Below are 72,089 nucleotides of genomic sequence, written 5' to 3' on the forward strand. Positions count from 1 at the left end.
GTCCAGGGCTCTTTTCATTCTTGCATGAGGAAGGATAATAATGATGATCTAGCATTGATTTCAGGAAGATTCGATAATCAGGCGAAAAATGACAACGTGTTTAGTGTATTCCACTAAAGGGCTATTATCGCGTCTTTTCCTGGAATTACTCAGAAGCACCCAAACTATATTCATATTCAAAACGGTATAAAACGGAAATGTACCAATGAAAAAACAATCTGTTTTGTGGATGTTGACTGGAAGCAACTCACTGACAGTCGACGGGTGTATTAGATATAATATGAGATATATTTTAAGCACTCGCAAGTGAACAAAGTGCCCCATTGACTTACAGCGCTGGCGTAATAGCGCCCTCTGGCGCCCCGACCCGTGGCGCAGAATGAGTTAAGAGGTGAAGCTTAGTCCCATGACAAGCTTTAGACACCTTTCTTTTTAGGGTCTGATTAGCTCGCCCCACCAGGCCTTGTGAGGCAGGGTGGTATACAGTGCCGTATTTGTGTTCTATGCCCAAGTATTTTTCCACCTCACCGAGCTTTTGGCTGGTGAAATGGGACCCATTGTCTGATGTGATGAGTCTAGGCACCCAGTATCGGGGGATCAGTTCATTATTTAGCCATTTAATGACTGATCTAGCATCCTCTTTTTTACAGGGGGTCGCTTTAAACCACTTGGTGAACCTATCCACCATCACCAGTAGGTATCTATAGCCCCTCACAACATTTTCCACTCCCATGTCTGTGAAGACTATGCAAATTTCCTTAAAAGGCGCCTCGGGGACAGGGAACCTTCCCATTGGGCATTTGGAGGTTCTTTTGTCATTGTATGTATTGCAAGTGTCACAGTCTGTAATGTAGTTCTCCATCATGTCTTTCATGTAGGGGTGCCACCACTGCAGTTCTATTCCCTTGGTGATTCTTAGTTTACCAACATAGGACCGTGGGCTTGTTTTATGAGTAATTGGCATAGTTTTGATGGTGCCACTAGGTGGCCATTGTGTGCTCTCCAGGTTCCAATTTCACTTTTGGCCCCTTTTCTGGTCCATTGATTTTATTCATAAGGTCCAGCTTCTCTTTGCATTTCTCTGATGCTATCTTCAGTTAATTATTAGGGATGTCCGATATTATCTGCCTACCGATATTGGCATTAAAATGTGATATCGGAAATGATCGGTATCGGTTTTCAAAAAATATATATATATATTTTTTTAAATTTAAATTTATTTAATCTTTATTTACCCAGGCAAGCAAGTAAGAACAAATTCTGATTTAATTTATTGTCAAAAGTATGCATAATGTTGTGTTAATTCCACGACAAGAGATATGTAATGTTAATTACCTGAAATTATTCAGTTTTTTGGGGGGAGGAACCCTGCATATATCGGTATCGGTTGATATCAGTATCAGAAATTAAGAGTTGGACAATATCGGTATCGGTAAAAAACCCAATATCGAACATCCCTATTAATTATGGTCTGGTTTCTCATTGGATGCACACCATTAGTCCTGTATAGCCTCCTGCTAGTTTGGCCACTTTGTCTGCTGCGTCACTTCCCAGAGCTATGGGTGTGTTTGAGTTCTGGTGCTCTTTGGATTTTATGGCTGCTATCTCTTGAGGGTCTCTGAGTGCTTTTGCATGTTTGACAGGTGTTTACTGGGAGGTGTACTGGGGTCCATTGACATGGACTGCTCCATGGGCTTAAGCTGAGTCAGTGTAGATGTTCACTCTGGTGCCTTCACTTAATTCCAGTGCTCTGGTTAGGGCTTTGATCTCAGCCAGTTGCGCTGAGGCTGGTTGTGGGATGATGGCTGACTCCAGAGTTATGGTTTGGGAACCTTCTTGTTGTACTACTGCATCGGAGGCAATGCTTCCTGCTTCACTTCTGTAGCAGCATCCATCACTGTACAGGATCTTTGTCTGGATTTGGTAGTGGTTCTTCTTGTAGGTCCGTTCAGATTTGTAGGTCTTACTGAGCAATGTAGCTGCAGTCAAGTGGTTTGTGGTTATTTGACATCAGTCCGGTGGCCATGTGGACTTTTCCTGATTCATAGCTGATGTGAGGTTGCATGAGGGTTTCAGAAATGTTTATTCTTCTGATTGGTGAAAAGGTAAAGGCATTAGAGTTTAGGAATGCAACTACTTCATGGGTTGTATTTATTTTGAGGGGGTGGCACATGACCACATGTCACATGCTGTTTTTTCAATGGCTTTGGTTAGTGTTGCCAGGTGTCTTGCACATCCTGCTTGGCTTCTTTCAATGTTGTCGAGTTTTTAACTATGATATGTTAGTATCTTTCTTTATCCCTCCTTTTTCTGAAACAGGACTCCATTCACTATCCCCCCTGTTTCAGAAACATCCAAGTGAAATGGTTGTGTGTAGTCTGGAGTGCATATGTGAGCAGCCTGTGCAAGGGCTTTTTTGGTCTAAGTGAACGCTTCTTCACCTTCCAGGGTCCAGTCCAGCTCTGCTGTGAGGTTTCTGTTGCCTGCTTCTGTTAACATGTCTCTCAATGCTTGGGTTAGTGTCACATAGTCAGGTACATGGCTCTGGCTGGAGCCGGTCAGGCCCAGGAAAGCCTTCTTGGTTTCTCATCGGTGAGGATGGAGGTTATTTGGGACGAAGTCAGAGTCAGGCTATTCGCTGAGATGAGCCTTCCTAGGAAAGTAACAGTCCTTCTTGCATCTTGGGTCTTTTCCCTTTTGACTTTGTAGCCTACTTTGGCTAGATGTGATAACAGATCGGAGGTAGATTTTAGGCAGGTTTCAGCTGATGGGGCTGCTAGGAGCAGGTTGTCAATGTATTGTACCAAAACAGTGCCTTCAGGGAGTGATAGGGTGTCCAGATATTTTCCCAGAGCCTGATTAAAGAGTCCAGGGCTATCTTTGTAGGCTTGTGGCATCCAGTTGTAGGTGAGTTGGTGTCCTTTGTAGGTAAAGGCAAACACATCTTGCACCTTAGGGTCAAGGGGTAGGCAAAAGAATGCATTTGCCAAGTCGATGACAGACAAGTTGGTATGTGATGGGTTAATATTCTGTAGAGCCACATAGGGGTTAGTCACAGGAATGTTTTCAGTTGTTGTTACATTATTGACTTCTCTTAAGTCCTGGACCATCCTCCATCCCTTGTTCTCTGCTTTAGTTACTGGTAAAATGGGAGTCTTCCAGGAAGATGTGGTCTTAAAACTTCCAAGAGCCCTTGTATGGTGTCATCGATTCCATTGATTTGTTCTGGTTTGAGTCTGTACTGGGGTTTCCAACAGGGGGCTTGGTCAGGTTTGAGAGTAACCAAAACTTCTCTGTTGGCCAGTGTCGTAGAGACCAGTGGTCCATAGCATATGCAGGACATTCCGCAGCCATTCCTCCGTGTCTGGATGGTTGGTGTGTTCTCTTCCATGGTCTCGCTCTAACTCTTGTTCCTCCAGATGACTTTGGGGTTACCTATTTGACTGCCTCTATTTTGGTTGTTCTGGTGACAGTCTCTGGCCCAGTGCTGCCTCTTCCACAGATGAAGCATCCGGTTTGTTGTGGCTGAGGATAGAACCTTCAACTTCTTATTCCTCTTGGTGGCCCTCTGTTCAATAGTGGGCCAAAGGATTGGTATTGGTAGGTATTACAGCAGGCTGCCTCTGACCGTGGAAGAAGTATTCTCTGTTCCTGGAGAAACCTAGAAGACGTCACGTTTTGAACAGCTTGTTTAGACTTGTTGATCAAACGGCAAGGAATGGCTCCTCACCTGAGTAAAATCTCAGACTGACAGATATCCATCCAGGGGAATCCATGTCGCTTTAACACATTGGTTGAAAGCTAAAATGCCCGCCGTTTGATTGACACACCGCTTGACCTATTACGTGCTTCCAATCTCGCGTTATAAGACCAAACAGCCAACGAGCGTCAGTTTCGGAAAAGTGACCACCTCCGGTTTCGCCTCTCAATGACCGGACAAATCACCACTGATGCTGAAAATGATTGACTGTTTGTGTAGCCAATGAAATTCTGAAAAGAATGACATCTTACTTGAGTTGGTGGTAAAAGCAGTAAAGTGTACCGTACGCAAGAGAATCAACGCGCACCTCTCTCTGGAGCGCAAATTGTGCTGATCTATTGTTGTCGCTCCTCTGGGGGTGGTGTATGTGACAAGAGATTAGTGGGGGAGTAGGAGGGGGGACTGAGGTAGTGTTGACAGCTGACAGCTGAGTAGGATGGCTGCGCCACTGTTTTCGGCTGCCTGCCGCTGCATCCTAATATCACTGTTTGTCCTCATTTGGTTTGTGTCTCGTATCCATCCAACAAAAATAATCTACGACCGACAACTACTCCTGGATATCCGTGACTGCTTTATGGACCTCCGTGGTGGGGATTTCATGGAGAGATCACCGGGAGAAAGGATTCTTCCCCACCCCTGGCTGGCCAAACTACCAGCCGAACTAATACGTCCGTGCCTCGCTGTCCCCCTTCGCAAAATACGTTCGAGCAAGCGGAGAAAACGAGGAGGCGCAGCGGCCAAATGGAAAAACACCTGTCGCTCCTACCTGGTGCCCGTGGAGTTCCAGAGAACCCCGCCCCGCCGATCATCCAACCCGGTGTGTGTAATTATTCCCCGCCGGCTTTCATTCACCGGCCCAGCCCAGAGTCTGTCTCTCCCTGGTAACTTTCATCGCCCATGGAGGCCAAATGGATGTCGCGGCGCAAACCCCCATAGCCTCCGCTCCCTGCTACAGGTGCAGCCTCCCGGGAGCTCCCCTCCCGCCCCCCCGCGGCTGGCCCTATTCAACGCTCGCTCGCTGACAAACAAGGCCTTCAACTTGAACGCTCTCTTTACGGACCGCAAACTGGATTTTCTCCTGGTGGTTGAAACGTGGATACGGACTGGTGAGCAGCCTACTCCTCTCATTCAACTTTGTCCCCCGGACTGCGATTTTATTAACACCCCTCGTCTCACAGGAGGCGGCGGAGGCGGCATAGCTGCTGTTTTTAAAAAACATTTTAATTGTCTCGCTCTAAAATCGGATCCTGTCAAGAGTTTTGAAGTGCAGCTAATCAAAGTCGGACTCCTGAATCCACTACTGATTATCCTGATCTACCGTCCCCCCGGCAACTCACTAAGTGACTTTATCTCTGAACTGTCCGTTCTCCTATCACAGACAATGCCCAGCTATGATAAAGTTTTACTGCTCGGCGATTTTAATGTTCACGTATGCTGCCCAAATAAACCCCATGTGAAGGAATTCCTGCACTTAATTGAGTCTCTTAATTTTAGCCTACATGTTAATTCCCCAACACACAAACTCGGCCACATTTTAGATTTAGTTTTAACAGCAGGTTTCTCCATCGACAACATGGAAATAGATGACCCAGTCCTCTCAGACCATTCACTGATCTCTTTTGATGCTCTGTGTTTTGTCCCCATTTCCAAAGCTATTGTCCCAGCGCGTTCCTCTCGCCACATTAACCCCTCCACTGCCATTAAGTTCCGTGATGCCTATATAGCTGCCCCTAACACCTGCAGTATTGAGGCCTCTCCTGCCCAGCACAGCACTGAGATCCTTATCTCAATGTTCAATTCCTCATGCTCCTCCATACTCGACTCTGTCGCCCCCCTTAAACTCAAAAGGCCCAGACCTAGATCTCAGCCCTGGCTTGATGAGAACACCAGAGCTTTAAGGAGACAGTGCAGACAGGCCAAGTGCAGGTGGAAACACAATAAACTGCAGATCCACTATGAGATCCTTAAACATCACCTCAAACAGTATCAAGAGGCAGTTAAGGTGGCGAGAGAAAGGCACTTCTCAGAAATAATTGCCAAAAATTGTCACAATCCCAGAGTCCTTTTTTCGACCATTAACTCTTTCACCTCCCCTCCTCCCGCCCCCTGCCCTGATGCCTCGCCCTCCAAATGTGAAGAATTCCTAAACTTCTTCATTAGGAAGGTGGAAACCATTAGATTAGCCATCTCATCGTCCTCCTCCACCCCCCCTCCTACCCAGCCCCCCTGCCCGGCCCCCCCTCCTGCCCAGCCCCCCTGTCGGACCCCCCCTCCTGCCCAGCCCCCCTGCCCACTTCCCCCTCCCTCCCACCCCTCCTGCCCAGCTCTTTTGAACAACTTCCAACCCATCTCTCTAACCACTCTCAGAGAGCTGGTGGCAGGCATGCGGACTGTCACATCCCCCCTTGATGCCCTCCCTACCCATCTTCTAAAAGAGTCCATGGACATAGTAGGCCCCAGTATTTTGTCTATCATAAACAGCTCACTGGAATCTGGCTCTGTTCCCTCCTCCCTTAAGCACGCCATGGTTGAGCCCCTCCTAAAAAAAACTAACCTAGACCCTGCTCTTTTCAATAATTACAGGCCCATATCCAAACTACCCTTCCTATCTAAGATTTTAGAAAAGGCTGTCCTGGCACAGCTCCTCCCCTTCCTACATCACAACAACCTCCTAGACAAATTCCAGTCAGGTTTCAGGGCAGGGCACAGCACTGAGACAGCGCTAGTCAAAATCTACAATGACCTGCTTCTCACCATCGACTCAGGTAGCTGTGCCATGCTCCTCCTCCTGGACCTCTCTGCCGCGTTCGACACGGTCGACCACTCCACCCTGGTCGATCGTCTCGAACACAGGCTAGGTATTGGGGGGTCCTACTTGAGCGGCCGCTCCTTTTCGGTCAGTTTGGGTGGACACTCCTCCCCCACAGCTAGTCTACCGTATGGGGTCCCCCAAGGTTCCATCCTGGCCCCCATACTCTTCTCCATCTACATGCTCCCTCTGGCCGAAATCATCCAGAAACACAACATTTCATATCACTTTTATGCAGATGACTCCCAAATCTACCTTCCCCTCAACCCCTCTGACACAGCTAACCTAGACTTTCTTAAAAACTGTCTTAGGGACATAAAAAGCTGGATGGCCCTCAACTTCTTACAGCTAAATGAAAATAAAACGGAGATCATTTTGTTTGGCCCCCCCTCTTCCACCAAAACACTCTCCAACAGCCGCCCTAGGACAACTCTCCACCCACCTCAAACCCCACGTCAAGAGCCTGGGTGTAATCTTTGACCCAGAGCTCAAATTCGACCGGCAGGTAAATGCCGTAGTCAAATCATGCTTCTTCCAACTCCGCAACATCAGTAAAATAAAACCAATCCTTTCACCCGTCGACCTGGAAACGGTAGTCAATGCATTCATCACTTCACGCCTTGACTACTGCAATGCCCTCTACACCGGCATCAGTCAGGCAGCCATGTACCGCCTCAAAATGGTCCAGCACTCTGCAGCTAGGTTCCTTACCGGCACCAGAAAGAGAGAGCACATCACACCAGTCCTAGCCTCCCTACACTGGCTCCCAGTCCCACTTAGAATAGACTTCAAAATCCTCCTCCTCACCTTTAAGGCACTATCGGGTGCAGCACCCCTATACATCACCGAGCTCATCACCCCCTACGCAGCACCCAGGTCACTAAGATCCTCCAACCAGGCTCGGCTGGTCCCCCCCCGCACCAGACTCAAAAAGAGAGGCGATCGCTCCTTCAAGGTCGTGGCCCCCAAGCTATGGAACCAGCTTCCCCTGGAGATCTGATCTGCCCCCTTGCTGGAGACATTTAAAGCCCGTCTAAAAACCCACTTCTATTCCCTGGCCTTCAATAAACCCTGATTCTCCCACACCCTAACTCACACACTCCCATGTAATTTTATCCTGCCCCCTCCCTCTTGTATCTCTTCTTATGCTCCTCTGTCCCCTGTGTGCTACTGTCCTTTGTGTTCCCCTATCCGTGTGTTGTCCTACTGTCCTATTCTCTGAATGTACTGTCTTGTCCTGCTGTGCCTTTTTGTATTTTTGTATTTGTGTATTTTATATTAGGACATTGATTTTAAGCTTTGATTGTACAGCACTTTGGTTGGCTCTTGTGCTTTTAAATGTGCTATATAAATAAATTACTTGACTTGACTTGACTTGACTCCTCTCACTCCTTTTTGAAAAAAACGCCTAAACACAAATTTTTTGTGATATTGTTATCAACTTTGGACATGTTCTAGCTAAGACTTCAGGCTATGGCCCCAGCAGTGTTTTCAGCGAATAACTATAGAGTAGATAAATCTACAGGCATCTGTTTGTACTGTATTTTACTAGTATGCACTAAGGAATCTACCTTGCCTATATTATTACCTAACTATGCTAATATGCGCTCAAGTCTGTAGCACTCCAGTTCAACACTGTTTGATGAACAATGTTACTGACCCTTAGCTGCCAGAGTTGTACCCTTCCTGCTGACTCGTATCTCCACGTTTGAGAGACAATTTCAGCTGTTAGTGATAGTCGCCTAAATGTAACCAACTTAACATAATACTGTGAAATAATATAATATAACAGCATGACATAATATAATACAATTAAATAAATAATATAATAGCCTAAATACAACAGAAACAGTTTCAGGAGGACATATGTGTTTTGTGTCCACAGTGTTTCAACTTAACAAGTTTCAACTTTTGTTTCCTCTTCTTCCTCTGTCCAGATATTGTTTTTCTTTTGATCTCTGGTCGATGGATTTATCTGACGATACAACAAGATTCTAGTAAGTCCAGCTGCTTTTTCCGTCCTGCTGTCAGTTCTCTCTGCTGATGTTTTAATTTGTCTTTGTTGTAAAATATATGAACTGTTTCTATATCCATGATAAGACCAACTTACTGACAGTAACTTACTAACTACAACTAACTTACTAACATTAACTTACTAACACCAATTTACTAAAACTATAACTTACTAACACCAACTTACTAACACTAATGTACTACCACTAACTTACTAACTATGACTAACTTACTAACACCAACTTACTAACACTAACTTATTAACTAACTATGACTAACTTACTAACTTACTAACTTTAACTTACTAACACTAACTTACTAACACCAACTTACTAACTATGACTAACTTACTAACACTAACTTACTAACACCAACTTACTAACTATGACTAACCTACTAACACTAACTTACTAACTATGACTAACCTACTAACACCAACTTACTAACTATGACTAACCTACTAACACTAACTTACTAACTATGACTAACTTACTAACACTAACTATGACTAACTTACTAACACTAACTTACTAACTATGACTAAGTTTTGTTTTATATGTCACATATAAGGTATACACATAAGGTTCTATATTAGCCCCCTAAGATTGTGCTTCATTCAGTAAAATTAAAAAGAATAAAGACCAAACACTATATAAAATATACAATATACAAAACTAAAGTACAAAATGTAAACAAATGCAAAAATGCTAAAATTAGGTAGAGATTTAGTGCAAATCCTTTAGTAATAAATAGATAAAATATAGTGTAGTGTTAAAAAGTGTTTAAAGTGTCTAAAGTGAATGTTAAAGGTGAATGTTTAAATGTGGATGTGTGTGCAATGAATGTAGAATGGATGGCTTAGTGTTGCATAGAGTCATTGAGCATCCTGATGGCCTGGGGATAGAAGCTCCTTTTGAGTCTCTCTGTACTGGCCATGAGACTCCGGTAGCGCTTGCCTAACCGCAACAGTGCAAAGAGGCAGTTGTTTGGGTGGCTAGAGTCTTTGACTATTCTCTTAGCCTTGGCCCTGCAACGCCTGGTGTAAATGTCCTGGGCCCTCATTTATCAATGCTGCGTACGCAAAGATATGTGCGTAAACCGTGTGTACGATCATTTCTAAGCAAAGTGTGGGATTTATCAACATGAACATGTGCTTGAGATTGTGCGTACATCTACGCACAGCTCCGACCATGCGTACATGGCACCAAGCGTAAAATAGAGAGTGTAATTATTGTCAAACCCTATAAATAGCATTTGGAATAGGTCTTTCCGAATTAATGCAGCATGGTTTATCTAGCTTATCGGAATACTTATCACAGGGTGCGCTCCGCAGGGAGCTGTTTTCAGAGATAGGGCAGTCTATTTGCCGAGAGAACATAATATTAAGTAGAGTCCGCTACCCGAGACACATTCTCCTTGATTTGTACCGCAATTTGGGACCCAAATTGGAGCGTGGAACAAAACGCACAAATTCCATCCCGTGCAGCGTGCACATTCAAGGTCTCTCCACCCTCTGGTCTTTGGCCACCGGCACAGCCCATTGTGATATTGGAGATGGATCTAGCAATAGACTGTACCACCCATGTAGCTGTCAAAGCTCCATCAATACACAAATGCATTGAATAGTTATGTGGATAGAAAGGGATTCCACTCAGTCAATGTACATGCGATGCGCATTTGGCTAATAAATGACGTTGCTGGTGGCCGGGAGGAACGCACGCATTGTATTTAATTAAATTGTAATGTTATTACTGGGGTATCTGTAATTAAAATATCACTTAAATGCAGGTGATCTGGGTTATCCACTGAAGCCATAGTTAATGACTCTGAACGACCCAACAGAGCCATTTAGAGAGCAGTTGGCCTGCTTGTTTGGCACGGGGGGGAGCCAGAACACCCACCTCCAAACGCGATTAAATATTGTTTAAAATAAAAAGCTAAATACCATTATTTTGTGTGTCATGTTTCCATATAAGACAAAACTAAATGCTTTCTACTGTACCTTCAATTTGTTGGTTAGATGACCTCCGTGATCAATCTTGCTCTCAGTGAAGTTTCTCATAAGTTCACTTAGTCCATTATCCCACATTCCATGGGGGTGTTCATTACCATATATGGTTAATTAGGGGCGGTTCTGTATGCAAATGCTTTTAATCGTGCACAAGCATAGACGCTAAGAACAATTGGTATTTATCAACACGGAGTGTGCGTACGACCTGTGCATGCACGGTTGATAAATCCCGAAACGAAAATAGAACACTTTCTACGCATTATTGATAAATGAGGACCTGGAGAGTGGGAAGCCCACCTCCCTCCAATTGTCCAACCCTTACCTTAACCTCCCACCCTAACCTAAAACAGAGATGATCACGTCATGACACCCAACCCTTACCTTAACCTCCCACCCTAACCTAAAACAGAGATGATCACATCATGACACCTAACCCTTACCTTAACCTAGGCTCCCACCCTAACCTAAAACAGAGATGATCACGTCATGACACCCAACCCTTACCTTAACCTCCCACCCTAACCTAAAACAGAGATGATCACGTCATGACACGTAACCCTTACCTTAACCTCCCACCCTAACCTAAAACAGAGATGGAAGGAACAGGACCAGGGGGCAGGGGCTTGTCCTGTCCTGTTGACCCCAGGCTCTGCTCTCTCTCCCCAGGCTAGACATCGTGTGAAGCATGGGTGACTGGAGCTTTCTGGGCCGGCTGCTGGAGAACGCACAGGAACACTCCACTGTAATCGGAAAGGTGACTGATTGATTAGTTGGTTGATTTATTGATTGGTTGATTGATTGAATGATTGGTTGATTGACTGATATAAGTACCAATACACCGGTTCACTCCAGCATTTAAAAGTTCTAATACCTGGGAGCTCCCGTAGCTCACCGCATATCTCGGCGCTATTTCTGCGTCGGGGAAAACCGTGCTCGTCACGGATCTGGGGGACACGAGTTCGATTCCCGGACCCGCCGTCATTTCTCAGAATGTCTTCCCCTGCTCTACATCCCATTTCAACCTGTTTCTGTCGGTCATGCTTGACCAGAAAAGCGATAAACGCTAAAAAAAAAAGTAAAAAAAAAAAAAAAAAAAAAAAACGTTCTAATACCAAGAACAACTGAGGTAGTGTTGACTCCTCTCAGTCCTTTTTGTAAAAACGCCTAAACATACCATTACATGTGTAAAACACAAAAAATATTTCAGCATTTTTAGATCTGCAGGCATCTGTTTGAAAAATAATTCAGGCGAAAATGAAAACACTTTTATTTCAGTGTGTTCAAATCTCTGTAACTCTATGACAATAGCACCCAGAGTGATTCTTCTGTTGTGGAATTGTGGTAATTTGGAGTTTAGGAGAGGTGAGGATTAAATCGCAGGACAGTGTGTGTAGGGTAAGAAAGATGAGGCAACGAGTCGACGTTCCAATAATAAGCTTTTAGTGAACAAGACACGAGGATACAAGTCACGGGGGGAAATAACAAAGCACGGAAAGGTGGTGGTTACTGGAGAGTACGGAAGGGTACCCCGGAGAACGGTAAATAGCAAACACGTAAACAGGGATCTCAAAACAATGACACAACACTGGAGAACAGGGGCGGGGAGAATATATACTAAACAGTGATTGCTAAACAGGAACAGCTGGGGAACAGAGGATAAGAATACAAGGGAGACTAGACACTAGACTAACAGGCAGGAACAAACATAGTAACATAACAACAATGGGAAGACAGGGCTAGACCATTGAACATGATGTAACATAACAACACGGGGAAGACTAGGACTAGACAGGAACATGAAGTAACATAACAACACAGGGAACAAGAACATAGGCAATGCATAGTGATAACTAATAATAGGCAGCCAGGTCTTGAGCCAGGTAGGGATTAACATTGTGACAGAATGAGAATACATGAGGACAACAACAGATTTGACAATATATGTACGTAAAGGTCCATATGAAGGGCGGCAAGGGCGGCGGCCCATAGCACCGCGAACAGACCGCCCGGGGGTGCGAGAGGACTGTCCAGAAAGTTCAGATCATGACAGTACACCCCCCCCCGAAGGGGAGGCTCCCAGATGACCCACAAGATCGACCCGGAACAGGCAGGGCGAAGGGCAGAGACCCCGGAAAAAACTGGGGGCAAGGACACGGAAAACAGGAGCCGGGGGGGCGGAAAAAAGAACCCAGGAGGGGCCCAGCAGTAGGGGAACCGGGGAACAGGACCAGAGGGGAGCCCGGAGAAGGGCGCACAGGGCACAGGACCAGGGGCTCCGGAGAGGGGGACAGAGACAGAGGCCCGGAGAGGCGGGCTAGAGACAGGGACAGAGGCCTGGAGAGGGGGGCCGGAGACAGGGACAGAGGCCCGGAGAGGGGGGCTGGAGACGGGGACAGGGATCCGGTGAGGGGGGCTGGAGACGGGGACAGGAGCCCGGTGAGGGGGGCTGGAGACAGGGACAGAGGCCCGGAGAGGGGGGCTGGAGACGGGGACAGAGGACCGGTGAGGGGGGCTGGAGACGGGGACAGGGACCCGGTGAGGGGAGCTGGAGACGGGGACAGGGGCCCGGTGAGGGGGGCTGGAGACAGGGACAGAGGCCCGGAGAGGGGGGCAGGAGACGGGGACAGAGGACCGGTTAGGGGGGCTGGAGACGGGGGCAGAGGCCCGGAGAGGGGGGCTGGAGACGGGGACAGGAGCCCAACGGCGGAGGCCGGGCACTGGGACAGGGTGAGGAGACCCGGAACAAAGGGGCGAGGGCAACAACTCCAGAGCAGGACCCCGGACGGGGACCACTCCAGGTGGAGATCTTGGGACCGGGCGCGGGACCCCGGATGGGGGCCCCTCCTGGCATAGACCTCGGCGCATACCTTGGCGTTGACCACGGTGTCGACCATGGCGTAGGGCTGGACCAGACGACTCTATAGGTGCAGATTGACCTCGGTGCAGACCTCGGCGTTGACCACGGCGTCGACCACGGCGTAGACCACGGCACAGGGCTAGACCAGACGACTCTCCAGGTGCAGATCGACCTCGGTGCAGACCTCGGCGTTGACCACGGCGTAGACCACGGCGCAGGGCTGCACCAGATGACTCTCCAGGTGCAGATCGACCACGGTGCAGACCACGGTGTATACCACGGCGCAGGGCTGGACCAGACGAGGAGCCGGGACCAGGAGACTCCCCGGGGACAGGAGCAGGAGCACGACCCGGACTAGACATCAGGGTTTCCCCGGGAGCCGGAGGAACAGGGGCAGCTAGAGCTGCTCTAGCAGGGGCTAAACTGGCAGTAGAGACTGGGTTAGCTACCTGGGTAATGCTAGCAGCAGGGGCTCTAGCGGATGAGACTGTGGGGTTAGCCGACGGGGCGGCTCCAGGGAAACTGACCTTGCTAGCTGAAGAGGCAGTCCTAGCAGCGGGGAGACTGACCTTGCTAGCTGAAGGGGCAGTCCTAGCAGTGGGGAGACTGACCTTGCTAGCTGAAGGGGCAGTCCTAGCAGTGGGGAAACTGACCTTGCTAGCTGAAGGGGCAGTCCTAGCAGTGGGGAAACTGACCTTGCTAGCTGAAGGGGCAGTCCTAGCAGTGGGGAAACTGACCTTGCCAGCTGAAGGGGCAGTCCTAGCAGTGGGAGACATGCTGGTGGTAGAGGCTACATAGGCAATCTGGAGTAAGCTAGCAGGGGCTAAGCTAAGTGCAGGAGCAGTACTAGCTGCAGAGAGTCTGCTAGCAGTGGGGGATGTGCTAGCTGTAGAGGGTATACTAGCAGGAAGAGCTAAGGCGCCGGCTACAGAGGCTACATAGGTGATCTGGAGTAAGCTAGCAGGGGCTAAGCTAGGTGCAGATGCCTTGCTAACTGCTAAGGGCCTGACAGGGTTAGCAGCTTGGCAGTCGGCTGGGGAGTTGGGATCCTGGAAGAGCACCCTAAACATGTTCCCGGCCGGTAACCGGAGTTTGCATGCTCTTCCAGGACTCCACTTCATCATGGAGATCACCAGGCGATAAGTGTTCCTTCGCTCCTCCCGATTGCAGGCCGGAGAATAATTACCCAAGAACCCTTGTAGAAGGGAATGTGCCTCATGAAACCTGTCCCAGAGGGGGCCTACGGGACCAGTAGGGGATGCTATTCTAGCAGAGAGGGCTATGGTGCTAGCTGTAGATGCTACACTAGCAGGAAGGGCTAAGGTGCTAGCTGTAGATGCTACACTAGCAGGAGGGGCTAAGGTGCTAGCAGTAGGAGTTACCCTAGCAAGAAGGACTATGCTAGTCTTCTTAGCTTTGCTAGCCTTCTGAGACCTGCTAGAAGTGCGTGCTACGCTAGCAGGCGGGGCTCTAGCGGACTGGACTGAGGTGGTAGCTACCAAGGCTACACTAGCGGCAGGGGTTGTGCTAACCACGGAGGCCATGCCAGCCAAAGGGGCGGTCCCAGCATCTGGGACTACGTTAGCTATAGGACCTGTGCACGCGAGGGCAGCTAGGTAGTTAGCTACTGCAGAGGCTGCTCTATCACCAAATGTTCTGCCAGTTGCATAAGCCTCGCTAGCAGTAGCAGGAGGGAGTAAGCTAGTGGTAGAGAACAAGCCTACCCTGAGCCTCCTAACAGAATAAAACCTTGACTTAGCTGTGGGGGCAGAGGTTCTGCTAGCTGTGCAAGCTACGGGAGCTAGGCTAACCACAGGGGCCTTGCCGGCCGACGAGGCGGTCCCAGCATCGGAGGCTTTGTTAGCTATGGGGCCGTGTTTGTTGAGAGAGCTAAGGGGGTAGCTGCCAAAGCTACATTGGCTACAGGGGCTAAGCTAACCACAGGGGCCTTGCCGGCCGACGGGGCGGTCCCAGCATCAGAGGCTTTGTTAGCTATGGGGCCCATGTTAGTTGAGAGAGCTAAGGGGGTAGCTGCCAAATCTACATTGGCTACAGGGGCTAAGCTAACCACAGGGGCCTTGCCGGCCGACGGGGCGGTCCCAGCATCAGAGGCCTTGTTAGCTATAGGGCCTGAGCTGGCTGTCTGGGCAGTGTTAACAGAGCGAGAACTAGCAGTGCTAGTTGGGGAAGCTAGGCTAACGGCTATGCTAGTAGCCTGGACAGTGTTGACAGAGCGGGGACTAGCGTTACTAGCTACGGGGCTAGTGAGGCCCGCGGGGCCTATGCTGGTAGGGCTAGCTGAGGTGCTAACCACCGGTGGTCTGGCAGGTGAGGCTAAGCTAGCCTTTCTAGCACTACCAGCTCTCCGAGACCTACGTGCAGCGCGAGCTACGCTAGCAGCACTAGCTGTGGAAGCTAGGATAACGGCTATGCTAGCAGCCTGGACAGTGAAGGCTGCGGGACCAACGCTAACGGCTGCGGTGGCAGTAGATGCCTTACTTGTGGAGGAGGGCGTGCTGGTAGCCGTGGCTTCGCTGGGAGCAGGGGACCAGAGCGTCCGAATCAACAGTCTCAGCTGGCGGTCGTATTCCGCGAGCAGTGGAGCCTGCTCTGCGCCACACATCGCGCTTGCACAGGAGAGCAGCGCGTGTAGCTGCATCCTCTCCCACGAGGATAAAGAGCAGAAGTCTCCCTCGAAGAAGCGCTCCAGGGTGAGCAATACGTCGTTCGCTTGGTCTCTCCCGTTGTCCGCTGAATCCAGGTTTGGTTGCGTCATACTGTGGTAATTTGGAGTTTAGGAGAGGTGAGGATTCAATCGCAGGACAGTGTGTGTAGGGTAAGAAAGATGAGGCAACGAGTCGACGTTCCAATAATAAGCTTTTAGTGAACAAGACACGAGGATACAAGTCACAGGGGGGAAATAACAAAGCACAGAAAGGTGCTGGTTACTGGAGAGTACGGAAGGGTACCCCGGAGAACGGTAAATAGCAAACACGTAAACAGGGATGTCAAAACAATGACGCAACACTGGAGAACAGGGGCGGGGAGAATATATACTAAACAGTGATTGCTAAACAGGAACAGCTGGGGAACAGACAATGGGAAGACAGGGCTAGGAACATGATGTAACATAACAACACGGGGAAGACTAGGACTAGACAGGAACATGAAGTAACATAACAACACATGGAACAAGAACATAGGCAATGCATAGTGATAACTAATAATAGGCAGCCAGGTCTTGAGCCAGGTAGGGATTAACATTGTGACAGAATGAGAATACATGAGGACAACAACAGATTTGACAATATATGTATGTAAAGGTCCATATGAAGTGCGGCAAGGGCGGCAGCCCATAGCACCGCGAACAGACCGCCCGGGGGTGCCAGAGGACTGTCCAGAAAGATCATGACATTGTGGAGTGTTTCATTAAAAAGGCCAGACAAAGGGTTCCAGAATAGCGTCCAATTTACTTTTACTTTTATGCATGGACTGTTAAGAGGTTAAGGAAATCGGTTGATAAGAGATAAGATAATTCTTTCTTGTCTGTTGATACAGAAATGTATTTGTGTCAGAACATACAATACTCCGTTACAAAAAAGAAAAACATAGGACAACCATGTTACAGCATAGACAGACATACAGACAAGACATCAGAGAAACAATGTAATTAACCCCTTCCTTCCCTCCCAACCAACGTTCATTTTGATGGGGCACAGTCCCAGAAGTCCAAGGTTATGTTGTATTGCACAGCTCTTTTATATTGCACTGTTCTGTGTAGGTTGGACTACATTTCTACCCTGCTTGTTTTAAGTAGGCTTATTGAATGTGGTACAAATAAAAAAAAATAAAAAATTCAGTTTCCACTTGGGGGATCTGAAACACCTACAGTATGTGAGATCTGGTGTGATCTGAAGAGTCTATGTGAGGGTAGCAGCTCGTATTCTGTGTGTAATACGTGTGATCTGAAGAGTCTATGTGAGGGTAGCAGCTCGTATTCTGTGTGTAATACATGTGATCTGAAGAGCCTATGTGAAGGTAGCAGCTGGTATTCTGTGTGTAATACATGTGATCTGAAGAGTCTATGTGAGGGTAGCAGCTGGTATTCTGTGTGTAATACATGTGATCTGAAGAGTCTATGTGAGGGTAGCAGCTCGTATTCTGTGTGTAATACGTGTGATCTGAAGAGTCTATGTTAGGGTAGCAGCTCGTATTCTGTGTGTAATACATGTGATCTGAAGAGTCTATGTGAGGGTAGCAGCTGGTATTCTGTGTGAATGAATGAATGAATGAAAACTTTATTTAACAGATTGCAGAATGGGTACAATACAGTACGGCTCAATACATACAATTGTTAAGGGGATGCAGACCTGAGAAAGACGTTTGTCTTGTTTCCATCAGGGTCCCCCATTTTCAATTCATATAGACATTTATGACATACACAACATACATGACATTTATGGCATAGGGACATATAGGTATTTAGTACTGATACATTTGTGACATAGGCGGTATTCAAATATACAGTACTGTTACCCCTAGATCCTGACAGAGTATATACATATGATGGGGAGGGGACTGTACATTAGGAGGGGGTGGGTGGGTGGGAGGGAAATATACATACGGCGGGGAGGGAATATATACATGCGGTGGGGAGGAGACTGTCTATTAGGAGGTGGTGGGGGTTTTGGGCATTTACGGTGGCCAGTTTCGAATTGCAGCCTCCCGTAGGTGCTCTTTAAGAGCGGTTTTGAATGTGGGCAGGGATTCACATTCCTTTACAGCTTTGGGTAGGGCGTTCCACATTGTTGTGGCATAATTGCGAAACGTGTTTAGTCCCTTGTTTGAGCCGAATCTGGGTTTCACATGATTTGTTGAGCTTCCTCTGGTGTAGTGGTTGTGGTATTCACTGACCTTTGGGAAGTATTTTGACATGTACATGGGCACCCCGGTCGTATAGTGTATCTTGTAGACCAGGCCCATTGCAAGTTGCTGTACTCTGTCGTCTACTCTAAGCCATCCTAGGTTGGCAAAGTGGGCAGGGGTGAGGTGGGTTCTGGGGTTCAGGTCAAGCAGTAGTCTGACCAGTTTGTTTTGTGATGTTTGTAATTTTGTTTTAAGCGCCTTTGAGGTGCTTTGGTACCATGAGGTGCACGCATAGTCATAGTACCCTTGAATGAGTGCTCCTGCCAGAGTCTTCAGGGTATTCTTGTTTACCAGAGAGGAGATCCGGTACAAGAATCTAGTTCGTTGGTTGACTTTTTTTATTACATTGGATGCCATTTTGTCACAGGAAAGATTTGCCTCTAGGATGGAACCCAGGTAGGTAATTTCGTCTTTCCTTGTGACAATATTGTCACCCACTGTAACTGAGAATCCGTCGGTCTTGCTGAGTTTGTTATTTGAACCGAAGAGAATGGACTCTGTTTTGCCCATGTGTAATGATAGTTTGTTATCAGCGAGCCATATGCAGATTTTGCCTAGTTCCGTGCTGAGGGTTTTTTCAACCTGCAATTTGTTCTTGTCAGAGACCAGCAGGGCTGAGTCGTCCGCAAACAGGAACAAATTGCAGTCACAGGCTGACGACATGTCATTTGCATAAATTAGGTGTGTAATACATGTGATCTGAAGAGTCTATGTGAGGGTAGCAGCTCGTATTCTGTGTGTAATACTTGTTACGAGCTGGCTCAAGCTTGTAACAAGAAGGGAGACACAGGCACAATTTAAGAAATAACTAAAACGAATTTATATATAATAAATATACTATAGAAAAGTACCAAAAGAACAAAACATGTCAGCTAATATGGATGAGTATCAGTGTGTAAGCAGGATGGATGAGAGTGTATGTGCAGCATGACTGTTGGAAGTGTAAAAACAAAAGCAGGCTTCTAAACAAACAACAGCAACCAAACATGTGATCTGAAGCGCCTATGTGAGGGTAGCAGCTGGTATTCTGTGTGTAATACATGTGATCTGAAGAGTCTATGTGAAGGTAGCAGCTAGTATTCTGTGTGTAATACATGTGATCTGAAGCGCCTATGTGAGGGTAGCAGCTGGTATTCTGTGTGTAATACATGTGATCTGAAGAGCCTATGTGAAGGTAGCAGCTGGTATTCTGTGTGTAATACATGTGATCTGAAGAGTCTATGTGAGGGTAGCAGCTGGTATTCTGTGTGTAATACATGTGATCTGAAGAGTCTATGTGAGGGTAGCAGCTGGTGTTCTGTGTGTAATACATGTGATCTGAAGAGTCTATGTGAGGGTAGCAGCTGGTATTCTGTGTGTAATACATGTTATCTGAAGAGTCTATGTGAGGGTAGCAGCTGGTGTTCTGTGTGTAATACATGTGATCTGAAGAGTCTATGTGAGGGTAGCAGCTGGTATTCTGTGTGTAATACATGTGATCTGAAGAGTCTATGTGAAGGTAGAAGCTGGTATTCTGTGTGTAATACATGTGATCTGAAGAGTCTATGTGAGGGTAGAAGCTGGTATTCTGTGTGTAATACATGTGATCTGAAGCTCCTATGTGAGGGTAGCAGCTGGTATTCTGTGTGTAATACATGTGATCTGATGCACCTATGTGAGGGTAGCAGCTGGTATTCTGTGTGTAATACATGTGATCGAAAGGTTATTTCATAACCTAGTTATATGAATACTGGCTGAGCGTCTCGCTCTGCCAATGAGATAACCTCTTATCTCCTTGCACATATTGTGCACACGAAACAAACAAATGCACCCACTTGCACGTGACCAAGCCACTCCCATACGTCTCCCTATATGACGCCGGAAATGGTCACGCTCCACCTTCCTCAGAACGATTTCCATAAGCGGAAAAACCATCCAAAGGGACATCAGGGCGCTAAGAGCGAGACGCTCAGCCAGTATTCATATAACTAGGTTATGAAATAACCTTTCGTTATATAGCATACTTGGCTATCACGTCTCGCTCTGCCAATGAGATATGGGGCAGAGCGGACGCGTGGCCCGACAAGTGTACCCCCTGAGGGCCCGTAAGCCCCAGCCAGGGAGGAGGGGAGTCCCGTCCACCCGCCCGTCCTAACGAAGGGGGGGAGGCAGTCAACTCCACCAAAGTGCGCCCCTGAACGCACAGCACAGGCGGGACCACGTGCGACACAGCACTCCGTGGTCCACACCCACAAACCCCTGCTAGCCCACCAAATGGCGGGACGCAGGAGAGTTCCCAGACCTCAGAACCGCCTGGGAGACAGAACCCCCAGTCATGTCCACGAGGTAAAACTTAACGAAAGGACCCGGGGAGGACCAGGAGGCCGCAGCACAGATGTCCTCCACGAGGCCCCCCCTAACAGGGCAGCAGCCCGGGGGGGACCTGTCCAGCCAATGTGTAGCAAAGGGCAACGCCCTTGCACAACCAATGTGACAGGTGCTGCTTGGACAGTGCCTCACCCGCGCAAGGGCCACCGTAACAAACAAAGAGTTGATCGGAAGCCCTGAGATCCCGAGTCCGACTGAGGTAAACCCCCAGTGCACGGACAGAACACGACAGGTGAAGGCTCGCCTCCAACTCAGTAGCGTGAGGAGGCGGACAAACGCCTGAACCACAATATCCCTGGAGCGAAAAGAGCTCCAGGTATTCTTTGGCACGAAGACTGGATTAGGCCTCAGAGTCGCACCGCTATCGGCCGAATAGACAGGCACTCAGGCCGCACCGAGAGAGCACATAGCTCACCCACTCGTTTAGCGGAGGTGATGGCCAAAAGAAACGCGGTCTTTAAAGACAGCCGATCCAATGGCGCCTGCTCAAGAGGCTCAAACGGGGCCTCCGACAACCGGCCCAGGACCAGTTGGAGGTCCCACTCGGAAACAGAGAACGTTCCACAGGCTTGAGACGCAGAGCGTCAAGCAGGAAACGTTTCACGAGAGGGTGGCTGAACAATGTTCTGCCCCCACACTCGACCATACGCCACTTCCCAGTGTAAGCCGTGGTAGTGGAGGGAGCGTGCGCGTTCCAGATGGCGTTAACCACAGAAAAGTCAAGACGCATCCCCACCAGATTCACACTTTCAGCAGCCAAGCCTAGAGGCTGCCCCAGAACAGGAGGCAGAACAGAGTTCCGCGTGCCTGAGAGAGGGCCCGCGGTGACCATGGAACAGGCCATGGCGGGGCCACCAAGAGCTGAATCAGGGCCGGGAACCACACAGCTGAGCCCCGGCCCGGCGCGACCAGAATCAAGTCCCGCGCTCCCGACGTACCCGCCCCAACAGCTGATCAGGTGTATGGGGGGGAATGCGTACAGAATCCCGGGCGGCCACGGAATCGGTCCCAGACCTGTCTGACTATGTCTGGACGTAGTCCCCACTCGTCAGGGTGAGGACCGCCCCGTGACATCACATCTGCACCCACATTCTCCCTGCCGGGGATGTGGAGAGCCCTCAGGCTGCGCAGATGGAGAAACGCCCATAGCCAGAGCTCGACCGCCGCCCGGTGGAGACGGGGGGAGCACAGACGTCGTGTTGTCCGTCCTGATCAAAACATGCTTGCCCACCACAAGGTGGCCGAGCCGTTTGAGGACCAGAAGGACTGACTTCAATTCCAACACGTTGAATGTAGCGCAGACAGGGCAGCATGGTCTTGCCAGCTGCCCCCTACTGCGTTGGCCCGACACGTCCCCCCCCATCCCGTGAGGGAGGCATCGGTGAAGACCGTGACGTGTGACAGCCTGCTGCCCACGGGGACCCCGCTGGTGAGGGCCCCAGGCCCTCCCCAGAGGACGAGGTCCCCCAGTACTGACATGGGAACCTTCAGCCGCCTCCACTTGTCTCTCACCGGGTCCATTTCCATACTGGAAAAAACCACCTCTGTATCCTCCTCATGAAGAGGAGGCCAAGAGGGACCACAGAGTGAGCAGATGCCATCATACCGAGCAGGCGCATCATGGACAGCACCGTAACCGTCCTAGGATGGAACCTCCCGAGCGCGCCGAGAACATTCACTCGCTGCCGCTCTGAGAGGGATGCCCATATAGACCTTGAGCTTAGAAATAAGCCCAAGTACTCCACCCGTTGACTGGGAAGAGGAGTACTCTACTTCCAATCTACAGCAAAACCCAGGCTGGTGAGGAATTCCACCACCTCCCTGGTACGAGACCTGGTGATCTTCCCTGACCGGCCGAAGACCAGAACGTCGTCCAGGGTAGAATAAAATTCGTAACCCTCGACGACGCAGAGGCCCCAGCGCGGTCTCCACACACTTGGTGAAGATGCGGGGAGCCAGAGAGTAGCCGAACGGCAGCCTCTGGTACCCGTACGCTAAGCCCTGCAAAGGAAGCGTAGGTATGTCCTAGGATGGAAGATCGGGATGCGAATACGCATCCTACAGGTCTATGGAGGTGAACCAGTCCCCCACCTGACAGCGCCTAACAGGTGGGTGACGGTCAACATTCTGAACCTTCCATGGGACAGATCCAGTATGGGTCTGACCCCCCCCCCCCCCCCGATTTCTCGGGCACCAGAGAATATCGGGAGGAAACGCCGCTCACCGCGTCCTCTCATGGGACCACGATGACGGCCTGCTTTGCCAACAGAGATTGGATCTCGTCGGCCAGAGCTGTCACTGCTGTGGACCCTGACAAAAGGGTCTGTACCAAACCCAAAAACGGAGGGTGGGGTTGTGCAAACTGCAACACAAGCCCCCGCCTCTGCGTTCTCTCCATCCACCTTGACATATGGCACTGCTGTAGCCATACGTGATGATAATCCCAAAGCGCACCCGCCGCCAACTGCCGCTGGTCCACCAGGAACCGTAGATAGGAGGCCCGGTCCCACCCGCTGTGCGTTGCCAACCCTGGACTCGCCGACCGCGCAAGCAGGGCGTCTCGCGGAGCCGGGATATCGCACCCTGACTCTACCAACGAGGCAATCGCACCCAAGGGGAGACCCCGACAGAAAGGGCCGGTCTGATACGGGGAGAGCGGCCATCACACTTGGTGACATAAGCTCCCCCACTGAGCATCTTCCCGGCATGGACTGCTGAGGATAGCCTGCTTTGCAGCTGGACATGCAAGGCATGTGGTCCCCACACTTCCCGATAGGGTGGGTTCCTACACACCGTAGCCCTGTAGTGATATTACTACCACCCAAACCACGCGTGCCTGACTGACCACCGCCGGTCTTCCGGTCGGGTGAGACACTAACGTGATACCCGGCCTGTCGACAGACACAACACCAGGCTCACCAAACACAGACGCAGAACGTGTGGCGTGGGAGCCGCTTGACAGCACAGCATTCTCACAGGCAGACCCAGGCCTAGCTAGCAACTGGGTGTCAGCCCCTGTCCCCATGAGAAGCGAAACGTGCTTCACTGAAAGCATGCGGCCCGCAGCCAAAGGGAACAAATCAGAGCCCTGTGTCCTGCTAGCGTTGGGGGGGGAATGACCGGAGAGCGTGCTAGACACAGCTAGATGGCGACGGTTTTTTAGGGCGTGCTCATCTAATGTAGCCGATCCCTCGGCCGCCGAGGCTGTCGGCCTTGTTTTCTTTGTGTCCAGGGTATCTCAGGCGGGGGAAACATGGCTGCTGGCCGGGGGCTTGCTGCGCGGTGTGGGGCAGCGTGGAGCCCAGGTAAAATACCGCCCACGCCTCCATGGACAGACCAAGGTCCACCCGCGGACGGGGGAGCCCTGAGGAGGAGACCCCTCAAGGGGAGATTGCTCCAACCAAAAATGCCTGTGAACAACCGTTGACAGCATCCTAGCCCTCCCTGCGGTTATAGCTTGCGGCTAGATCAAAAGCTGAATAACCTCAAAACCTTTTGACGTCGGCTGACCCTAAGGCCCCACCACCGACATCATTTTTTACAGAAAAAACAGCAAATTGAGCAATGTTGCCAGTCGCTGCTAATTCTATACCGCGGCGGTATAGGCTTCATCAGCCCACCAGCCACCTGCCGGGCCGACTCGCCTCATGGCGTCGGCCGGGCGGGACACCGTTCCACCATGTCAGGGCAAAGGACTGATGCCACCTGCTTCTTCACTAAGCACGGAACACCAGTGGTGGCTGCAGACCAAAGTCTACTACTAGTGAAGCACTGCCTCACTAGTAGGCATGCAACAACCTCCACTGCGGTGTGCACCCATGAAGGGATAAATGAATGAATGAACGAAAACTCCAATAACATATTGCAGAATGGGCTAGCCCAATACACACAATTGTTAAAACCCGCAGACCAGGCTGCAGAAACAAATGAGTGGGGGGGCATAAAATGTTCTCGGGGGGGCACAATGGTTTTTCAACACAGGTTCCCTTTTATACGTTTCAGCTGGGACAACGCGCTGTGGCTTGCTTGGCGCTGCCCACGGTGCTGAACTAAACAGCAGAGAGGCAGTTGAAAAATCTAATTTCTCTCTATCTTAAGAACATTCACTTATACAAAAACAGACTGAACGGATATATATAACAAACCTGCTGGGGCAGCGGACTGAGAGCAGGGGACACAAACAGGCTGGATAAGATGGTCACGAAGGCCAGTAGCGTGGTTGGAGTGGAGCTGGACTCTAGCGAGGGTGGCAGAGAGGAGGAACCTTGCTAAGCTCCAGGCCATCAGGGAAAACCCCTCCCACCCACTATACACAGACTTGGCTGACAGGAGGAGCATGTTATAGGCTCACATTACCTAAATGTAGCACTGAATGGCACAGGAAGTCCTTCATTCCGACAGCTATCAGACTATACAATGCATCACTGTGCCTCACTGCATCACTTAGCACAGGGTGACAGTTACCATCTTCCTGGACTCTTAGTTTTGAAACAGCACTGTGCAATATTACACCTACTGTAGACTTCAGTATATTTTTACTGTATTTATTTACTGTATCTTTTATTCAATTTTTATTCTATTTCATTTTATTCTATTCTTAGGCCATTTGTTTTGTTATTCTTATTTGTGACTTGTTCTGTCTAAATGTTTAATGTTGAGTGATTTGCAGTGTCAAATTTCCATCAGGATAATACATTTCTATTCTATTCTATTCTATTCTATATCTTTGAAAAGTCTCCATTTATTCAACACTTCTGAATTCACTGACAAACTGAACTGAACTAACAAAAATAAGGTGCATAAAAAGCAAACAAAATTCCTTCGCAGACTACTCACCATCATTAGTAGAGCGACAAGCGGCGTTTGGGGACAGAGTGAAATCTTCTTAAAACACTGCCCCTCCACTCATTCCTGAACTTTTTTGTTAACTCCTTCTCAAATGCCAACTGAATTAAATTGGCCTTGCGTCGATGAAGCATACTAAGGCGATGTTCTGTAAAGACGTTCTTGAGGGTAGAAAACGAATTCTCACAGAGTGCCGTGCTAGCTTCAGTAGTGTTGTTGTTGACATCAGTGCCCACTAGGGCTGTCCCCGACTAAGGATTTGGATAGTCGACTTTGATTGAAAAAATAAATAAATAAAAAATTGACCAGGGTGAGCACAGCTGACTCAGTGGGCGGGCCCGGCCCCCTAATGCCCGCCCATGGCGCCGGGTCGGGGAACTATCTTAAAAATGGCCTTTTTCAGTGTTTAGCATTGTTTCCTAGCTATGTGGACTTATATTAATATGATCTATGTCTCTAATTCTCATATTGGCGCATTCTTCCAATTCTCCTCTCACAATATTCACCAATCACCCTCACTGAACTGAGTCATCTGAAAATGTGCTGATTTGTGATGTCAGAGAGACTCAGCTGCATGAGACTCTGCTGAGACTCACACACACTCCACACAGTTCCCACCGTGGTTGGAGCCCAGGCTCAAAACGGCTTAAGATCTTGAGGTAGAAAAATGCTGTTTTTGAGGACTTGATTAGAAATACAAAACAATGAATTAAAAAAAAAAAAAAATTACAGAGGTGTTCCATAAACTCACAGGAATTGTGTAAAAGTGCCCAAATAGTGAAAGAAATAGTAAAATAGTTCCCCTTTAAGGGGATGCAGACCAGAGAAAACGCCAGTCCTGTCCACACCAGGGACCCCCATTTTCAATTCATAGATTCACAGCACACCTGCCCTGAGCCTCAGCCCATCCACCCATGTAAATGGTAAACAAGCCCCCGTTAAACCCCCAACATTAGACACCGATTGACCGTCAGCATGAATGGTTAAGAGGAGGGAAGACAGTAAAGACAGCCCTTGGCGGGGAACAACCAAATATCCCGCCCCCCGCGCCAATACATCACTCGGTCGTCTCACGAGACAACAAGCAGTATTACCCATGCTAGTATTTATTTATTTATTTTATTTATTTATTGTTATTCGCACTTACAAACATACATTCTGGAATAAAATAAGTAAAAAGAAGAACAGTTAAAATGTGCAGGAAAGGTCAAAAAACCCAAAGGCTTATAAGCGACCTCCCCTCTTAAACCTATATAGGATAACTACACACAAAAAAATCCTTCCGGTCAGGCCTTCTTATATTATATTAGTGCTGTTCTCTGTCCTGTTCAGCATTTAGCCTTCCATATTTCACGTAATTTTTCTGACGTGATTTCCGTGTTTATATCTCACAGGTAGAACAAACCTCAACGTTATTGCCATAGAATACAACATAAATTGTTTCTTTACCTTTCTGTGAATGTCTAGAAATTAACCGTGTTGCAAGCAGGTGAAAAATGTCGGAATTTTTTTTACTTACAGTAGATTTCATTATTTGCTGCCCTGTAAACAGGTTTAACTCAATTTATAGGCCTGATATTCTATAATCTATATTCATATTTCAAATTGCATGTGTTCAGATGGGCAAAATGCAGTACTGTATCTACAAAAAACCCTGTAAATCATCTGCCCTTTATTAATTTACTTTTTACTTTTTTACTACACTTGATCTCAAGAAGGTGCTGAATGCACTCACTGGCAATTTTCCACGTCTGGTCAATGTTAGCATGGTGTTATTCACTGTCAAAGATGAAAAAAACAAAAATTATAATAATAATTGATATTCTCCTTTAGTTCATTAGAATTTACTCAAGCCTAGTAACAGACACAATATACCTTGTAGAAGTGGAGCAATCTTCCATTTACTTAGGTATGTACTTTTAGGCAAGTTTTCTGAAAATATGGCTAGGTATTTAAGAGATGAAAAGTTTTAGGAAAATGAAACAAAAAAATTGAAATAAAAACACCACAATTCTTCATCCGTTATTAGGAGGTGTCTATGTGGCTTATTTCAGTTATTTCTATAATACCTCTTAATTGTGTGTGCTTTCCTGTTTTTTGGACGTGATCTATTTTTTTATCTGCTCATTTTGAGGCTTCCATCTGTAAAGGTTGTTTTTTGTTGTTTATTTTTCCCCTTCTCCTTATGTCTGCTTAGCAGTTTAGTGGTTATTCGTTATTTGATAGTCACCCAAACACCTGCAGCCCTCACACCCTCTATACATCCCTCACTCTCCCTCCATCTTTACCCTCTGTCCTTCCCTTTCTACTCATCCCTCCCTACCCCTACCCTTTCCTCATCTTCCATCCTCCATCCCTCCATCCCTCTCCCAGGTCTGGCTGACGGTCCTCTTCATCTTTCGTATCTTGGTCCTGGGCGCTGCGGCTGAGGAGGTGTGGAGTGACGAGCAGTCCGACTTCACCTGCAACACACAGCAGCCCGGTTGTGAGAACGTCTGCTACGACGAGGCCTTCCCCATCTCCCACATCCGCTTCTGGGTGCTGCAGATCATCTTCGTCTCCACGCCGACCCTCATCTACCTGGGCCATGTCCTCCACATTGTCCGCATGGAGGAGAAGAGGCGGGAGAAGGAGGAGGAGCAGCGGAAAGTCAGCCGACACCTGGAGGACCGCGACCCGCTATACCGCAACGGTATCGGGGGCAAGAAGGAGAAGCCGCCCATCAGAGATGAGCACGGGAAGATCCGCATCCGCGGGGCGCTGCTGAGGACGTACGTGTTCAACATCATCTTCAAGACGCTGTTCGAAGTGGGCTTCATCCTGGGCCAGTACTTCTTGTATGGCTTCCAGCTCAGGCCGCTGTACAAGTGTGGCCGCTGGCCTTGTCCCAACACCGTCGACTGCTTCATCTCCAGGTGAGTTGTAATGATCATGTGTTTCTTTCTTTCTTTCTTTCTTTCTTTCTTTTTTCTTTCTTTCTTTCTTTCTTTCTTTCTTTCTTTCTTTCTTTCTTTCTTTCTTCTTTCTTTCTTTCTTCCTTTCTTTTTTATGTCTATCTGTCCTTTCGTCCTTTTTTGTCACTACTTTTGTTTCTTGTTCTATTTTGCACGGCTGGCTAGAGCTCTGGTTCCCAAAGTCCCCAGGGATCCTTGAAGGGGGATCTAAATCCTATCAGATGGAGGTCCCTGGGACTAAATCGTATCAGATGGTCCATGGGACTAAATCCCATCAGATGGTCGTTAAGACTATGTCCACATGTACATGGATATTTCTAAAAACAAAATGTTCACCCCTCCATGTTCAAAAAGATTCCTGTCCAAACCAACAGTGTTTTGGAAAACCTCTTCATCCACACAACTATGCAGTCTGCTGATGGCAGACTGCAGGGATCTCTCCATGGTCCTGATTGCAGAGATGTTTTCCAAAAGCTCAGTCTTAGCTCCGTTTCACCCGTCCACATCTATAGAGGCAAAATCAAATGTTTTTTTCAAAATCTCCACCATAGAAGGTGTTTTCAAAAAGCTTTGTTCTGTTCTATAACTTTTTCAACTGGATTGGAGGCCAAAACGCAGAGAAAATACTATGTTTAAAAAAAATACCTGTATACATGTGGACAAGGTTTAAATCGTATCAAATGGTCTCTGAGACAAAATCTTATCATATCGGTCTGTGTGTTTAAATCTGATCAGATTGGTCTCTGAGGCCACATCCACACGGAGACGGAACCGATCTTTTTCGGTTTCATTTCAAAAAAGTTTTCCGTAAATCGTCTCGAGAAATATGTGCGTCCAAACGAAACCACTGAAAATGCTGTAACGCCGCCACAAATGTACAAAATAAACGTCTTTCCTGTGTCGTCCGGTTCTGTGCTTTTGAGCTAACGCTAGTTTCCAAAGGAGAGGAGAGAAACACTGTGGCTCACATGCGCTGCTCTCTTGCGAAAACACATTGCCTACAGTGGCGGCGGAGGAAGGCGAGCACAGAAAGACTGAAAATGCTGTAACGCTGCCACAAATGTACAAAATAAATGTTTTTCAATAGCTTCAGTGTTTTAGACTTCGCTCTTTTATTTTTAAACCCCTCAACCAGAAGTATTATTGTTGTTATCACTAGCGGAACAACTTGTGTTGTCCGGTTCTGTGTTTTTGAGCTAACGCTAATACAAATGTTGAGATTGTTGGTGAACAAGCGACTAACTGCAGCTATGTTGTATCATGTTTCTTTTTTGTTGGCTGGGTTTGCGCATGCGGATTAAGGGAGAGGTGGGCTATTGTGTCATCAGTTCAGGAAAGATGCGTATTGGCTTGTAAAGATGGAAATGCAAGGCTGGCGTCTTTAGATTTGTTCACTCTGGGACCCGGTTTTCAGAAAATAACGTATTCAGGCTCCCAGAACGCGGTTCTGTCTGGATGAAACAGGCATACGATCAAATACTTTGGCGGATACACCCAAACTCGTCTCCGTCTGGACATGGCCTGAGACTAAATCTTATCAGATGGTCTCTGAGACTAAATCTTATAAGATTGGTCTGTGGGTCTAAATCTTATCAGATGGTCTCTGGGACAAAATCTTTTCCGATGAGTCTCTGGGACAAAATCTTTTCCGATGATCTCTGAGATAAAATTTTATCAGATGGAGGTCTGGGACTAGATCTTCCGATGGATGTCTGTGGTTTAATACTATATTCTGCCATTCCTACCCTGAAGTGGATGTACTATGGGAATCAATAAACAACCACAGCTATTTTGATGCTGCCTGTGTTCTCCTTACATTTTATGTATTTAACTATTTAATTTTATTTGTATATTTTCACACCTTTCCAGGCCTACGGAGAAGACTATCTTCATCATCTTCATGCTGGTGGTGGCCTGTGTCTCTCTTCTCCTCAACATGCTGGAGATCTACCACCTGGGCTGGAAGAAGGTCAAACAGGGGGTCACCAACGAGTTCATACACAACAGAGTGTCACTGCCACTGGGTATGGCCGGGGAGTCGGACACGATCCCTGAGGGGACCTCCCTGCCGGTGCTCAACTGCCTCATCAGCCTGAGCCTTATGGAGCGAGGAGCGGACGGAGGCGGCGGATACGGGACTCCAGAGACCACGCCCTGCTCCGCCTTGAGTCCCACGAGCGCCGCCCCCTGCTCCGCCTTGAGTCCCACCTTGAGCCCCGCCCCCTGCTCCACCTTGAGTCGTAATAGCCCCGCCCCCCGCTTCGCCATGAGTCCTACTAGCCTCACCCCCACTGCACCGGGCCAGCTCAAGGTGGATGAGTTCCGCCACATCGAAAACTTCCTGTTAGAAGCTCCGCCTACTTCCTTTTACGGCAGCAGCGAGGGGGGGAGCAGCCACCTGGTGGCGGAGGAGCAGGACTGGAGCAACATGGCCACTCTAGAAAGGAAGAACGTCTTCTCCTACGACCCTCCACCTCCCTCTCCTCCTTACCCCCCACCCTCCTCCTGCTCCTCCCCTGACCAGGGGGTCCAGGGAAGCCCCATGCCCCCACAAGAGGAGCGGCAGCGCTCCCCCTCCTCCTACCCCGACCAGGGGGTCCAGTGCAGCCCCATGCCCCCACAAGAGGAGCGGCAGCGCTCCCCCTCCTCCTACCCCGACCAGGGGGTCCAGTGCAGCCCCCTGCCCCCACAAGAGGAGCGGCAGCGCTCCCCCTCCTCCTACCCCGACCAGGGGGTCCAGGGCAGCCCCATGCCCCCACAAGAGGAGCGGCAGCGCTCCCCCTCCTCCTACCCCGACCAGGGGGTCCAGGGCAGCCCCATGCCCCCACAAGAGGAGCGGCAGCGCTCCCCCTCCTCCTACCCCGACCAGGGGGTCCAGTGCAGCCCCCTGCCCCCACAAGAGGAGCGGCAGCGCTCCCCCTCCTCCTACCCCGACCAGGGGGTCCAGGGCAGCCCCATGCCCCCACAAGAGGAGCTGCAGTGCTCCCCCTCAACGCCTCCACATCCTTCTCCTTCTCCGCTTCTCTCCTCCTTCGTGCAGAAGGAGGAGACAGCGGAAGAAGATAATGCTGTCACCATGGCGCCTCACGGTGACGCCGTCATGGTTACCAGGATGGACGAGCCTCCCTTCGACACGGCGCCTGACGTGCGCAGGCTGAGCAGAGCCAGCAAAGGCAGCAGCAGGGCCCGGCATGATGACCTGGCCGTGTAGCTCCCAAACACACACACACACACACACACACACACACACACACACACACACACACACACACACACACACACACACACACACACACACACACACACACACACACAAACACACATGTATGTATGCATGCACTCTTTCTCTCTCACACACACACACACACATACTGTATATGCACACACATACACTCACACAGAGAATCAATTCTGCAATAGCACGGCAGGGCAAGAGAAGCAGAAGCCAGAGCGCTTGGTCTGGTGGTAATGCGGCACGGTGGCACCATACAGCTGTTAGGCAGCGACCAGGCTGGAGGTGTTAAAGGGCAATTCCCAATATTTTCAACCTAGACTTTTTTTTCCAACCTAGAGATTTTCTTTAGATCATGTGGGATTACACAGATTGGTTTCGACCACAATCTCCTCAACTGGACCACAGGTGTTTTCAGGGTGGCTGCCACTCTCCTGCTCTCCTGGGAAACAGGTGTTTTCAGGGTGGCCTCGTCTGGGGAGCAGGCAGTCTGGGGAGCCTGCAGTCTGGAGAGCAGGCAGTCTGGGGAGCAGGCAGTCTGGGGAGCCTGCAGTCTGGAGAGCAGGCAGTCTGGGGAGCAGGCAGTCTGGGGAGCAGGCAGTCTGGGGAGCAGGCAGTCTAGAGAACCTGCAGTCTGGAGAGCAGGCAGTCTGGGGAGCAGGCAGTCTGGGGAGCAGGCAGTCTGGGGAGCCTGCAGTCTGGAGAGCAGGCAGTCTGGGGAGCAGGCAGTCTGGGGAGCAGGCAGTCTGGGGAGCAGGCAGTCTGGGGAGCCTGCAGTCTGGAGAGCAGGCAGTCTGGGGAGCAGGCAGTCTGGGGAGCAGGCAGTCTAGAGAACCTGCAGTCTGGGGAGCAGGCAGTCTGGGGAGCAGGCAGTCTGGGGAGCCTGCAGTCTGGAGAGCAGGCAGTCTGGAGAGCAGGCAGTCTGGGGAGCAGGCAGTCTGGGGAGCCTGCAGTCTGGGGAGCAGGCAGTCTGGGGAGCAGGCAGTCTGGAGAGCAGGCAGTCTGGGGAGCAGGCAGTCTGGAGAGCAGGCAGTCTGGGGAGCAGGCAGTCTAGAGAACCTGCAGTCTGGAGAGCAGGCAGTCTGGGGAGCAGGCAGTCTGGGGAGCAGGCAGTCTAGAGAACCTGCAGTCTGGGGAGCAGGCAGTCTGGGGAGCAGGCAGTCTGGGGAGCAGGCAGTCTGGGGAGCCTGCAGTCTGGAGAGCAGGCAGTCTGGAGAGCAGGCAGTCTGGGGAGCAGCAGTCTAGAGAACCTGCAGTCTGGAGAGCAGGCAGTCTGGGGAGCAGGCAGTCTGGGGAGCAGGCAGTCTGGAGAGCAGGCAGTCTGGGGAGCAGGCAGTCTGGAGAGCAGGCAGCCAACTCTTATTTGTGGTTCAGTTGAGGAGACGGGTTGGAATGAATCTGTATGAAGGCGGATGATGAGGAAACAGGGTGTTAGCTAGAAAACAGGGTGTATGTTAGCTAGAAAACAGGGTGTATGTTAGCTAGAAAACAGGGTGTATGTTAGCTAGAAAACAGGGTGTATGTTAGCTAGAAAACAGTGTATGTTAGCTAGAAAACAGGGTGTATGTATGTTAGCTAGAAAACAGGGTGTGTGTTAGCTAGAAAACAGGGTGTATGTTAGCTAGAAAACAGTGTATGTTAGCTAGAAAACAGGGTGTATGTTAGCTAGAAAACAGGGTGTATGTTAGCTAGAAAACAGTGTATGTTAGCTAGAAGACAGTGTATGTTAGCTAGAAAACAGGGTGTTTGTTAGCTAGAAAACAGTGTATGTTAGCTAGAAAACAGGGTGTATGTTAGCTAGAAAACAGGGTGTATGTTAGGGGATCATCCCTATGTTCCCCGGGTCGTATGTTCCCCGCTTTGATTGATTAATAGATTGAACATTTTATACATTTTTATTATTTTATTAATTATTAATGTCCGCCTTGTTTCAAACGGTTAAGCTTAGGCCCTCTTTCGAACTGGTTAAGGTTAGAGTTTGGAATCAGGGCTGGTGGTCTAAAATGTTCAATCAATCAATCAATCAAAGCGGGGAACATAGGACCCGGGGAACATAGGACCCGGGGAACATAGACATGCTCCCCATACATACACCCTGTCTTCTAGCTAGTTAGAAAACAGGGTGTATGTTAGCTAGAAGACAGGGTGTATGTATGTTAGCTAGAAAACAGGGTGTATGTTAGCTAGAAAACAGGGTGTATGTTAGCTAGAAAACAGGGTGTATGTTAGCTAGAAAACAGGGTGTATGTTAGCTAGAAGACAGGGTGTATGTTAGCTAGAAGACAGGGTGTATGTTAGCTAGAAAACAGGGTGTATGGTAGCTAGAAGACAGGGTGTATGTTAGCAACACAGCATCAAGGAGCTTGATGCTGGAGCTCTGAGCTTAACCACCAATATATTAGCCACACACAAACACGCACATGCACACGCACACACACAGCCACAGCTACCGTGCAGATACCTTGAAGAAAGGGTTATGATGGTGATGATGATGATGGTGGTGATGATGATGATGATGATGATGATGATGATGATGATGATGATGATGATGATGATGATGATGATGATGATGATGAGATATCGGAGCTTATTCTTCTCTTTATTTTCCCTTTTCTTTTAATTTATTTTATTATTTGCACTCCTTGTTTCTTTTATTCTTTTTAAGTTTCTTTCTTGTGACGATGGAACTCTTTAAGTAGAGGTCTGTGTCTCCACCTGCAAGAGCGGTCTGTCTGTCTGTCTGTCTGTCTGTCTGTCTGTCTGTCTGTCTGTCTGTCTGTCTGTCTGTCTGTCCTCACCCGGCCTACGAGCTCAATGAAGACAGTGACACATGGACACATGGACGTCATGGAGGGAAAGAGAGATGAAGGGACAGGTTATAGACACAGTCCCACCCTGAGGCGTGATCACTATCTGCTTCATACGCTGTGTGTGTGTGTGTGTGTGTGCGTGTGTGCATGTGTGTGTGTATGTGTACTGTAGATATCTTAGTCATGTTTAAATGTTTACATACAAAATTAAGAAAATCTGCAGTTACCACAGGGTAAATTATATATATGTAAATATATCATAAATATGAACAATAATTATACAGAATATATATGATATTATATATGGAGTTACCTTAACCACGGTCGTTATTCTCTGGCCAATCTCACCTTAAGAAGGAGATCAGAACTATTAGAGCTCTTACATGCCTATTAGAGCTCTTACATGTCAAGGTGCACCACCAGGGGGCAGCCAGTGGGCTACCTAGCAACTGTTGCCATGCTACCGTAGAGCAAACCCAGCCGGAGTGGCGTGTCACTCGATTCCAGTTGAACGCGGTTTCAACTCGTTTTCAGAATCGACGTCAGTGTTTACACTTGTTGTTTAAGATCCTCGGCACTTGTGCGCTACCACTTCTGCTTTTCCAGGCTGATTAGCCACAGCTGTGTGACATTTAAGTGAAATAGAGACAAAGAGAAATACACATCGGTGATCAAATATTGTCGAGGACGTAGCGGATTGTGACTCTCTTGGCCAGAGAGTGACGACCAATGAAGCCCCATTCGAATGCTTGTGTTTGCGGTGTGTTACCAAGTGTCTTCATCATTGTGAAGGAATTCATCAGATTTAAAACTAGAGCTCCCCCTGGCTGCTGGAGACGGGAAAGCACTCAGCTCATATCTCTTTACTAGACTGTAGACTAGACTATAGCATTCCTAGAGGGTAGATTATTGATAATAAACTATAGGATTTTAAAAAGTCAATGACATTTATTTGTTAGTTCTTAGCTCTTAACAGACATCACATGTGGAAATGTCCCTGTTTGTTTTATTAATTCCTGCCAGTTTTTGAAGAAAAACAACTAAACAAAAACAGAAAATGGCTCCTTCAAAACAGTTATATTTCATTCCAACCACTTCCTGGTTTTGATTCATCCAAACACATCTTCTCGATTAAAAATTTTTAACATTCAGGAGCGAGCAATGTTTTGGAGAGATTCCGTTTTAGATTTTGTATCTTTGTGTTTCTCCTTGGGTTAAATTTCCCGGGTAAAACAGCAGCTGAAAAGCCTTTAAAAAAAAAGAACACACAAGGTGCGTTTGATTTATCTGATGTTGCATGTGGTGTGTCCACTTTTTAAGGCTGTTTAAGTGTCTGGCAGGATAAATCAAATGCACCCCAAGTTGTTAAACTATTTGAAATGGTGTTCAGATGTAATTTTGTTCAGGCCTTGTTAAATATGTCACTAACAGACTCCGCCTCTCCTGTTGGGTCACATGATACACGGGCCGTGACATCATTATGATGCAATCAGTGATGTCACCAGCCTCCTGTCAACAGGCTGCAAGTGTTGTTTTCAAGTTGTTTTCATTGCAGCCAGATCTCACTCTGGATAGTCTGTTTAACACTAAAGACAAGCGATCACACAGTATATCAGTCTGCTGTCTGGCATCGAGGGGAAACTCAGACTGGTACAGGATCGACTACAGACTGTGAGACGCTTCATCTGGCAGTCTTCATCGTCAGCGTTAGCCTGCTTCAGATCTAGCTTTGCTGTACGTCGTGTTGCACACTTTAATACAGGTCCCTCCTATGTAAGTAACTAGGCAATGAGAGAACCCTTTTTCTGCTACGTTTCACCCACTTAACCCTTTCACTACCACACTGCAGACGGTTACCGTCTGTCGTGTGGTAGTGAAAGGGTTAACCTGCTGTAGTGTGGCTGTGAAAGGGTTAAGTTAACCCTTTGTTGCGTGGCAGTGAAAGGGTTGACCTTCTATATTGTCGCAGTGAAAGGGTTAACCCTTTGGTAGTGTGGTAGTGAAAGGGTTAAACCAGAGAGCGACAGCCCCCAAAGCAGAGCCCTTTATCCAAAAGAGTTCCGCCAACAGTTCCCAAAGCTTCCTGATAGAATGTTCAGAGAGCTAATGTTGCCTGGCAACAAATACAATTTTAAACTAATGTTGCTTAGCGACCAGTTTATTTCCAGGAAGCAAGCGCACCATCACCTGAACCTTAAAACTCTTTCGGATATAAAATAAATATATATATTTATGTACAAATATAAAAGAGTTCACCCGCTGACTATATCGGAGGAAAAAGGGCTAAAGACAATCAGTTCAACTTTGTCTCTAAAAAGGTTTTTCAGGCAGGATTCAGCTAGTTTACCTTTTCTGTTCTGTCACAGCCTTGTTGTTTCAAGCTGTTCCCAGTTTACATTCTTTAAAGACATAGAAGATTTGCACAGTTAGACAGTTAGCCTGCTGTTCTAAGATTAGAAGTAGGAAGAATATCAAATAAAAAGGGGTCGACGCCCCCCATATTTTTTTTGAAAGTATATTTATGAGAGAATTTACAGAGTAAATTACTCTAAATTAGATTTTGAAAGAAAAATAAATGGAATATATATTGCTTGTTTGTTGAATTTCTGTCCTAAAATGCCTTTAGAGGACATTAAGGGCGACTTTTAAAGTTCTTCTACATGGATGTGTCTTGCCCCCACCCCTTTGGAAAACAGACATTGTTTATCGGACTGACAGAATTTTCTGAAGATTCCACTGTCCCATGGAAGAGAGATTCCACTGTCCCATGGAAGAGAGATTCCACTCTCCCATGGAAGAGAGATTCCACTGTCCCATGGAGGTATAGCAGGGAGAGGAGAGATTCCACTGTCCCATGGAGGTAGAGCAGGGAGAGGAGAGATTCCACTGTCCCGTGGAGGTAGAGCAGGGAGAGATTCCACTGTCCCATGGAGGTAGAGCAGGGAGAGATTCCACTGTCCCGTGGAGGTAGAGCAGGGACAGATTCTATTGTCCCATGGAGGTAGAGCAGGGACAGATTATATTGTCCCATGGAGGTAGAGCAGGGACAGATTCTATTGTCCCATGGAGGTAGAGCAGGGACAGATTCTATTGTCCCCTGGAGGTAGAGCAGGGACAGATTGAGACACATTCACAGCATATCCCCACCCCCCTCTGTGTTTCTGAAGTGCCTTGCGTCTGGAAACCTTGTGTTGAGAACATGTTGATGTGAATGTTCATCTGGAAACCTTGTGTTGAAAACATGTTGATGTGAATGTTCATTTACCTCAGATGTTTACTGTCACTGAATAAACCTTTTTGTATCATATCTGATGTCCATTTGATGTTTATTTTGGTTTTATTTTATATATATATATTTTCTTTTATATATTTTCAGTTTGTTTCAGTTCGCGAAGCACAAGAAGTTGCCACTTTACTCTCTCTCTCTCTTTCTCACTTCACTCCTCTCTCTCTGTCTCTATCTCACTTCACTCCTCTGTCTCTCTCTCTTTCTCACGTCACTCCTCTCTCTCTCTGTCTCTCTTTCTCACTTCACTCCTGTCTCTCTCTCTCTTTTCTCACGTCACTCCTCTCTCTCAGTCTCTCTTTCTCGCTTTAACTTCACTCCTCTTTCTCTCTCTCTGACTGTTTGATCACAGTTGTATTAGCTAGTGTGTGGTAGAAGTTAACCATGTAAGGCAACAGTGTGGCATGCCTGTGTGTGTGTGTGTGTGTGTGTGTGTGTGTGTGTGTGTGTGTGTGTGTGTGTGTGTGTGTGTGTGTGTGTGTGTGTGTGTGTGTGTGTGTGTGTGTGTGTGTGTGTGTGTGTGTGTGTGTGTGTGTGTGTGTGTGTGTGTGTGTGTGTGTGTGTGTGTGTCCATGCAGCCATGCTGAGGCAGCAGCTTCTTTATGTTCTCTGAAAGCCCAGTTGGATTGACTCTGAACAAAAACCCTCCATGAAGCTCTGAAAGGGTCCTGTACACATACCTCTCTCTCTCTCTCTCTCCTGCTCTCTCTCTCTCTCTCTCTCTCTCTCTCTCTCTCTCTCTCTCTCTCTCTCTCTCTCCTCTCTCTCTCTCTCTCTCTCTCTCTCTCTCTCTTCTCTCTCTTCTCTCTCTCTCTCTCTACCTCTCTCTCTCTACCGCTCTCTCTCTACCTCTATCTCTCCTCTCTACCTATATCTCTCTCTCTACCTCTCTCTACCTCTATCTCTCTCTCTCTCTACCCCCCTCTCTCTCTCTCTCTCTCTCTCTCTACCAATCTCTCTCTATCCTCTCTCTCTACCCTCTCTCTCTATCTCTCTCTCTACCCCTCTCTCTACCTCTCTCTCCCTCTCTACCCCCCTCTCTCTCTCTACCTCTCTCTCTACCCCTCTCTCTCTCTACCCCTCTCTCTCTCTCTCTCTCTCTCTCTGGCTGCATGACTGAGTGATTACCATGGTTACCAAAACTGACAGAATAAAACTCAAATGTGTCAGTTTTGGGGAGCAGTTGATTTTGTTTCAAGGAGCCTGTTTAAACGTCACAAACCGGGAGTCACTTCAGTGTTTTGATTTAAGATCATATAATATAATATAGCCGCAAGCAGCAAAGAATGGGTTTCAAGCCAATCTAGCGATCTAAGCGATCTAAACAATCAATCCATGCCAAAGCTATATTATGTAAAATGTGAAAGATTCACACTCACAGCCGTGCTGATTTGGCTAAATAACATAAAGACAAGATGGCGCTGCACTGTCCGGCTGCCTCTCTGTTAGCTCTGTCGAGACTGTGCTTTATTTGGTTAATTTCTATAGTTTTACGTGTGTTTTTTGTGTACGTACTTGACTTCTATTTTATACTTATTATACTTATTTTATACTTATCTATTTTTATCAAGCACAATCTCCGGAGCAATACAGAAAGAAGCATTTTATATAAAAGTATTCTGTACTTTTGTATGACAACTAATAAAGAAACTTGAACTTTAACTTAAATTAAATCAAATCAAATCAAATCAAATTAAATGTATTTGTAAGGCCCACACGTCAATCTCCCCATGGGCCGGACACGTCTTCTTTAAACAAGTCAAGAAGAAACATCACAATAAATCAAGAACAAAACTAAAAACACCATGAAATCCAAAATAAAATGTAAAATAAATAAATGCAACACTCCCAGACATACCTCACGTGAAGGTAAGGAAACAACTCACTAAAAACCTAGCAATAGGAAAAAAGCACCACAGGCAATGTGGAGGGGAGAAACCTTAGAAGGGCCGTTCAAGGGGGATCTCCCTTCTTAGATGTCGGTGATAGTAGTGTTGCCTATGGATGATCGATGGGTGGAGAATAAAACAGGCGAAATTGTTGGTATGTATGTACATATATGTGTAATAAAACACAAATATGTACATGCAATAGCAACTGGGGTACATAAGAAAAGTTTTTGAAAGATTGAAATAGAATAGAGCTAAGAACAGCAACAACAAAAGAAAAAGCATAGGGGAATCAGTACTAGTATGAAAATAATAATAATAATAATAATAATAATAATAATAATAATAATAATAATAATAATAATAATAATAATAATAATAATAATAATAATAATAATAATAATAATAATAATAATAATGCATTTTATTTAAAGGCGCCTTTCTGAGCACCCCAAGGTCGCCGTACAGGGTTAAAAACAAATACAATTTCACACAGTAAAAACACAGTATTACAGAGTTACATAGTTACATAGGGGAGCAGTTGTAATAAACTTAAAATGAAAGTGAGTATGCCAGAATGAACAGGTGTATTTTGAGACGGGAAACAAAGGTGGGGAGGTTGTCTATTTCACGGATTTCTTGTGGTAGGGAATTCCAGAGGCGGGGGGGCGCAGCGGGAGAAGGCTCTGGATCCCATGGTAGTCAGACAGGAAGAGGGAGTGACAAGTTGGAAGGAAGAGGAGGATCTGAGTGACCGAGAGGGAGTGTAGGACTGGAGAAGTTCCGTGAGATAAGGAGGGGCTAGGTTATGGAGGGCCTTGAAAGTGAGTAGTAATACTTTGTAGTCAGTGCGTGACTTGACAGGCAGCCAGTGAAGTTGGTGGAGAACAGGAGTGATGTGGTTGGTGGAGGGAGTTCTGGTGATAATTCGGGCGTCTGAGTCTTGGACCAGTTGGAGTTTATAGAGGTACTTGTGTGGGAGACCAATGAAGAGGGAGTTACAGTAATCCAGACGGGATGTGACCAGGGCGTGAACAAGAATAGCGGTGCTGGTAGGTGTAAGTGAGGGACGGAGACGATTAATGTTGCGTAGGTGGAAGTAAGCGGACCGTGTGATGTTATTTATGTGGGATTTGAATGACAGTGTGCCATCGAGGATGACACCCAGACTCTTAACCTGAGGGGAGGGGAATGAATGAATGAATGAATGAATGAAAACTTTATTTAACAGATTGCAGAATGGGTACAATACAGTACGGCTCAATACATACAATTGTTAAGGGGATGCAGACCTGAGAAAGACGTTTGTCTTGTTTCCATCAGGGTCCCCCATTTTCAATTCATATAGAAGAAGACTGTACAGTTGTCAATGGTGAGTGGAAAACTGTTGGATTTGGCTATGGTCGATTTGGAACCAATGAGGAGTACCTCGGTTTCATCATTGTTTAGTTTTAGGTAGTTGAGTGTGAACCATAAATACATTTCCTTTAACACTTTCCGTGCCGGAGCTCGGTGCCCCGGAACCTCCTTGAATGCCGCGACCCACTTCAATGTTAGCATTAAAAACGCCTAATCTATGCTTTAAATTATGGCTATGTGTCTAATCTGCCCAGGCACGTTGGAAGGGGGGGTTATTGCAAAAAAAAAAAATTTTATTAATGTTTATTTTTTTATGACAGTATTTATATACGTATTTGTATATTATATACTGTAACTGTATAACTGTAACACTGTATATTATAAGTTTATCCTGCTCAAAGCACTTCACCATTTTAATATTGTGTGTATTGAGCCGTACTGTATTGTAGCCATTCTCCAATCTGTTAAATAAAGTTTTCATTCATTCATTACACTACTGTACGTACACAATCATACGTGTAAAACCGACAAGATTGCAGCAGAGTAGATTTTCGAGTGATGACAGACTGTCACAGACTGATTGAATGACAGGTGAAACAACTAATTGTATTCACCTCCCGTCTCCCGCCCTTCCCACGCGCCACGAACCACTGAGCTACTGTGATACAGTGCTTGCGCAGTCAGTCGATTTGAGCTAGTAGTCAGACTTTGCTAGCACAGAATGTCTCACTCGCAGAAAAGAAAAATATCAGATTTCTTTTCGAAACGTCCCGCCGGTCCCAGTGACAGTCCCACTAAATCTGATAAACGTCAGAGAGAGACAGAGACGACAGGTTCAGCCTCAGCATCAGGTATTGAAGAGTTAACTGAGTCTGTTCCCCTATACCCCCCCTCGGGCACCAGGGGCTTCCACTGAGGGGTGATGCAAATAGGGATGGGGTGTTATGGCAGCTCATGATGGAAAGTGTGCGCACCGAGTCTGATCCCGAGTTGAAGAATTGGCTCCAAAAGAGAGACAACTGGATGTCCAACAACATCCAAAACGAAATTTTACAGCTGTTTGCCCATGATATTCAGCGACAAATTAGAGGCAAAGCATCCAAAAGCCCATTCTTTGGCTTGAGCGCTGACGGAACCACTGATGTCACTCACTGGAAAAGAACAATTCTTGTGTTGCCGATGACAACTTGGAAGCTCAGAACTTCTTTTGGGGTTTTTACAATGCCCGGCCCAGACACAACAGCCGAGACGCTGGATACTGTTTTGACGGGGCCAGCAACATGTCTGGGGGGTACAGGCTAGACCAGGGGTTCCCAAACTTTTCAGGCCGCGACCCAAAAAAAACGGTGTCAGAGAACCGCAACCCCCACTATTATAGGAGGTAAAAATATAATAATAATAATAATAATAATAATAATAATAATAATAATAATAATAATAATAATAATAATAATAATAATAATAATAATAATAATAATAATAATAATAATAATAATAATAATAATAATAATAATAATAATAATAATAATAATAATAATAATAATAATAATAATAATAATAATAATAATAATAATAATAATAATAATAATAATAATAATAATAATAATAATAATAATAATAATAATATTAATTTTTATTTATTAATTTTTTATAAATGGAAATGTATGGTTGAAACATGCAAACGTTCAAACGCACACACACTAATAAACATTGGAGGCTTTTAACCAGGGCCGGACTGGGGAAATCATTCAGGCCAGGAAATATAGTGCAAAATATAGCCCCAGTCAGGCCACTTTTTAAGCAGGGGGTCTGGGGTCCCCCACCAGGAATTTTTTTGATACAAAGACTTCATTTCCTGCATTCTGGTGCAGGCATTTTTTTATTTGTACCCTTTAAATGCCAGTGTTTGTGATGGCATCACAAATTATTGTTAAAAAAACAGGCTAGCATATGTATGATTAGCAACAACACAGATTTTTATGGATTTTCAGTTTTTTTGTAATTGATAAATACAATATTTTATTCAACTTCAGCCCTGATCATAACACCACATATTCATTTTATAATTCTAACCCTTTAAATGCCAGTGTGTGTGATGGCATATATTTGCAATATATCAAATGCAAAGTAAATTTTTCTGGGGGGGATTATTTGTGTGTGTGAGAGCAAGAGAGAGAGAGATAGTTCTCCAACTTGTGTGAGTTGCAGTGATCTCCTGGTTGTTCCCCACCTAGGTTATCTAACTATTGCGCTGGTGCAACTAGAAACACTGGCCTGGCCTGCTTCTAAGTTCAGTGGCCTGACTGAAAAAAAAAGGGGGGGGGGGGGGTTAGATTTTTTTTGATTTTTTTTTATCATCTGGCGACCCCCCCCCCCCCCCCGCGGCAGTTCAAAGGCTGCAACCCCTACCGATTTAAAGTTCCAACGTGCCTGAATATGCCCGTCGCTTATCAATGACTCGTTTTCCAGTCAACATTGTCTAGGCGGATTGTTTTTTTATCGGTTCATTTTCATTTTATAGCATTTTGAAAAGCCCTCGTTTTCAAGGAAAATATAAAGATTCCATGATAAAAGACATTTACTGGAATATTCTAGAATACACAAAAACGTTGAAATTTTTCGGCCTATTTATGAATAGTTTTCAAATAAACGCTAGATTATCGATAGTATGTGTACGTATGCACGCTATAGAGGCGATCTGAAAAAACGATTATCTTATTTCCTCATCAGCGATCGCGCACAAACAGACACATCACACATAGGGCAAACGCTGAGATCTCAGCGAAAACAACTCTGATTATCCCAAGACTGGTAAAATAGATTCCTTACCTCAGATCAGATGTTCTCCAAAAAGATCATTCCAATTCCTGATCGCCATTCCAAATATCGATCACGTTTATTGATTGAGTATTGGCTGCTGTAAATATATATTCCAGGCTGATTCCCGTCCCGCGATGACTTCCATGTTGATCAGACTGCTCATCAGCACAAGGAACCAGCTGGCTCCGCCCCTACATATCTACAGATCCCAGGTCAGTCTAAGCGACTGACCTGCAGTTACACAGGGATATACGATAGGGGCCGCTTTTTTCCATTCTGAGCTCCTGTAGGGGCTGCTGTACCAACGGGAGACTCGGTTGATGAAATATGATTTCAGATCGCTAATAAATCAATAAAACGATATTTGTCGTCATCGGCACTCAGTGGGGGGGCTAATAAAACTAGATATGACGTCCCTGGCACTGAAAGTGTTAAGCATTCAGTAAGGGAGGTGGTGGGGAGTGCAGAGTCAGGTTTGGTGGAAAAATAGAGCTGGGTGTCATCCGCGTAGCGCCGTAGCAGTGAAACTGTAGACCAAATGTTCTGAAGATATTGCCAAGGGGTAGGAGATAGATTAGAAAAAGGAGAGGGCCCAGAACAGAACCCTGGGGGACACCGGTGGTAACTGAAGTGGAGTGTGATTTAACATCTTTCAGTTGTACATATTGAGTGCGGCCTGTGAGGTATGAGTTGAACCAGTGAAGAGGGGTGCCAGTGATGCCAATGGAGGTTAGTCTGTCTAAAAGAATGGAATGTGAAATGGTGTCAAATGCTGCAGAGAGATCCAGAAGTATAAGTATAGTGAGCAGACCAGAATCGGCAGCCCCTAGTAAATCATTTGTGATTTTAACTAGGGCTGTTTCAGTGCTATGGAGATCGAAACCAGATTGAAATTGCTCAAACAGATTGTTGCTGGAGAGGTGAGTGTGAACCTGGGCTGCCACCGTTTTTTCCAGTATTTTGGCAAGATTATTTAGGATATTGGGGCAGGTTTCTTCAATATGGGAGTAATAGCGGCTGTTTTGAGGGCAGATGGAACAAGACCAGAGGTAAGGGAGGAGTGTATGATTGCAGTTATTTTAGAAGACAAGGATGGTAGGCAAGCGTTAACTAGGTGGGTGGGAAGGGGGTCTAACTGACATGTAGAAGATTTAGCTTTTCGGATGAGGTCTAATATGTCACTAACAAATGGGAGTAGAAAACTAGAGAGAGAGTAGAAAATGGGAGCATCAGGGAAGGAACATGGTGAACTGTAGGTGATATTAGCTGAGGAAGACAGTTGCTGATGTATTTTTGCGATTTTAGCATTGAAAAAGTCCATGAACAAATTGCATTGAGAAACAGAGTGCATTTGTGGAGTGAGAGTGTCAGGAGGCTGTCAGATTGATTTAACAGTGGAAAACAGGGCTTGCGTGCTTCCTGCGCCTGATATAATTACACTGGCATAGTGAGTACTTTTTGCTTTGGAGAGAGCTTCCTTATAGTGGAGTATGTGGTTAAAGTACATTTCTTTATGGACAGTAAGACCAGTCTTAGTATGGAGGCGCTCTAGGCGGCGGCCTTTGGCTTTGAGCAGGCGTAGCTCAGGTGTAAACCAGGGTGCAGAGCGAGTAAAGGAAACAGTCCATGTTTTAAGTGGGGCAAAAGTGTCTAAAAGGCTATGGAGTCCATTGTTGTACATTGAGACCAGTTCATCACAGGTTGATTCATTTTCATGACAGGAAAGGTTATTAAGTTCACTGGATAGAGCAGGTACATCGATGTTCTTAATATTCCTGAAAGAGGGGCGGCTATGTGGCGTAGTGGGCAAGGCGCTCGCTACGAAATCTGGAGACGCTGGGCTTGCCTGTTCGAGCCCAGCGCTCCACATTTGCTTTCAGTTTAGCTGGTCGTCCGTACTAATACACATTGGCCGTATTAGGGGGTGGGAAACTGATGGGTGGGTATCGGGCGTTGTGGACAGCGACTCCTACAGGTCGGTTGGTGCGCCTGCGCAGTAGAATCAGGAAGTGTCGGGGGCAGCGTGAGCCTCCCACACGTTACTCCTCGCCACTGAGAGATCGAGCTGCGCAGGTGAAAAGATGCGACTGCTGTTACCTCAAGTACCGGAGGGGACTTGTGCTATGTATGACTTAGTCCACATTGCAGCCGGCTTGTGGGAGGCAAGAAACAGCGTTCGTGACAGGGGAGGGTTGAATTGGATGATACGAAATTGGGATGGGAGAAAATATAGAAAATGGGAGAAAAAGTGGATAAAAAAAAGAAGAAAATATTCCTGAAAGAGATGGAACGTGACACGTTTGTTTTGTGTGTCTTCAGGCAGGTCAGACGCAGTACAGTTTTGGGGTGTGACACCAGAGCAGTACACTAAGTCCAAAATGTGTCCTTTGGAGTGATAGGGAAATCAACATATTGTTGAAATCCACAGCTGTCCAGGGAAGATGTGAGCTCCTTGGTAGTAGAATTGTTTATATTGTCCATATGAACATTAAAAAAATAGGATAAGGGCTAAATGGCAAGGCTCGGAGCTCAAAATATCAGAGTCATATTCCGTTTGCACATGAATATGTATTCCGTTCGGATCCATTTGAGGTATGGGGGCGACGTAGAGAGGATCGTAACCTCTTGGCCATCACCACGGGACGTCCACCACTTTGGTCATCACCACGAGACATCGACTCACAGAGAGACAGGGAGATGGGGACAGGCGTTAGACAGTTTGCGTGTTTGTGATGGGCGGACATAGCAATAGATACATGTAGTGAGCATATATTTGAATAGAATAGATACATGTAGTGAGCATATATGTGAATAGAATAGAAGTACTTAACCCAGCAATGAACTAGAACAGGCATGGTTTAGACGTTGTGGGTCGGACTGAAGATGGTATGAAGCTGATCCATGACCTCAGTGGTGCACACAACCAATGTGGGGGTAGAACAGTCACTGCAATCTTGGCCATCACCCCGAGACATCCAACACCTTGGCCAGCCGTTTTCATTTGAAACAACTTTTAGTCAGCGGAGTGTCATGGTTTCTCCATAGAGCCCCGTTGTACTTTTTTAGCGCAGCAGGATCTCCTCTCTGGTAAACAAGAATACCCTGAAGACCCTGGCAGGAGCACTCATGCAAGGGTACTACGACTATGCTTGCACCTCATGGTACCAAAGCACCTCAAAAGGCGCTAAAAACAAAATTACAAACATCACAAAACAAACTGGTCAGACTACTGCTTGACCTTACTCCTAGAACCCATCTCACCCCTGCCCACTTTGACAACCTAGGATGCAGTGGCGGCCACCACTGGGGGGCGCTAGGGCGCCGCCCCCCCTTCAGGCCCTGCCTGGTTATATGAGAGTAGAACAAGAATAAGTATCTTTTTGTTTTTTGTTTTATAGCCCTATAAATAATATAAACATGTTTAAAATGAATAATATTTACTCATTTTAAGTATGTTTGTATTTCCAATGCACAATATAACGTTATTATCGCAATTAAAAAACACTCGTTTTCCAGAGCAGGAAGTGACATCACGTTTTTTTTATTTTTTTTTATTTTTTCGTATTTCTCGGCCCGGGCTATACGCGATAGCGCTCTGAGTGCGCGTCACAGTTTGATCGCTGTATCCGTCACAGCCAATCAGTGCATAACGCGTTGTGCGTTGAAATATGACTATTATGTTGGAATCTGGGCGCGATTTGAAGCGGTCTAGCCAGTAGCGTCAAGAATATCTGTAGCCGCATTTCGCGGAGACGCTCTCTGATTGGCCGACGCCAGTATTTTTTTCCGTAGCAGAATTTCACAGAGACGATCTCTGATTGTTTTGATTTGTTTGATCCAATTTCTAATGTTCCAATTCTAGGTTATTCCGGCTAGGTTGGTTCCTAGGTTGGTCGGTGGAGATAGTTGTGTTGTTGTGAGAATGATGCAGGCAGCTGTTTGTCTTAGACGAGCGTGCCGTGACTGCAAGTTCTTTAGACTGTTAAGCTTAGGCACTCTTTCAAAGTTGGTTAAGGTTAGAGTTTGTCTTAGAGCATGGCGATAGAACGCCAGGTAGTTTGCAGTCTGTTCGAGCGGAAATGGACAAAGGAATGTACTTGTGTTGTGCTAACGAGCTAACACTTGGCTAACAAGCTATATGGCGGATGTAGTCTGGAGACAGACTACAGTGGACAGTGGTCTGGAATACATCATCAGTGGATTATACACGTTTATCAAGCTCTCCTGCCCTGGACGTTTCAACTAAACAGTGAGTCTCTCTCTCTCTCTCTCTCTCTCTCTCTCTCTCTCTCTCTCTCTCTCTCTCTCTCTCTCTCTGGTTAACGTTAACGTTTGTAAATAGTTTTTTTTAGGAGCAGTACTGTTAGGCTACTGCTGGCCATTCATGAAGCGAGACATTGCTGATTGTTTATTTATTTTATAACACAAGACTATGACTACCAACTGCCTAGCCAGCCGTGTATCAATCTTGGATGCAATAATAACGTTACATCGTTACCACACTGACTATGTCGATGGCTCATTGATTTAACTACTGCAGCTCTCTCGGATTGAAAATACGTGGATTATGGCTTGTTCAATATCGTCTATGTTTGAATGAATGAATGAATGAGAACTTTATTAACAGATTACAGAATGGGTACAATACAGTACGGCTCAATACACACAATTGTTAAGGGGATGCAGACCAGAGAAAGACGTTTGTCTTGTTTACATCAGGGTCCCAGATTTTCGATTCATATCCATAGTTTAATAGCTAGCCTTGGCTCGTTTAACAATATGCAAAATATGTGTACAGCCCTGTACTCATACTGAAGTTATTCTTGGTATATAATAGGTCTGATTGTGTAACGAATCGATTCCACGTCGCGCTGTGTGTGAGAGAGAGAAGGAGAGAGGGAGAGATGTTTGGTATAGCGCCCCTAGTGGCGAAGTACCCACCGGCCGCCACTGCTAGGATGGCTTAGAGTAGACGACAGAGTACAGCAACTTGCAATGGGCCTGGTCTACAAGATACACTACACGAATAAGGTACCCATGTACATGTCAAAATACTTCCCAAAGGTCAGTGAATACCACGACCACAACACCAGAGGGAGCTCCACAAATCATGTTAAACCCAGATTTGGCTCAAACAAGGGACTAAACACGTTTCGCAATTATGCCGCCCACAACAATGTGGAACGCCCTACCCACAGCCGTAAAGGAATGTGAATCACTACCCACTTTCAAAACCACTCTCAAAGAGCACCTACGGGAGGCTGCAATTCGAAACTGGCCCCTGTAAATGTCCTAACGCAACCCCCTCCAATATACAATAAATGTCCTATTAAACCCAATAATACACGAGACCCTCTTATTGGGACCAAGTAAGGTTTCATCGATAATCCAATGTACAGTTACCCCCCCACCCCACCACCTCCAATGTACAGTTTCCCAACCCCACCGCGTCTATTCGTATGCTAACGGAGTTGTGTTTCCGCGGTCGGTTTGCGCTATCTGATTGGCCACTGACGTTTATCTCAGCACCAATCGCGTTACTTCTAACAATCGCGCCAGCAGGCTGTTACCCTAACCTTAACCCTAACCTTAACCAACTAACCCTAACCTTAACCCTAACCTTAACCAACTAACCCTAACCCTAACCTTAACCAACTAACCCTAACCCTAACCTTAACCCTAACCTTAACCAAATCGTGCAACCGAACACGGAAATGCAACTGCGGGCCAATCAGATCGTGCAAACCGACCGCGGAAACACAACTCTGTTAGAAAAAGATATCAGGCAAACCCCACCCCACCTACCCACCCCCCCACCTACCCACCCCCCCACCCCCTCCACCCCACCTACCAATCTCCTACCTACCAACCTCCTCCAATGTACAGTTTGTTAGGGTTTGTAACCGACCCCAAGCGCAACGGCACAGAGAGAGTTGTTTTAGAGTTAGCCAAAACAAGGGCGTATTTATTCTCAGAGTCACAAGATAGAATTAGGTTGAGCAACAGAACAAACAGGGAATCTGGCATGTGAAGAATGTTTGCGGCTCTGCAGATTCTCCCAGTAGGTGATGGTGAGGAATTAGCTTGTGACGTCTGAGCCGCTCTGCAGATCCTCCCAGCATACACTCCAGGTGGAAACGGAGGGAGAGAGAGAAATCCCAGTTAGCTCAGCGCACAACAGAAATAGAGAGGTGACTGATCCAAACAAATATCCAAGTGACTTGATCTTCGGTGTGATACACACAGTTAGCAGAGTCCAGAGAAAAAACAATACGGTAATCCAAGGTGTAAATCCAACAACAAAAAATAGGTGAGAACAGTATAACAAAAACGGGATCTCTTCGGTGTTTCACAAACACACAAAAAACGGGTGATCCAAAAAGAACTGTTTCCAAAAACTCACCTGGGCGCAACGCGTAAAGCGGGCAGATAAACGAGGCGCAGCTTCGTACGGGGAATCAGGTTCTCCAACAGGGATACTTCACGAGAGTCCTGGAGAGCAACAGACAGGGAACAGCGACGGGAAAGAAAGGCAGATGCAGGGAATATTCAAAACGATCCAACATCGATATTAGGGAGATCAGGGTATATAAAGCCACGGGCGCTAATGACAAGCTGAGACAGCTGCGGGATGAAATTGATCATTGCTCCAGAAGCGTGTGGTGGGGAGAGCACCAATCAACACGGCATCTTACAGGAAAGAAGCGTGTGGCGGGGAATGCAATTAATTAACAAAATACCTTAAAGGAACGGAGCGAGTGGGTGGGGAGCGGACAAAACCTCACACAGTTTCTTCGTCAAATGTATATACTCTCTTTTTTAGACTCTTTTTGTATCACAAACAGTACTGTATTTGTAAATCTGGTATGTCATAAATGTATAGATGTAGCAGTACTGTCTATCTGTATGTCATGTATGTCATATATGTTATGATTAATTGAAAATGGGGGACCCTGACGAAAACGTAAACAAGACGAAAGTCTTTCTCTGGTCTGCATCCCCTTAACAATTGTGTGTTACAGCTGTACTGTATTGTAACCATTCTGCAATCTGTTAATAAAATGTTCAATCAATCAAGCTCGCACAGGTAGGGGGCAACTTAGTCACGTGACTCAGTTGGTATTGCTGATTAACATGGTGAACAGTGATGGTTTAAAAACTAAAAAGGCCACCGTTTGACAGCCTGTTTGACCTATTCCAAAGGTGCACAGAGTCTCAGTCCAAAGCAGAGTGTATAAGACAATCTGAGAAGTGAGTGTTTAATAACTCTTTATACTGTAAGACACACAATCTGAGAAGTGAGCCCAGAGTGTTTAATAACTCTTTATACTGTAAGACACACAATCTGAGAAGTGAGTGTTTAATAACTCTTTATACTGTAAGACACACAATCTGAGAAGTGAGCCCAGAGTGTTTAATAACTCTTTATACTGTAAGACACAAGGTTACATAGGAAAGAAAAACGCTGGGTAATGTCAGGCATTTCTAAGAGAACCTGTGGAAATGCGACGTGTCTGGCTATTTCTCAGATGTCAGAAGTTCCAAGGTACTTGAAAATGTTTCTGGCTGAGAAGTGTGCCCAGAGTCATGGGTAACCCAGAGCTACATTTCTACAGTAAGAGAATGTCAAGAGCGTTCCATAGTTTAACAAAGCAGTAAGAGGGTGAACATGTGAAAAATACATAAGTTATCTTGAGGGGAGCAGCATGGAGAGATAAGCTGCACCTGGGCCTAGACAGAATTATAGATATTTTGTTATGAGAGACAGACAAAACATTCTGTCTGTACGCTTGAGAATTTATGCCCAGTAAGCTGGTTTATTACAAATAATTATAATAGGATGAACATTATATGATTATGATATGATGATACGATATATATGTGAGGCGGCTGGCCAAGCAACGACTACGCCACCGACTTTACAGCTCAGTCGGAAACTCCAAAAGGCTCTAGTGTATATATATAATATATATATATAAATAAATATATATAAATATATATATAAATAAATAAATATAAAAATATATATATAAATATAAATATATATATATATAAATATAGGTTCTGGTGGGAGGGAGGAGCAGTATAGTGGCAAAGAACAGAGGACACTAGGATTAAAATATAACACTTTATTACTAGACTATGTTGTCAAAACATAAAATCATCAATGTCATCATGTCCATGTCCCGTGGATCGGCCTATTGGTCCGTGCCCATAGCCTCACGCCGTGCGAGAACAGCGTGCGTGGCCGTCCACACCAAGTCCGACTTCAGAGCGGGCGAAAGCGCACGGAGGAAGGCACATTTACATTGGAACAGCTGTAAATGCCTAGTCTATTGCGAAGTCAGTCCCCGTTTGAAGATTTTTTATAGAGTTCCAGTGTTCTGTTGTAAATTTTGCATGTATAACCAGTTATTATCTAATTAATTAGAATGTTAGAATTAATTTTAGAGTGATGAAATCAGTGTGACTGTACTCCTGAAAAAGTATAGTATGGTTTATTTGTATTGGGAAAGATAGACACATTAGCTGGTTGAACAACATCTAAATGTGTGGTAATAATGCAGATATTGAGTGTATTTCTGTGAAAATGCGTGTGGTGCACGCCTCTGAATCCAACCAAAGCGAACAAATGTGCTTCCCGCCCGCGAGCGGCCGGTGTGAACAGCAACGCCCGTTAACATGGGAGCGAAAGTGAAGCGCTGATCGCCCGTCCCGCTTCACTCCCGCGTTCGGTGGGTTTGGGCTATCAGTCGTCCCCAGGTCACCAACGGCTAGAACACAAGAAAGGTGCGGCAGTCACTGACTGCGGTCAAGTGAGCCGTCTTTTGCTTTTGCGTGGTCAAATCAGCCGCTCTTGTTTTTCGAGTGCGCGATTAGTTCCAGGTTTACGGTAATGCATTAAAACAAGCCTGGGACGCTGTTGTAATGAACCGACGTGACTTTTGTCACAGTCTCACAAGTAGATTGATTGATTGATTGATTGAAAACTTTATTAACAGATTGCAGAATGGGTACAATACAGTACAGCTCAATACACACAATTGTTAAGGGGATGCAGACCAGAGAAAGACTTTCGTCTTGTTTACACCAGGGTCCCCCATTTTCAATTCATCAGGACATATATGACATACATGACATACAGATAGTCAGTACTGCTACATCTATACATTTATGACATACCAGATTTGCAAATACAGTACTGTTTGTGATACAGAAGGAGTCAAGAAAAGGGAGTATATACATTTGACGTAGAAACTGTACATTGGAGGAGGTTGGGTGGGGGGGGGTTGGGTACACTGGGATATTGACAACCATACTGGGTAATTTACATTGGAGGTGGGTGGGGGGGGGGGGGGCACATTGTATAAACAAGCAAAACTGTACATTGAGGGGGGGGGGGGGGGGGACTCTGTACAAACAAACAAAATTGTACATTGGACTATTGACAAGACCATACTAGGTAAATGACTGTACATTGGAGGGGGTTGGGTTAGGATATTTACAGGGGCCAGTGTTGCATTGCAGTCTCCCGTAGGTGTCTCTTGAGAGAGGTTTTGAAAGTGGGTAGTGATCCACATTCCTTTACAGCTTTGGGTAGGGCGTTCCACATTGATGTGGCATAATTGCGAAACGTGTTTAGTCCCTTATTTGAGCCGAATCTGGGTTTAACATGATTTGTGGAGCTCCCTCTGGTGTTGTGATCGTGGTATTCACTGACCTTTGGGAAGTATTTTGCCATGTACATGGGTACCTTGGTCGTGTAGTGTATCTTGTAGACCAGGCCCATTGCAAGTTGCTGTACTCTGTCATCTACTCTAAGCCATCCTAGGTTGTCAAAGTGGGCAGGGGTGAGGTGGGTTCTAGGAGTAAGGTCAAGCAGTAGTCTGACCAGTTTGTTTTGAGATGTTTGTAATTTTGTTTTTAGCGCCTTTGAGGTGCTTTGGTACCATGAGGTGCAAGCATAGTCGTAGTACCCCTGAATGAGTGCTCCTGCCAGAGTCTTCAGGGTATTCTTGTTTACCAGAGAGGAGATCCGGTACAAGAATCGAGTTCATTGGTTGACTTTTTTTATTACATTGGATGCCATTTTGTCACAGGAGAGATTAGCCTCTAGGATGGAACCCAGGTAGGTAATTTCATCTTTCCTTGTGACAATATTTCATGCGCCGGATGTTATGATGATTAAGTATTAAGAAATACTTAATATGACATTGAATGCGCATCGAATCAATAGGACGTTTAGTCTAATCAATAGGACGTTCGACGTGACTTTTGTCACAGTCTCACAAGTAGATCTTACAGAAATACTTAATATGACATTGAATGCGCATCGAATCAATAGGACGTTTAGTCTAATCAATAGGACGTTTCGTATGTGCAGTATTATTGAACATCGAATCAATAGGACGCGCAGTATATTCGACCACTAAACTAAAGCTACAGACAATTCCACAGAGGAACACTTCCGGTGAGGATTTCAAAGTAAAGGATGGCATGTGGTTCATTTCTATTATTTCATAAGTAGTTTATTACACTGCCATGTTTGTACTTAATACTTCTCAAGACTACTTGCACAAATAATATTAACTACTTTTACTGTGTACTTTGAGTAATTTGAGTTTCAAAGTCCTTTTTATAGAACAATGAGTATTTTCGACTAACTTTGATGTGGGATAAAAACCATTTCTCCCATAAGCAGTTTATGAAACTGCCATGGTTGTACTTAGTACCTCTTAGACTACCTGTACAAATTATATGAAATATTTTTACTGTGTACTTTTTGAGTAATTTGAGTTTCAAAGTCCCCAGAATCAGCATTTTCGACTAACTTTGATGTGGGATAAAAAAAGATTTTCCCATAAGCACTTTATGAAACTGCCATGGTTGTACTTAGTACCTCTTAGACTACTTGTACAAATTATATGAAATATTTTTACTGTGTACTTTTTGAGTAATTTGAGTTTCAAAGTCCCCAGAATCAGCATTTTCGACTAACTTTGATGTGGGATAAAAAAAGATTTTCCCATAAGCACTTTATGAAACTGCCATGGTTGTACTTAGTACCTCTTAGACTACTTGTACAAATTATATGAAATATTTTTACTGTGTACTTTTTGAGTAATTAGAGTTTTAATGTCCTCAGAATCAGCATTTTCGACTAACTTTGATGTGGGATAAAAAAATATTTTCCCATAAGCACTTTATGAAACTGCCATGGTTGTACTTAGTACTTCTTAGACTACCTGTACAAATTATATGAAATATTTTTACTGTGTACTTTTTGAGTAATTAGAGTTTTAATGTCCTCAGAATCAGCATTTTCGACTAACTTTGATGTGGGATAAAAACCATTTCTCCCATAAGCAGTTTATGAAACTGCCATGGTTGTACTTAGTACTTCTTAGACTACCTGTACAAATTATATGAAATATCTTTACTGTGTACTTTTTGAGTAATTTGAGTTTCAAAGTCCCCAGAATCAGCATTTTCGACTAACTTTGATGTGGGATAAAAAAAGATTTTCCCATAAGCACTTTATGAAACTGCCATGGTTGTACTTAGTACCTCTTAGACTACTTGTACAAATTATATGAAATAATTTTACTGTGTACTTTTTGAGTAATTTCAGTTTCAAAGTCCTCAGAATCAGCATTTTCGACTAACTTTGATGTGGGATAAAAAAAGATTTCCCCATAAGCACTTTATGAAACTGCCATGGTTGTACTTAGTACCTCTTAGACAACTTGTACAAATTATATGAAATATTTTTACTGTGTACTTTTTGAGTAATTTGAGTTTCAAAGTCCTCAGAATCAGCATTTTCGACTAACTTTGATGTTGGATAAAAACAATTCTTCCCATAAGCAGTTTATTAAACTGCCATGGTTGTACTTAGTACCTCTTAGACTACCTGTACAAATTATATGAAATATTTTTACTGTGTACTTTTTGAGTAATTTGAGTTTCAAAGTCCCCAGAATCAGCATTTTCGACTAACTTTGATGTGGGATAAAAAAATATTTTCCCATAAGCAGTTTATGAAACTGCCATGGTTGTACTTAGTACTTCTTAGACTACCTGTACAAATTATATGAAATATTTGTACTGTGTACTTTTTGAGTAATTTGAGTTTCAAAGTCCTCAGAATCAGCATTTTCGATTAACTTTGATGTTGGATAAAAACAATTCTTCCCATAAGCAGTTTATGAAACTGCCATGGTTGTACTTAGTACCTCTTAGACTACTTGTACAAATTATATGAAATATTTTTACTGTGTACTTTTTGAGTAATTTCAGTTTCAAAGTCCTCAGAATCAGCATTTTCGACTAACTTTGATGTTGGATAAAAAAAGATTTTCCCATAAGCAGTTTATGAAACTGCCATGGTTGTACTTAGTACCTCTTAGACTACCTGTACAAATTATATGAAATATTTTTACTGTGTACTTTTTGAGTAATTTGAGTTTCAAAGTCCCCAGAATCAGCATTTTCGACTAAATTTGATGTGGGATAAAAAAAGATTTTCCCATAAGCACTTTATGAAACTGCCATGGTTGTACTTAGTACCTCTTAGACTACTTGTACAAATTATATGAAATATTTTTACTGTGTACTTTTTGAGTAATTTGAGTTTCAAAGTCCCCAGAATCAGCATTTTCGACTAACTTTGATGTGGGATAAAAAAAGATTTTCCCATAAGCACTTTATGAAACTGCCATGGTTGTACTTAGTACCTCTTAGACTACTTGTACAAATTATATGAAATATTTTTACTGTGTACTTTTTGAGTAATTTGAGTTTCAAAGTCCTCAGAATCAGCATTTTCGACTAACTTTGATGTTGGATAAAAACAATTCTTCCCATAAGCAGTTTATGAAACTGCCATGGTTGTACTTAGTACCTCTTAGACTACCTGTACAAATTATATGAAATATTTTTACTGTGTACTTTTTGAGTAATTTCAGTTTCAAAGTCCCCAGAATCAGCATTTTCGACTAACTTTGATGTTGGATAAAAACAATTCTTCCCATAAGCAGTTTATGAAACTGCCATGGTTGTACTTAGTACCTCTTAGACTACTTGTACAAATTATATGAAATATTTTTACTGTGTACTTTTTGAGTAATTTGAGTTTCAAAGTCCCCAGAATCAGCATTTTCGACTAACTTTGATGTGGGATAAAAAAATATTTTCCCATAAGCAGTTTATGAAACTGCCATGGTTGTACTTAGTACTTCTTAGACTACCTGTACAAATTATATGAAATATTTGTACTGTGTACTTTTTGAGTAATTTGAGTTTCAAAGTCCTCAGAATCAGCATTTTCGATTAACTTTGATGTTGGATAAAAACAATTCTTCCCATAAGCAGTTTATGAAACTGCCATGGTTGTACTTAGTACCTCTTAGACTACTTGTACAAATTATATGAAATATTTTTACTGTGTACTTTTTGAGTAATTTCAGTTTCAAAGTCCTCAGAATCAGCATTTTCGACTAACTTTGATGTTGGATAAAAAAAGATTTTCCCATAAGCAGTTTATGAAACTGCCATGGTTGTACTTAGTACCTCTTAGACTACCTGTACAAATTATATGAAATATTTTTACTGTGTACTTTTTGAGTAATTTGAGTTTCAAAGTCCCCAGAATCAGCATTTTCGACTAACTTTGATGTGGGATAAAAAAAGATTTTCCCATAAGCACTTTATGAAACTGCCATGGTTGTACTTAGTACCTCTTAGACTACTTGTACAAATTATATGAAATATTTTTACTGTGTACTTTTTGAGTAATTTGAGTTTCAAAGTCCCCAGAATCAGCATTTTCGACTAACTTTGATGTGGGATAAAAAAAGATTTTCCGATAAGCACTTTATGAAACTGCCATGGTTGTACTTAGTACCTCTTAGACTACTTGTACAAATTATATGAAATATTTTTACTGTGTACTTTTTGAGTAATTTGAGTTTCAAAGTCCTCAGAATCAGCATTTTCGACTAACTTTGATGTTGGATAAAAACAATTCTTCCCATAAGCAGTTTATGAAACTGCCATGGTTGTACTTAGTACCTCTTAGACTACCTGTACAAATTATATGAAATATTTTTACTGTGTACTTTTTGAGTAATTTCAGTTTCAAAGTCCCCAGAATCAGCATTTTCGACTAACTTTGATGTTGGATAAAAACAATTCTTCCCATAAGCAGTTTATGAAACTGCCATGGTTGTACTTAGTACCTCTTAGACTACCTGTACAAATTATATGAAATATTTTTACTGTGTACTTTTTGAGTAATTTGAGTTTCAAAGTCCCCAGAATCAGCATTTTCGACTAACTTTGATGTGGGATAAAAAAAGATTTTCCCATAAGCACTTTATGAAACTGCCATGGTTGTACTTAGTACCTCTTAGACTACTTGTACAAATTATATGAAATATTTTTACTGTGTACTTTTTGAGTAATTTGAGTTTCAAAGTCCCCAGAATCAGCATTTTCGACTAACTTTGATGTGGGATAAAAAAAGATTTTCCGATAAGCACTTTATGAAACTGCCATGGTTGTACTTAGTACCTCTTAGACTACCTGTACAAATTATATGAAATATTTTTACTGTGTACTTTTTGAGTAATTTGAGTTTCAAAGTCCCCAGAATCAGCATTTTCGACTAACTTTGATGTGGGATAAAAAAAGATTTTCCCATAAGCACTTTATGAAACTGCCATGGTTGTACTTAGTACCTCTTAGACTACTTGTACAAATTATATGAAATATTTTTACTGTGTACTTTTTGAGTAATTTGAGTTTCAAAGTCCCCAGAATCAGCATTTTCGACTAACTTTGATGTGGGATAAAAAAAGATTTTCCGATAAGCACTTTATGAAACTGCCATGGTTGTACTTAGTACCTCTTAGACTACTTGTACAAATTATATGAAATATTTTTACTGTGTACTTTTTGAGTAATTTGAGTTTCAAAGTCCTCAGAATCAGCATTTTCGACTAACTTTGATGTTGGATAAAAACAATTCTTCCCATAAGCAGTTTATGAAACTGCCATGGTTGTACTTAGTACCTCTTAGACTACCTGTACAAATTATATGAAATATTTTTACTGTGTACTTTTTGAGTAATTTCAGTTTCAAAGTCCCCAGAATCAGCATTTTCGACTAACTTTGATGTTGGATAAAAACAATTCTTCCCATAAGCAGTTTATGAAACTGCCATGGTTGTACTTAGTACCTCTTAGACTACCTGTACAAATTATATGAAATATTTTTACTTTGTACTTTTTGAGTAATTTGAGTTTCAAAGTCCTCAGAATCAGCATTTTTGCATAAAGTGCTTATGGGAAAATCTTTTTTTATCCAACATCAAAGTTAGTCGAAAATGCTGATTCTGAGGACTTTGAAACTCAAATTACTCAAAAAGTACACATTAAAAATATTTCATATAATTTGTACAAGTAGTCTAAGAGGTACTAAGTACAACCATGGCAGTTTCATAAAGTGCTTATGGGAAAATCTTTTTTTATCCCACATCAAATTTAGTCGAAAATGCTGATTCTGGGGACTTTGAAACTCAAATTACTCAAAAAGTACACAGTAAAAATATTTCATATAATTTGTACAAGTAGTCTAAGAGGTACTAAGTACAACCATGGCAGTTTCATAAAGTGCTTATGGGAAAATCTTTTTTTATCCCACATCAAAGTTAGTCGAAAATGCTGATTCTGGGGACTTTGAAACTCAAATTACTCAAAAAGTACACAGTAAAAATATTTCATATAATTTGTACAGGTAGTCTAAGAGGTACTAAGTACAACCATGGCAGTTTCATAAACTGCTTATGGGAAAATCTTTTTTTATCCAACATCAAAGTTAGTCGAAAATGCTGATTCTGAGGACTTTGAAACTGAAATTACTCAAAAAGTACACAGTAAAAATATTTCATATAATTTGTACAAGTAGTCTAAGAGGTACTAAGTACAACCATGGCAGTTTCATAAACTGCTTATGGGAAGAATTGTTTTTATCCAACATCAAGGTTAGTCGAAAATGCTGATTCTGAGGACTTTGAAACTCAAATTACTCAAAAAGTACACAGTAAAAATATTTCATATAATTTGTACAAGTAGTCTAAGAGGTACTAAGTACAACCATGGCAGTTTCATAAAGTGCTTATGGGAAAATCTTTTTTTATCCCACATCAAAGTTAGTCGAAAATGCTGATTCTGGGGACTTTGAAACTCAAATTACTCAAAAAGTACACAGTAAAAATATTTCATATAATTTGTACAGGTAGTCTAAGAAGTACTAAGTACAACCATGGCAGTTTCATAAACTGCTTATGGGAGAAATGGTTTTTATCCCACATCAAAGTTAGTCGAAAATGCTGATTCTGAGGACATTAAAACTCTAATTACTCAAAAAGTACACAGTAAAAATATTTCATATAATTTGTACAGGTAGTCTAAGAGGTACTAAGTACAACCATGGCAGTTTCATAAAGTGCTTATGGGAAAATCTTTTTTTATCCCACATCAAAGTTAGTCGAAAATGCTGATTCTGGGGACTTTGAAACTCAAATTACTCAAAAAGTACACAGTAAAAATATTTCATATAATTTGTACAAGTAGTCTAAGAGGTACTAAGTACAACCATGGCAGTTTCATAAAGTGCTTATGGGAAAATCTTTTTTTATCCCACATCAAATTTAGTCGAAAATGCTGATTCTGGGGACTTTGAAACTCAAATTACTCAAAAAGTACACAGTAAAAATATTTCATATAATTTGTACAAGTAGTCTAAGAGGTACTAAGTACAACCATGGCAGTTTCATAAAGTGCTTATGGGAAAATCTTTTTTTATCCCACATCAAAGTTAGTCGAAAATGCTGATTCTGGGGACTTTGAAACTCAAATTACTCAAAAAGTACACAGTAAAAATATTTCATATAATTTGTACAGGTAGTCTAAGAGGTACTAAGTACAACCATGGCAGTTTCATAAACTGCTTATGGGAAAATCTTTTTTTATCCAACATCAAAGTTAGTCGAAAATGCTGATTCTGAGGACTTTGAAACTGAAATTACTCAAAAAGTACACAGTAAAAATATTTCATATAATTTGTACAAGTAGTCTAAGAGGTACTAAGTACAACCATGGCAGTTTCATAAACTGCTTATGGGAAGAATTGTTTTTATCCAACATCAAGGTTAGTCGAAAATGCTGATTCTGAGGACTTTGAAACTCAAATTACTCAAAAAGTACACAGTAAAAATATTTCATATAATTTGTACAAGTAGTCTAAGAGGTACTAAGTACAACCATGGCAGTTTCATAAAGTGCTTATGGGAAAATCTTTTTTTATCCCACATCAAAGTTAGTCGAAAATGCTGATTCTGGGGACTTTGAAACTCAAATTACTCAAAAAGTACACAGTAAAAATATTTCATATAATTTGTACAGGTAGTCTAAGAAGTACTAAGTACAACCATGGCAGTTTCATAAACTGCTTATGGGAGAAATGGTTTTTATCCCACATCAAAGTTAGTCGAAAATGCTGATTCTGAGGACATTAAAACTCTAATTACTCAAAAAGTACACAGTAAAAATATTTCATATAATTTGTACAGGTAGTCTAAGAAGTACTAAGTACAACCATGGCAGTTTCATAAAGTGCTTATGGGAAAATACTTTTTTATCCCACATCAAAGTTAGTCGAAAATGCTGATTCTGAGGACATTAAAACTCTAATTACTCAAAAAGTACACAGTAAAAATATTTCATATAATTTGTACAAGTAGTCTAAGAGGTACTAAGTACAACCATGGCAGTTTCATAAAGTGCTTATGGGAAAATCTTTTTTTATCCCACATCAAAGTTAGTCGAAAATGCTAATTCTGGGGACTTTGAAACTCAAATTACTCAAAAAGTACACAGTAAAGATATTTCATATAATTTGTACAGGTAGTCTAAGAGGTACTAAGTACAACCATGGCAGTTTCATAAACTGCTTATGGGAAAATCTTTTTTTATCCAACATCAAAGTTAGTCGAAAATGCTGATTCTGGGGACTTTGAAACTCAAATTACTCAAAAAGTACACAGTAAAAATATTTCATATAATTTGTACAAGTAGTCTAAGAGGTACTAAGTACAACCATGGCAGTTTCATAAACTGCTTATGGGAAAATCTTTTTTTATCCCACATCAAAGTTAGTCGAAAATGCTGATTCTGAGGACTTTGAAACTGAAATTACTCAAAAAGTACACAGTAAAAATATTTCATATAATTTGTACAAGTAGTCTAAGAGGTACTAAGTACAACCATGGCAGTTTCATAAAGTGCTTATGGAAAAATCTTTTTTTATCCCACATCAAAGTTAGTCGAAAATGCTGATTCTGGGGACTTTGAAACTCAAATTACTCAAAAAGTACACAGTAAAAATATTTCATATAATTTGTACAGGTAGTCTAAGAGGTACTAAGTACAACCATGGCAGTTTCATAAACTGCTTATGGGAAAATCTTTTTTTATCCAACATCAAAGTTAGTCGAAAATGCTGATTCTGAGGACTTTGAAACTGAAATTACTCAAAAAGTACACCGTAAAAATATTTCATATAATTTGTACAAGTAGTCTAAGAGTTACTAAGTACAACCATGGCAGTTTCATAAACTGCTTATGGGAAAATCTTTTTTTATCCCACATCAAAGTTAGTCAAAAATGCTGATTCTGAGGACTTTGAAACTCAAGTTACTCAAAAAGTACACAGTAAAAATATTTCATATAATTTGTACAGGTAGTCTAAGAAGTACTAAGTACAACCATGGAAGTTTCATAAACTGCTTATGGGAGAAATGGTTTTTATCCCACATCAAAGTTAGTCGAAAATACTCATTGTTCTATAAAAAGGACTTTGAAACTCAAATTACTCAAAGTACACAGTAAAAGTAGTTAATATTATTTGTGCAAGTAGTCTTGAGAAGTATTAAGTACAAACATGGCAGTGTAATAAACTACTTATGAAATAATAGAAATGAACCACATGCCATCCTTTACTTTGAAATCCTCACCGGAAGTATTCCTCTGTGGAATTGTCTCTAGCTTTAGTTTAGTGGTCGAATATACTGCGCGTCCTATTGATTCGATGTTCAATAATACTGCACATACGAAACGTCCTATTGATTAGACTAAACGTCCTATTGATTCGATGCGCATTCAATGTCATATTAAGTATTTCTGTAAGATCTACTTGTGAGACTGTGTTCAAAAGTCACGTCGGTTCATTACAACAGCGTCCCAGGGTTGTTTGAATGCATTACCGTAAACCTGGAACTAATCGCGCACTCGAAAAACAAGAGCGGCTGATTTGACCACGCAAAAGCAAAAGACGGCTCACTTGACCGCAGTAGTCACTGGGCACACGTTTTATGATTCTGCCACTCGCAGGTCTACACCCGCAGACACACCGTCAGCGACCGCTAGGCTACTCACAGTTGGCCCGAGCGCGGACGTATCCACAGCCAAGGAAGTGTGTCCATCGCTTTGTGGAATGTAGAGCGCCAGCCAGGGTTCATCCACCGTCTTGTTAGCCTAGCTCCCCGTTCTCCACCGGCACGTCCCTCGTGGTCTCTGAAAAGACAAGGGAGCAAGTGCGAGCAGCGAGCCACAACCGTAGCCAAGCACTCTGTTGCGCTACACAATGAACAACACTTCATTCCTCCAGGGCGCTGAAGAGGGCAAGAAAGATCATGGCCGACCCCTCCCACAGCCTCTTCCCCTCTGGGAGAAGGCTGCGGATCCCAAAGGCTGTGAAAGCTTGTGTCGTATATTGTAATAGTCAACGGTAGTTATCTAACACTGTTTGCTGAAGAAGAGAAGATAAAATGAGGTTCCCTCCAGCTCCACTAGCAAGGAGGGAAAATGAGTTTGCTATACACAACAAAGGTATTTTGTTATCCCATATTTATTGAGGTGGAGAGACCCTAGAGCAGGGGTGGCCAACCCGTGGCTCGCGAGCCGCATGTGGCTCTTTGTCCGTCAATGTGTGGCTCTTCCATCCATAAAAATAAATAAAAAATAAAATAATTATAATAATCTTTTTTTTATTTTTTTATTTTTATTTTTTTTATGTCGCTCATTCCATAAGGACGTAGAATAAACATTAACAGATTTTTTTTAAATGGTCCATTTACATGTTCTTGGTATCTGAATCTAGGGACATCTATGGATTTCAGGGAATGTATTCCCAGTGTCGTCTGTTACTAGGCTTGAGTAAATTGTAATGAACCAAAGGAGAATATCAATTCTATTTACTGTGAATAACACCATGCTAACACCATGCTAAAATTGACCAGACATGAAAAATCTAAGCAAATGAATAAAGGGAAGATGATTAAACAGAAGTTTTTGTAGATACAGTACTGAATTCTGCCATATTTTTTATAATGTACATTTCTCCACCATTTTTCATCATATTGCAACACAGTTTTTTGCTAGACGTTCACAGAAAGGTATATAAACTAACTGAGTTCTGATTTATGGCAATAACGTTCAGGTTTGTGGGATATAATCCCAAAATATAAGAGAAAGAGTGGCAGGAGCACTGTAAAGTAGCGATTTTATTGGTTTGTCATGACAAACCAATTACATAATCCAACATATGTGTAAAGAAACAACATATTCCAGTTAACGGTATATTTTTTTAATAGTTTATGCATTCGCAAATATGAGAGCCTGTCATTGAAGTGGGTGGTGTTACCAACAGCCAGCGTTCACCCTGATGTAAAGTAGCGATTTCCATTTCATTGAGGAAGCTGGGAGCGCGGCAGGAGCTTGGCGAGCGCAGCGCGGCGCGCGGCAGGAAGGGGCCGTGCTAGTGGAGGTCACGTGGGCGTCGTGGCCAATCGGAGGAACCCGGAAACCGAGCTCCGTTGTAGAAAGTATAGACGCCCCCCCTCCGCCCACTAGTGACACTGCCACAATAATGTCAATGACACTGGCAAGAATTCTGCACTGGGACTGACCTGGAACTCTGCACTGCACTTTACACTTTATACACTTTATATATATTTATTCAAATGATAAATCCTGCACTGCACTGTCTTTGTCCTGTGTCTTGTTGTTATGTGAAAAGAAAATGTATGGAAAAATGCATACTCTGTATCGCTGAGACAATTACCAATGGTTACACATATGGCTTAAAGGGGCTATGTACTGCTATTCCTAGCACTATTTGGGCAACTTTACACAATTCCTGTTAGTCTATTGAAGACATCTGTAAGGTTTTTTTCAAAAAAATGCATTGTTTTATATTTCTAATCAAGTACTCAAAACCATCATTTTCCAGCTTCAAGATTTCAGGCTGTTATGGCCTGGCTCCGCCCATAAGCACTTTGAGTGACAGTCAGCCCACACAGTCTGCTACTGGTAGATCAGGGTCCCCGAGAGAGAGAGAGAGAGAGAGAGAGAGAGAGAGAGAGAGAGAGAGAGAGAGAGAGAGAGAGAGAGAGAGAGAGAGAGAGAGAGAGAGAGAGAGAGAGAGAGAGAGAGAGAGAGAGAGAGCGAAACCCGACACCTCTGCACACACTGGAGAGTAGGAGGGAGAGAGAGAGAGAGAGAGAGGGGGGGGTGGGAGAGAGAGAGAGAGAGAGAGAGAGAGAGAGAGAGAGAGAGAGTGAGAGAGAGCGAAACCCGACACCTCTGCAGTGCACACACTCGCGTGTGCCTCGCAGCAAGTGTGTGTCCCCCCCCCCCAAGTGCCCCCTCTCTCTCCATCTCTCTCTCCCTCCAGAGCGCACAGGCCTCACTCCGCCTTGCAGCATTGAGGAAGTGGCTTCTTCCACTCGCTGTCTAGTCTAGGTAGAATGGGGGCGGGCATTAGCTCCAACCACAGAGCCAATCGCATCACTGTGCGCTACCCAGAGCCCGAATGACGTGACTCAGGCCTTCAAATCAAAATGGCCTGATTTACTGGAGGAGGAAAGGGGCTGGGCTGAATCTGAGCAATCCGCCAATATGGTATTTAGACACTAAAACACATTGATACAAACTCCTATTACTATAATACAATGCTAGAGTCTGAAAAATGACATTTATAGTACATAGCCCCTTTAATAAAGGAATCTGATAATTGTTCCACTGTAAACCAAAACAAATAAAGTGTATAGAAATTAAATGAAACAACTCAATCGATGGCCTATATTTTAACTACACAGTCTCCCCACAGATAAAAATAAATAAATAAAAACACAATTTAAAATGGCACAAGTTAAAGGGGCTATGCACTGCTATTCCTAGCACTATTTGGGCAACTTTACACAATTCCTGTGAGTCTATGTAACACATCTGTAATGTTTATTCCAAAAATAATCATTGTTTTATATTTCTAATCTTGTACTCAAAACCAGCATTTTTCAGCCTCAAGAAATCAGGCTATTATTGGCTTGGCTCCACCCATACTAGCAGAATGCTTTGAGTGACAGCCACCCACCAAATAGCTCCGCCCATCTCCCCGTCCTTCCCTCTCAGGTGTTTTTATTTCGACACGCAAAACATATACCGATTTTACTAACTAACAGCATTAATAACAATCAACAATCATGGCTGTACATTATGTTTGGGATCCAGAGAGCGACCCACAGTATGATTCAGAAGAAGAAGAAGAAGTCGATTTGCAACAGCGAGGCTTACAAATAGTTTCCGATTGGTAAGTTGATTCCACCGTTAGTCTAATGGTTGCCGAAATAACGGTACTTACTTACTTGATCGATCAGCCAGCTTTTGCTTCGATAGCTTGCTATAAGTAACGTTACCAAGTTAGCTTGCTTCAATAGTTTGCCAAAATGTTAGTTTATAAAGAGCAGCAGTTATACTGTATACAGTGTACTTCTGTCGCGGCCCGTCGAAAACACACACTAACGTTAGATTGTACTCACCCACCCCCCAAACAACAGCGATCGAGGCTTACAAATAGTTTACGATTGGTAAGTTGATTCCACCGTTAGTCTAATGGTTGCCGAAATAACGGTACTTACTTACTTGATAGATCAGCCAGCTTTTGCTTCGATAGCTTACTATAAGTAACGTTACCTTGTTTCAATAGTTTGCCAAAATGTTAGTTTATAAAGAGCAGCTACCGTTTTATACAGTGTCCCCCCCCCCCCCCACTCCTATGTACAGTTTCTACGGCAAATGTATATCCTTTTTTTTCTGGGCTCTCTTTGCATCACAAACAGTACTGTATTTACAAATATGGTATGTCATAAATATATAGATGTAGCAGTACTGTCTATCTATATGTCATATATGTTACGATGAATTGAAAATGGGGGACCCTGATGTAAACAAGACGAAAGTCTTTCTCTGGTCTCCATCATAGCATCCTATAGCAGTTGTGTTGGTATTGAGCAGTACTGTATTGTAGCAATTTTGATCATTGATTGATAATTTCCTTCACCCTCAAATCAATCTACTAGGTGCACGTGCGGAAATTGTGAACGGATGCCAACAGAGGCTGAGAATGTATGCTGCATGGAAGTTCCACAGGTAAAGTAGTAACACAACCTTGCATCTTGGTAGCACTGAAAACCATGCATATGGCTAACGATTTAATTTTCTATATATAGGTCAGACGTCGAATTAACCAGGAACCAACTGGACTACTGTGCATGGTTGTTCATCCTGGATTGCATCCAGTGTGCTTCAACCCCTATACCATCCAAATGGCAACTAATATATACAAGGCAGATTTTGGCCGGATACCAGCAAGCGGAATCAATAAGTAAATAATATTTATTACAGATTTATATATTTTTTTACAGGTGTTTCTCCATCTTGCATCTCTCAGACTATACTAATCTTTCTTGCAAACACAATCTAATCCTTATTGCACATCCCATATAATCAATGCTTGCTACTGTCCAATGACATGACATGACAAATGGTTATTTCACAGCGTTTTTTTTTTTTATTTGTGCATAAATATAATACTTCTTTTTCTTTAGCCGTTTCAGATATATCGCGTACAGGTGTTTTGTGGCCTGGTGTTGGGGATTCTTAGGACGCAGAGTGAGGGTAGTAATCCCTTCCTGTGTAGTGGTTCGAATCCGCACCGAATTTCCGGATGCTGATGGTGTCTATACTGGCTTCAGACCGGTACAAGATTGAAGCGTGACACATAGGCAGCAACCGCTTCTTCCATGGAAGGCCTGTGGAACTGTGCGCACAGATGTTCTGGGATGGGAATCTGCTCAACCACCTGGAGATATGGTTGGGGGTCACGAATGACGGAGTCAAACAGGAGCTCCATAAGCTGGTTGACATAGTCTGTAAATGAGAAATTGTTATTTGTTTTGGTTATTATTTATTCAATTTATTGTTATTAATGCTGTTCCACTGTAAGTGGAAATATTTTTCTATTTATATAGGTCATGTGTGTGCAATAATAAATGTTGATATTTTGACTTACTGACTGTGGGAGCGATTTTCCTTGGTTTTATAGTGTGTCCACCCTTTTTGGCCTTGGGGAAGCTCATCTTGTAAGCCGGGGCTCCCGAAGCGTCGGTCGCTTGCTGGCGGTTTGAGTTTTCATTGAAATGCATTGCAGCTAGGTATAGTCTGAAAGGAAAATTTCGATAAGCAATATATTTGTAGTTGATCTGAGGTTATCTAATGCAACATAATGAGTTATTTGACAAATCAGGAGTCCATAATTAGTCATTTGTACACAATATAAAATACCTGCAAAGCATTCCAATGTATGAAAAGACAACGTTTTTTGGGGCAAAACGTAAAATCACACTGTGATAGGACTCCAGTGAAGACGTTTGATGGTGTGGACTTAGTTTGGAGACATCTTTGATGATCCTTGTGTTTAGCAGAACCTTCTCTAGCTGGTGGGCCGGTTTTGAGTCTAAAGTAAAAAAGAAATTGCATTCAGATATTTCATTAGAGTATATTACAGTAGATTAGAATTATTCAAGCAAGTATACATTTGTAAATCACACCAATCTAGAATGAGGACATAAATAAATATGTTGAGTATATATTCATGATGAAAGACAGACAGACATACCAGGTTTAACCCACTTGCTACTATCTCTCGATACACGGTCAGCATGAAGACAACGCGGATAGAGTGGTTCTTCGTCGTGTTCATGTACATTCATCATGTGATTGAGACATGACTTCCACCTAGCCACCCTCTCAGTGGGCGTCTTCGATGTGGCAGCGGTCCAGTAGAGGTGGTTAGATATGTGTGGGCGCCATTTTTTTATCACCTTGCAGTCTTTAGCTTGTGCAACCTTGTCCAGCTTCTTAGACAGACCTTGAATTACATAACATAACATTACATAACAGTCGTATGACATACATGACATACAGATAGACAGTACTGCTACATCTATACATTTATGACATACCAGATTTGCAATTACAGTACTGTTTGTGATACAAAAAGAGTCCAGAAAGAAAAGAGTATATACATTAGGCATAGAAACTGTACATTGGATTGGGTAGGTGGGGGTGGGGGGGACTGTACATTGGAGGTGGTTGGGTGGGTGGGGGGGGGGGTTGGGTAGGAGTGGGGGGGGGGGTTGGGTAGGAGTGGGGGGGGGGGGTTGGGTAGGAGGGGTGGGATTGAATGTGGGATGCCTTTCGACATAAGTGTCATACCTTTGGCCACGTGCCACACATCGTAGAAGTGTTTGATGCCCAGATCTCTCAGGTACTTTTGAATCTGCGGGTGACGATCTGTGACAATACAGTCCAAGGTCACATCTCGGTCCTTCAGAAGAGCGAGGCTTCTCCTCAAGCCTTCCAACTCCATATGGTAGCTGCCCCCTACCTCATTGCTCTGTTGAGGTACAAGCAAGGAAGGGAAGAGCAATGAAATAGCCTTTTCAAAATAGTCACCAGCGTCAAAAACACTACATTCCACCATCCCACAATTTCCATTTCCTAACCCCCGCTCACACACACAGCCAGACCACTTCACACCTACAGCGATTCAAGATTCAAGACCGAGAGCTTTGTGAGATGTGTTTGTTTGAGCACAATGAAGGGTGCGGTGTCTTCAGACTTGTTAATTACCTGAATTAGTTGGACGTCTATGACATGATTGGTGGCGAGTTCCATCACAGAGTAACTACCGTACTTAGCACTGTGGCCTGTTGAAAATAATAATAACAATTTCAATCAATGTAGTGCAATATTAAAAATGTATTCATAAAGTAGAAATTTGACATTGGGGAGCTTTTTCTAACCTGGAGAATCGGCGCGCATGTCACCACCGATTATCACCATCTCCTCCTGGCTTAATCTGGCGAGGGTAACCTCTTGGTCCGTATTCCACATACTAAGAACAGCCGGTTCCAAGAACTTCTTGGCGTGTTCCCGAAACGCTCTGTACTTGATTGTCGAGACGTGTAACGCATTGAGAACCTAAAAGAATAAATGAATAACGCTTTGTTAATATGCATGTGTGAATCACAAACAAAAACATAATGTATATCTGACTTGTCAATCAAATCAATCAAATCAAATACCTTCTCCATTTGGGTGAAAGATGAGCCAGTGAAAAAAACAGATGCCGACAGCTGAATATTTCCAGCTGGTGTGCTCCCTATGATTGGTTGACTGGCCCACTTTTGGCTATATTTACAACTGGGGCAGACTTGGGAGACAGCCAAGAAGGTCCCTCGCGTAGTCTTCTTGATATGACATCGAGCATCGTACACCGGACACTGTTGGAATAATTCCAGTAGACTGTCTTCGTAAACGATGTATTTCTGGACTTCATAGATTGGTTTTGACGGTTCCCTGCTCGCTCAAGGGAGAAAAACACAAATAAATAACACGGCACAACTATACAGCTTTTCTATTTACGGGCCATGGAGATTTTTGTAACAACTTACGCTACAATCGAGGGCTCGCTCATCAAAGAGTCAATGTTGAAAGTGGAATCATGAGGTTCTGGAACGTCTATCGAGCTGTAGGTCACTTCATCGTCATCAGACTCCAGTCGTGGTCTTTTACTGGGTCTAAACGCCTTCACAGGTGTTGACGTGGAGGGACCCTGTTGACTAGACCAGTAGCCAGTAGTTGTGGTCGCCACCCCGACAGATACAGACACGACTTTCGCCTGAACACCTATTTACAAAACATAGTTTAGTCAAACAAGGGATTGATTGATTAATTGAAAACTTTATTAACTTTCGTCTTGTTTACATCAGGGTCCCCCATTTTCAATTCATCAGGACATATATGACATACATGACATACAGATAGTCAGTACTGCTACATCTATACATTTATAACATACCAGATTTGCAAATACAGTACTGTTTGTGATACAGAAGGAGTCAAGAAAAGGGAGTATATACATTTGATGTAGAAACTGTGAAAAGGCTAATCTAATGTGGTGTGGCGGTGAAAGGGCCAATCTACACAATACTGGGTCACATTATGCTATACTAAGTTACATTACATCACACTGAGTTACAAACCTACCTTGACTCTTGACATGTGACCGTAGTGTTTTCATAGACAGCTGTGTACCAACAGAACGTATATTTGGGTTGTCGGTCTGGCAACTGATGTCCCTCGAAGCTGGAGGCAGGCGTACATGGGCGCTGGAACTTGTGGCCTAAGAATGACCAAATAGTCAAACAATTACATTATATAATCCAAGCCACAAATATAACGTTACCTTGTTTACCTCTCACTAGTTGTGTTTTTTTATTGAGCAGTTATGACTAGCTTGCTTCAATAGTTTTCTATAACGTTACTTTATAAAGAGCAGCAGTTATATACAATAACGTTAGATTGTATTGATGATAACATACCTCACCCCACCCCCCAAGGTTCCCTCCCACATACAAACAGTGAACGTAGCTAGCAACAGTTAGTAAGTTAGCTGGCTAATTACGACATATCTACTTACTACTTGTGTCGGGTCGCGTATTGTAGGTACAACTCCTTTGTTTAGCACCATCCAGGATGCCACGCCAGCATCAAAAAGACCTTGATTGGCAACGTCCTCGGTGGAAAAATGTGCAGTACAAACCCGAGTATTAGACGTTGCGACAGAACTAGGAGGGTCCCCAAAAACGAACTTGTTCCATTGTTGGCGAAGTTCGGCATCC

The sequence above is a fragment of the Notolepis coatsorum genome (assembly GCF_963971535.1).
Source record: "Notolepis coatsorum genome assembly, chromosome: 1".
NCBI classification, from domain to species: domain Eukaryota; kingdom Metazoa; phylum Chordata; class Actinopteri; order Aulopiformes; family Paralepididae; genus Notolepis; species Notolepis coatsorum.